The sequence below is a fragment of the Ascidia mentula genome, chromosome 5 (assembly GCF_947561715.1).
Source record: "Ascidia mentula chromosome 5, kaAscMent1.1, whole genome shotgun sequence".
Lineage (NCBI taxonomy): Eukaryota > Metazoa > Chordata > Ascidiacea > Phlebobranchia > Ascidiidae > Ascidia > Ascidia mentula.
Genome location: NC_138570.1, coordinates 14,991,446 through 15,044,485, shown reverse-complemented (window position 1 = coordinate 15,044,485; position 53,040 = coordinate 14,991,446). Strand labels below are relative to the sequence as shown.

At 38.9% G+C, this 53,040-nt stretch overlaps 4 protein-coding genes across 4 annotated transcripts; all 4 read left to right on the top strand.

Moving 5' to 3' along the window:
* Window positions 1–3,862: 3,862 nt before the first annotated feature.
* LOC145903008 (uncharacterized) lies at window positions 3,863–5,292 on the top strand. The gene is made up of 3 exons (XM_082991101.1): window positions 3,863–3,981; window positions 4,399–4,725; window positions 4,970–5,292. The coding sequence occupies exons 1-3, from the start codon at window positions 3,930–3,932 to the stop codon at window positions 5,290–5,292; spliced, it is 702 nt and encodes a 233-aa protein (XP_082847227.1). The 5' UTR covers window positions 3,863–3,929.
* Window positions 5,293–10,704: 5,412 nt separating this feature from the next.
* Window positions 10,705–11,383, top strand: LOC145903007 (uncharacterized). Its single transcript, XM_082991100.1, has 2 exons — window positions 10,705–10,792; window positions 11,043–11,383. Exons 1-2 carry the CDS (start codon window positions 10,711–10,713, stop codon window positions 11,381–11,383), a joined length of 423 nt encoding a protein of 140 aa, XP_082847226.1. The 5' UTR covers window positions 10,705–10,710.
* Window positions 11,384–18,160: 6,777 nt separating this feature from the next.
* LOC145901370 (carbohydrate sulfotransferase 11-like) lies at window positions 18,161–23,757 on the top strand. The gene is made up of 6 exons (XM_082989025.1): window positions 18,161–18,299; window positions 20,201–20,412; window positions 20,614–20,732; window positions 21,667–21,858; window positions 22,846–22,986; window positions 23,271–23,757. The coding sequence occupies exons 1-6, from the start codon at window positions 18,170–18,172 to the stop codon at window positions 23,608–23,610; spliced, it is 1,134 nt and encodes a 377-aa protein (XP_082845151.1). The 5' UTR covers window positions 18,161–18,169; the 3' UTR covers window positions 23,611–23,757.
* An 8,284-nt stretch (window positions 23,758–32,041) lies between these two features.
* On the top strand, window positions 32,042–35,835 carry LOC145903006 (carbohydrate sulfotransferase 11-like). The gene is made up of 6 exons (XM_082991099.1): window positions 32,042–32,171; window positions 32,662–32,873; window positions 33,251–33,369; window positions 34,668–34,859; window positions 35,072–35,212; window positions 35,496–35,835. Exons 1-6 carry the CDS (start codon window positions 32,042–32,044, stop codon window positions 35,833–35,835), a joined length of 1,134 nt encoding a protein of 377 aa, XP_082847225.1.
* The last annotated feature ends 17,205 nt before the right edge of the window (window positions 35,836–53,040 follow it).

The following is a 53,040-nucleotide window of genomic DNA, read 5'->3' as shown; positions in this document are numbered from 1 at the left end:
ATAAATATCATCCTTATAAAGTGATTGTAATTTTTTGGTATGTGATTTTGTTTTGATCAGAGTCGGATTCAACTTCCATCGTTATAAACTGATCGTCCAGCTCGAAAACACAGTGTGAGCTCTGTTGAACGTCCAATCAATTCGTTTGGAATACCAAGTTTGAATCGCTCGAGTGATTTTTATGACCTGCGTCAGCCAAATTAACAATCACACACAGCGACAGATCATAAACAAACAACCATCGGCGTTCGGACTTAAAATCACTGTGACCAAGCAAAAGCACAAGTTATTTTAAAAATAAAGGTGTGTTTTGATACGGAGTAATTTGATATTGTAATTGTTACAGGTGAAATGCTTTTTTCCTGTGGTCGTGGGCTTTTCAATGCGACGCTCTAATATGAAATGGCTAGAACCCAGTTTGAAAGCTTCTCCGCCGCTACGACTCAAGTTTAAACGGTTGCTATCCATGTTTGTCGGCCAGGAAAATGTTATTCCGTCTTGGCCCTATGTCAATCGAACACATCCATATTCGACACGTCAGCTATACACTTTTGTTTAATAAATAAACTCTTTTTCAGTTCTGGAAACCAGCGTGGGCTACAACGCAGTTTTAACAACAATAGTTTTGCAGTGGAAAATTAAAGCAAGCGTAACACACTAATTGTTCAAAGTGTGAACTTGCGTTGACCTCGACGTGATTGAGAGAACAATTAACAATGCCGCTCCCGCTCACAGGGTCGTAAAACAGCACATTACTCGGCTCAACACTCTGATCTTGCACTTGGCTCAACTTAACCTCATTATATTGCGGATTGAGCTTTGTAAGGATTTATCCTCTTTCATCCTCATCCTCTTTCATCCTCATCCTCTAATTACCCGTTGAGCAAGTGGTGTGAGCATCACCACGCATTGGGAATGTAGTGTTCGCTATTCAGTTAACCTAGCATGCCCCTGATTCATATTGTAATAACTATGGTGTATTTAAACAGTGCGTGTTCTATCTTTCTCTTTGCTCTCTGTCTCTATTAGTGTGAAATAAACGCTGGGTTTTAAAGAACATGTGACAGATCCTACGATTGGTGTCCGGGAACAGATTCTGATGTTGAAAAATTTTGTGAAACGCGTTATGTTTGTTGTGCGGTATGCCAAATCAAAACTGATGGGTCGGCCGGTTAGTTACAAGAAATTCTTAAAAAGAATCCTCAAGATGAAAACGAATTTTTTATATTTTGAAAATAACCTATCATTGATGCATGTTGTTATGCTAATATCAAAACATTCAAGCAGTAATTTACAAGGTTTAATCTTTCAACCATATCACAAATGTTTATGCCATTCGTAGAATACAACACCCATCAACAGATCCATGTCATGCTTCACAGAATTTTCGCAAATTTGCAATATAGCATTTTGGGCAACAGTCCCAAATCAAACTTTACGTTAGCGGTTGCTACTTTTTCATGTCCTCGGTACCATTGCAACGTTTTAACATAAATTTAACTTCGCCTCTTGAAACATTTATATCGCACGCATAACAAAATTTAGTCAAAATACATTTTCCAGCGATCTTTTATGCAAACTATTTGGTCGAAGTATGTAAATACCTTGCTCAATAAAGTGCATCACAATAAATGAATAAAGTATGCCCAATGTTGATCCTATCCATAAATTGTCCAAATATTGAATTTCGTTTGTTTGTGTGGTCTTTGTTTGACATCAGGTACATCATTTTCTGCGGTTTTCCTCCCACAACCAAATAATGTTATGTTCATTCTTGACGCTAGGCAGGATTACTAACGACGTGAAACCGAATATACTGGCAGCCTAATCTTTTAGAAGTCGCTCCGGCTTATCAGGGAATGTGGCTGATCCAGCTTGGCCGCAATGTCTTTGCTGCAATGCAAGCGAACCTTGAAACCGAAAAATAAGGACGAAAGGAATGCGATTAAATGATGCCATAATTTGACAAAAATATTCAGCATGACCTTTCTATAGTCGTGATTTGAGAACAGAATGGAAATGACGTTGACTAAAAACGCTTGTACTTAACTGCGCTTTTTTGAGACAAATTAAACATGCCAAAAAGGCGTCCAGTCACAAATAAAAACAAATCTCACAATTATTGGCGGTATGGCAACATTTCTTACTTCTTTTTTGTTGAAATAAGGTGAAAAAAATGGTGAAAATACAAACTTTGATGAAATATTCCTACTAGTGTTTGCGTCAGTACTTTTTAAACGTAGTATTTATCATTGCAAGTTGTGCGTAATAATAAGCTTAACAATGTTTATAATATTTTTTTTCAAGGTTGGTATTTCTTGGTATTTTTTCATGGTTGGAACTCGAAATTCCACAAGTGAAATAAATTATCCTACTAGTTCCAAAACAACATGGAATCATTTCATACTCTGTTGTTTAAATTTCTAACAACGAAAATAATGGCTTGTGCTCCTCGTGAAATGCTACAATTGTACATTGGGTCAAAAGTTATCAATAAAATTATAAGACTGTTATTATTATCACTCATTGAATGGAATGTAGCCCCAGTGCTATGTCGGTAGACAATGCCGAAGCAATTTCAAAGCCTTTTTTCCTCAGCCGCCTTTTCGCTAAGAATTTAGTATCCATAATACTGCCGAATTTGTGGACCGCTTAAGTACGCGAATGGTAGAATCAGACGGAGGAAAAACTTGCATTTAAACACGTCCTGCCTAACGATGCGATTTCTTTTACTTCTTTAAATTATTTTTGCTCTTGTAAACTACCGTCCCGAGCGACATGGCGATCGTTGTAAAACTGCACACATTCATGCGTGACCTGCAAACGGTTGAAACATAGTTCGAGCATTACTTCGACAACATGACCGATGTTTTGTTTCATTTGCACTTGTTGCGGCTGGAAAGCAAATATCAGTTTGCAAAACTTCAATAACTTAATTTCGTCAAAATACTATGCATTAAATATACCAAAATAACATCGACCGTGCAACAGTTATTTGTTAAAAGCACAATTATTACAATGCAACACGCACCGAAAATGTAGGGACATAGAAAATTAACAAACTCTACATAAAGGTGAGCAGGAAAACTCCGAAATAACCTTTATAAACAAATATACGACAATTCAATTTAATTCATTTTTATTTTCGTAAATGTCAGCGAAAATCAGTACAATTTGCGGTGGACAATTTGAAAGTAGACGGTGACGAGGGACCGGTGGAACCATTCTTGGTTTTCTAAACACACATTTAGAAACAAAACAGAGAGATAAACGCAAAATACATGATAAAAGATAGCTAGGGTAAAGAATATGTAAAATAAACTAAGCTTTGATGAAATTAAGCCAAAATAAACCAACACGTAAAATTGATTCGTAAAATCTCAATATACATCGATAAAGCAGTAATATTTCATGCAATGGCATGATTGTCAGGAACGCCCCACTGCGCAGGACTTTGCTTGGCGATCACAGCTATCGTATCGCGATTACGAGGTTTGCAGGCTTGGCAGCCCAGGCATTGCAGCCTAGCTGGATCAGCCACTTTTTCCTGACAAGTCGGAGCAAGATTTGAAAAATCAAGCTCCCGGTGAGGTTTGAAGTCGTGAGTCAAAGATAGCTCAATATGAAATAGTTGTAGCAGTTGTTGTTCAGTGTTTGAAAACACTATGAGTTCAGTCACAAACTGCTGTTATCGCCACGGGCGAAAGATTGCGACTCCAAACGAACGTTTTCGGAAAACCAATATTTTTGTGATGTTATCTAATATGCATGGCAAAGCCACAAATCTCTTTAACGCGGAACGTATTCAGAGGGTAAAAGCACTCTCCGCCTTAAGCGTTGTGAACGTCTCTATATATTATGCGAACAAACAACCACATTTTCTTAAACTTGACTAACATATATTCAGTCTTATCAGAAAAGACGACAATATGTTGAAATCTCTCATCGTAGTGTCGACGATTGTGATTGCAGCAAATGCGCGTAAGTACATAAATAGTTGCTCTGAAATCCTAATAATTCAACTTCCGACAATACAGTTTATGTAAATATAGTTTCATGATAAATACTAAGTACAATTACTCTCAACGATTAAATTTAAAAAATAAATACAACTCAAAAGAAAATTGTTGGTTTGCAAATGTGATATTGCTCTGCGCTACAAAACTTTCTGAAGGTGGATGTATTGCAATTACAAATGTTATTCAATGGTGTACTGATAAAAACTGTGTACCAAGGTAAAAATAGTATCCTTTGAGATGATTTTTTTATTCAAGACGTTTCTTAACAATTCACGCATCTTCAGTTTACTAATTGACATTGCTTGCCTACTTCTTGATCTGGATAGCGTCATATATCACCTATAAGTAACTCTTACATCTTTTAATATTCTTTGTTCAGAGTGCTTGGATGGTCTCGTAAAACCAGCACCTAAACCGGAAGTCAAATGTGAAAATGATGGATGGACAGATTGGTTTGATCTCGACGATCCATCGGATGACAATTGTGATATTGAAACACCCGGCGCCATTCAACAGAATTTCCCGGGAACCGTTTGCAGGAATCCGACCGCCGTCGATGTGTCTTTGGTCGGTACGCAGGTGCATGCGTACGTTTGGAACATCTACATCTCTGTTGCACTTCTGCGATGCTGCTCTTCAAATCAGGCCTTTAATGGTCGGTGTTGGCCGTGCCACGATTACAAAGTTCGCTACTGCTGTCCGGCAGGTATGCAAAACAACTCATGTTGAGTATAGTCAATGAATCGTTCCAATTACGTTCTTGCTGCTTTTTGCTTTGTATTGTGAGAAACTATAACCTTGTCCGGTTATGTGCCTACGAACAGTGTACTGTGCTTGTCGTAAGATAAAAAGTATTAAATTAACCTCGTGTCAGACTATTTTGAAAAAATACTGTGTTGCGCTTGTTGTTCAATAACTCTACATTTCTGTATTTTTATGTTCAAAAAAAGTGATCGGCGAGTGCGAGAACAGTACTCTATATGTCCACGCCTACTGGTCACCGTGGTACGATGTAGACGACCCGTCGCCCCAACTACCGATATACGACGACAACGAAACCGTGAGCAACATCCAGACAAAGAAGCAATTCAAAATGTGCGAGCCGAGAACAGCCATCGAGGCACGCCTCACCAACGGCTTGCCTTACATTAACGGGGTAAACACCTTTGACGTGTTAAACCCCACGGATGGGTTATTGTGTAAATCTATTGAGCAGGAATGCCAAGATTACCAAGTGCGGTTTTGCTGTAGGACGTGGGTTTTTGGGAAGTAACCCAAAATCTTAAAAAAGCACCGTTCTAAACCCTGTTAGAATAACCTGGCAATATTTCTAAATTTATAACCACTAGTCCAGATTTTATCGCTGTTAATGTTTCAATATGGGCCTTGATTCTACAATGTATTTGTTGAAATCGAGAAAGTATAATCGAATTAATAATGGTAAACTCTTCATCCATTTGTGACAAACTTTTCTTACACATTTTTCTGCGGCGTTGAAAGGTGCTTTCATTGTTTACACGGAACGACCACATATCCCTTTTTCTAATTGCTTTTGCATCTGATTCGAAATAAACTCCAACCGGTGGTTGCAAAGACAATTATTTGCCTCTGAACTCGATAACCTGATACCAAACATAGACGCCATAGGCTGAACGAGTTTGCATTAGTTACATTGATGCTGGAGTACGTGTGATTATCACACGACGCAACACATTTTTACTGCAAGGAAGAGTGCAATTTAGGCACCAATTCGTAAACAAAATTATCAAGAAAATGTACATATTTTCAACAAGGAGAGAAAGCAGTATAAATTTTTGTATTTTATCAGCAAAATGGCCAAATTTAGTTGCGAACAATGCAAATATTACCACTCGGAATGCATCAAAGCTTCATGGTCAAAGTAGGCGATGTCGGTCACGCTTAACTGGTTGCACCCAGATTTCCTGCGTTTTTTGCTGATGCTGGACAAATTTATATCGAAGAAAGCAGTCACGCGGGCGTCAGCAGCACGCGAACACAAGGAGATTTACTTTGGCACCAAAAATTTCATTTTATATTCAATTGAAAAAAAATATTTCTGTGTGATTTCTTTTCTGATTCGCTTCTAAATGTGAAAGTAATAGTTAAAAATCGACGCTAGGCTCATCGCCTGGTATCACCACTGAATGTATCTGTGCCAAACTGAGCCATGACCAAATGTTGTTGCACGAACAGCAGTGCCACGATTAAATAGTTTGGTTTTGATCTGAAGGAAAACAATACTCTTTATACAAATCCATCTACTTGCCAATAAAATACTTTAAGTCGAGAAAAATTTTCATACATTCCAGAAATAAACATCACAAAGGTATGTTGTGATCGGTAAGCGCTTCTTTTCAAATTTGTTATTTTTTGTAAAATTTGTTTTGCTATAGTTTTGCTGAAGATTAGGAGGTTTGACGTTTTTAAATACTTTCTTCAAAATAATAGGATCCACGCAATCTCGGTATTCAATCTCAAAACTGCATTTTGCCCCTGCGTTTTTTTCCCGGTGCAAACTTTGTGTCCCGGAGTGTCAGTGTTTTTTTCGACGCGACTCCCTTGTGACCTCACGCAACATCAAATTTTTAAACGCATTAAGGCATATATTAAACGTACCGTATTCAAAGAATCGTTTCACATCTATAAAAACGCGTAGGTTGTTATACTGTTACTTTTTTTGTAATGCTATATACAATAGTTCATGTTAACCTATTATAATAGCAATTTAAGGTCCAAACGGTCTGTATTCCTGATGGACATCTACAATTCGTGTTACAATCATTAAATTGCCCCATTGCTGAAACTGAGCCTTCGCCTCAATGTCCACTGGCTTGCACGCACTCTCTTCCGCGCCCCCTTACGGTTGCAGATTGCAGAAAATTCGGCGCGGATGTCCTGAACGTAACATCAAAGCAGGATCCCTGCAATCTGATCGGTTTAAATACGGGGTTAATATGCCTTTAGTACTGTGCAAACTTCCAAAGGTATATTTTGCTGTGTATTACTATATGTATATGGTTTGTTGTACAATCAATCAGATTTTACATGTTTATTGTACAATCAAAACCAATGGGTCGGAACGTTATGCGAAAGGGTTCTTGGTTACACTTGGTGACTTTATGGGTTCATTGCAGTCATCCGTATCTTAGGGAATTGATGATTTAATCACATATCTGTAAAAGTCGACCTTGTCAGACAAAGTGGTGGTTTAAAACAAAACAATTTAAAAAATTCGTTGATGCGATAAATGGTATGGTTTCGCCACTTAATGTTGTTGTTTGAGTACAGCTTGTAGTATTGCATTACAAAGATAATGTACAAGCTATTTAATTTGTTAAGAATGAATCCTTATGTATCAAACATTCCTTAACTAGCAACATATAGCGTGGCGTAGAAAATGAGTTGTGGATTCATTCCTCGGATGGAAAGAAAACCTAGTGATCTTGCTTGACTGGCGCATTGGATCGCAACAATAGCGTGAACATCCGGGAGTGCAAAGGTGGAGAAAATTCGACACGTTGGTGAACTTTTGTTAATATCCACCTTCGCGCTCAGAGATAGAATTAGTTTGACGACGCATATAATCGCTTTTATCGTCGCCGGCTGACGGCGCTACAGAGCTAATATGCTCAGGGACGAAACGATTTTTCGTTGAATGGTTGGTCATGCTCTGGTGTTGTATCTGCTTTTTACGTAATTTGAATTGTGGTCGTCATGCTACGAGTAACGCAACAAGTTTAAGAGAAGGCGTATAAATGTATAAACGTATAAACGAAATAAAAATTTCACATTTATTTACAAGTAAACATGGAATGAATTTTAAACGTAGTTCATTTCACAGTTACTTATACTTGGACATGAACTGAACATATGTTTCTAATACAAAATTTGACAGAAATTTCAGCATGACCTTGATAGTCGCGATTTGAGAACCGAAGAAACGCTTGTGCTCAACTGCACTTTTTTTAAGACAAAAGTAAATAAAAATTAAACATGCCTAAAAGGCGCCCAGCCACAAATAAATACAAACATCACAATTATTGGCGGTATGGCAAAATTTGTTACTTCTTTTTTGTTCAAAATATGTGAAAAAAATGGTGAAAATACAAACTTTGAATTTGCAGCTGAAGTGAGGGACTTGGCAATAGCAGATAATGAGTGTATGGTGTCCTTTGACGTCGTGTCTCTTTTCACTAATGTGCTAATATCGGTAGCTGTTGCTAATGTCATGGCACGCTTGGAGGATGACAGTAACCTTGAGCAGCGCACGTTGCTATCCTGTGAGGATATCGGAGAAGGGCTGAAATTATGTTTGAACGCCACCTATTTCTCCTTTCGTGGTGTGTTTTACCAACAGGTGTTTGGTACAGCGATGGTTTTTCCCATCTCTGTGGTAGTGGCAAATATAGTAATGTAAATAATTGAGGATAAGGCACTCGCTACTTTTGCACATCCACCCCGCTACTGGAAGCGTTATGTCGACGACACCTTCGCCATCGTTGATGAAGCACACATCCAGTTGTTCCTCACCCACATTAACCATGAGAAAGATTTGATCAAGTTTACTTTAGAAAAGGAAAGTGGTGGTACACTACCGTTTTTAGATGCAGAGGTTATCTGTGTTGATAATGGTTTGATCAGTACTCGTGTGTATCGCAAGCCGACGCACACCAATCGGTACCTGTCGTTTAGGTCGACACATCCAATGCAGCACAAGACAGCGGTATAGTGCGGTCGCTGATGGATAGAGCCGAGGCTCTGGTTTTCAGAGAAGAAGACCGTGACAAAGAGGTGAAGTTCATCAAAAATGCACTCTGTATCCTTCATAGATTTTTAGAAGAAAGCCCGCGGTCAAGACACGAGAAGCAGCGCCAATTACCGGTACGATCGTTTTGCCGTATGTTCCTGTTTTAACAGACACGCTAAGGCATATAATGTTGGGCTATGATATAGCGGTCTACACCAAGCCACACAGAACACTGTGCAGGATGGTGTCACACCCTATCGAGAAGGATACAGCCCAACCCACAGGCGTTGTGTATTACATTCCGTGTAAGGACTGCGGTGGAGCATATATCGGTGAAACCGAAGGAGCGTTATAGACTCGGTTAAAAGAGCATCGCCGCGACGTTGCAGCGAAGAATGGCCAGAGGACATTACTGGCGAAACACGCACACTCGGCCATCGAGTTCACTTTGGCGAGGCCCGAGTCCTGGAGATGGAAGAGGACCACACAAACGTCTATTCGTAGAGACGTTCCACATTCACAAGAACGACCATTGTGTTAATGACAAGGTGTATTTTCCAGCGGTTTAAAACAACTTCTTGTAAGTGTTACGCCTCGCTACACACCTGTCACGTGACGATGTAAGCGGTGCCAATCTTATATTCTTGTGTTTTTCTAAGTTTTTCTAAGTTTTTAGTTGTTTATGCGCTTGATGCATTATTGGTGACATAACCCTGAGGTTTACAATATTTTTTTACCAAGAAAAATTCGCTTGTGCTCCTTGTGAAACGCTACTATTGTACATTGAGTCAAAAGTTACTGCTGAAATTATACGGTCTAAATTAAGCGGTTTTAGCGCCCTTTGTCGCTTTGTTGGTGAATTCCGAACGGAATTTAGTACACATAAAACTGCAAAATTTCTGGACTGCGCGAATGGTGGAACCAGGCAGAGAAAAAAATTGCAGTCAAACACGACCCGACTAACGATAAGATGCCTTTGACTTCTTTTTTTGGCTCTTGTAAAACTTCCGTCCCGAGCGAAATGGTCATCGTTGTAAAACTGCACAAATTCATGCGTGACCTGTAAACCGTGGAAATATAGCTTCGAGCATTAGTTTGACCACATGAGCTGCGTCTGGTTTTACGTTTCTACTTGGCCTGGGCTGTTTGCGGCTAGAAAGCATACATCAATTTGCAAAACGTAAATAACTGCTTTTCGTCACCATACTAGATCAAAATAACATCGACCGTGAAACAGTTATTTGGCAAAAGCACAATTACAATGCAACACGCACCTTAGTTGTAGGGACATGCAAAATCAACAAACTCTTCATAAAGGTGAGCAGGAAAACGCAGAAATAACCCCTAAAAACAAATATACGACAACAAACACATATAGAAACAAAACATTAAGATAAACGCAAAAATAGATAATGAAAGATAGCTAGGGTGAAGAAAGAGTAAAGCAATCTTAACTTGGTAAAGCAAACGAGAGTGTAATTTTAGTTTCAAAACTGACTTGAAAAATTGAAAAGTTGGGATCTAATCAAAACTGAAGATCCAGGCATAGCGATTACTGCATACTTTCGTAATGATACAAAAAAAAACAGTAGCTTTTTAGTACAGGATCAGCCTAGCCTTTTATCAGGAACACATATTGCGCTCGATGGGCATCTTCAGTTCCTTACAGTAAACACAATAAATATATTTTTAATAAAGTCTGATAAACAACAACAGTAAAGAATGGGCTAGTAATAAACAAAAACCACCTTGGCCCATTTTATTGTGTGTTTTTTTGTGACATTTTAGTTTAAGATATTGGGTTTCTCTTTAACGCGGAACGTTTTCAGAAGGTAAAAGCACTCTTCGCCTTAAGCGTTGAGAACGTCTCTATATATAAGCGAAGGAATAACCACATTTTCTTAAATTTGACTAACATTTGATATGTTCAGTCTTATCAGAAAAGACGACAACATGTTGAAATTTCTCATCGTAGTGTCGACGATTGTGATTGCAGCAAATCCGCGTGAGTACATAAATAGTTGCTCTGAAATTCTAATAATCAAAATACAGTTTGCGTAAATTTAATTATGTGGTAATTACTCTCAACGACTAAATTTGAAAAATAAATACAACTCGAAACAAATTGTTGGTTTGCCAATGTGGCATTCATTCGGTCTGCGCTACAAAACTTTCTGCTGGTGGCTGGCCTACTTCCATGGTTATTTAGAGCTGATCTAGGTAGCTCTAATACTTTTCTAACATTCTCTGTTCAGAGTGCTTGGATGGTCGCGTAAAACCAGCATCCAAACCGCGAGTTGAATGTGAAAAAGGGGGTTGGACCGATTGGTTTGATCTCGACGATCCATCGGGTGACAATTGTGACATTGAAACTCTCGGCGCCATTCAACAGAATTTCCCGGGAACCGTTTGCAGGAATCCGACCGCCGTCGATGTGGGTTTGGTCGGTACGCAGATGCATCCGTACGTTTGGAACATCTACATCTCCATTTCACTTCTGCGATGCTGCTGTGCAAATCCGGGCTTTAATGGTTTACAAAGTTCGCTACTGCTGTCCGGCAGGTATGCAAAACAACTCATGACGAGTGGTCAATGAATCGTTCCAATTGCTTTTTACTGCTTTTTGCTTGTATTGTGAAAAACTACAACTTTGTCTGGTTAAACACCCATGTACAATATGTACATATATATATGATAAACGAAATATCAAATTAACCGATTATTAGCCTATTTAATAAAAATATTGTGTTCTTTGACTCAATCTACTTTCCTGTATGTTTATTTTCAAAAAAAGTGATCGGTGAATGCAAACATAGAACTCGGTTTGCCCATGGACCCAACTACCGATATACGACGACGACAAAACCGTGAACAACATCCAGACAAACATGGAATTCAAAATGTGCAAGCCGAGATCAGCCATCGAGGCACGCCTTACTAACGGCTTGCCTTACATTAATGGGGGAAATACCTTCTTCAAGTTAAACCCCACGGATGGGTTATTGTGTAAATCTATTTGGCAGAAATGCCAAGATTACAAAGTGCGGTTTTGTTGTAGAAGGGGGGTTCTACCACCACTTGACGTTATGAATCACCAAAATCTCGGTCCCCACCTAGTTGGGAAGTAACCCAAAATCTCAATAAAGCACAGCACCTTCTAAACCCTGTCAGAATAACCTGGCAAATTTCCTAAATTTATAACCACCAGTCCAAATTTTATCGCTCTTAATGATTCTATATGGGTCTTGATTCTACAATGTATTTGTTGAAATAGAAAAATTATTATCGAAATATTAATGGTAAACTCTTCATCCATTTGTGACAAACATTTCTTACACATTTTTCTGCGGCGTTGGAAGGTGCTTTCATTGTTTACACGGAACCACCACATATCCCTTTTTCTAATTGCTTTTGCATCTGATTCGAAATAAACTCCAAACGTTGCTTGCACAATTGTTTGCCTTTGAACTCGATAACCTGATACGAAACATAGACGTCATAGGCCGAACGAGTTTGCATTTGTAACATTGATGTTGGAGTACGTATGAATTTCACACGATGCAACACATTTTTACTGAACGAAAGGGGACAATTTAGGCACCAAACCGCAAACAAAATTATTTATAAATTGTACATTAAAATATTTTCAACAAAGGGAGAAAACCGTATATAATTTTGTATTTTATCAGCAAAATGGCCAAATTCGACGCTAGTTTCATCGCCTGGCATCACCACTGAATGCACCTTTGCCACACTGAGCCACTATCAAATGTTGTTGCACGAACAGCAGTGCCAAGAATAAAAATTTCGGTTTTGATTTGAAAGAAAACATATTTTTTTCTAATAGATTTGGTTTTGATGCAAAATAAACACTGGATTTTCCATACAAATCCAACTACTTACCAATAAAATACGTTATCGAAAAAAATTTTCATTTTTACGTTACAGAAACAGCAAAACAAAAAATGTGTGTTGTGATCGGTAAGCGCTCATTACAAATTTGTGATATTTTATGAAATTTGTTTTTCTATAGTTTTGCTGAAAAATGATGGGTTTTGATATTTTATAATACTTTCTACCCAGTAAGAGCATCCAAGTAATCTGTGTCCCGGTGTATCAGTGATTTTTCGACGCGACTCCCTTGTGACCTCACGCGGCATCAAATTTTTAAAATTATTTACGATAAGGTGCGCACCGCATGCATTAAGGTATATATTGTAAGTACCGTATTTAAAGAATCGTTTCACATCTATAAAAACACTGATCTTGTAAGCACAGGTTGATGTTGCGCCTGATATTCTGTGGTAGTTTAACTAGGAGGAAACTTCAAGCGTGGAATGCACTTTCAGCCAAAATTCTTCATAGGTTTCAAGGCTTTGATTGATATGAGATAATGCATGGACGTTTAATAAAACGTGTGAAGAAAAGATTATTTGACTCCGGCTAAAACATTTAAAACCTGTCTATTGTCAAACCGAAGGTCACCTGCTCACTTTGTTACGTAATTAGAACTAAATATAGCTAATACTAATAACAAAGCTTCACAAATCATACATCGATTCCGGCACCGTTCCGTTTTTCCTTTTTTCCCTTTTTTCTTTTTATCGTTTATTGCGTTTTTCCTCCTTTTTTCTGGTGTTTTCTTGTGTTTTTATTTATACTTCACTGTACACTCTACATTTTTTGAGATGTTATTTGTATTTTGGACGTTGTATCAGTTCCAAACGTCTCAAAATCTTGATTGTGTTTTCACTAGTTTTATAAGTTTGGCCAGAGTGAGGTGATTGACAAGTTCCTACATTGGACAAAACAAACGGTTTTTCGATCGATTGCTGGACTCTTTGTGATTGATTGCTATTCTTGTTTTGATTGATTGCTATGCTGATAGTGGGCACCGGGAATGTTAGTAGCTAAGGAAAATAAACTTTGGCTGATGACAGGATATGACATAGTTGCGGACTGCTTGCTGGCGTTTAGTATTGATTGCTGTTCTTGTTTCGTTTATTCGTTGCATAAAACCGCTGTCACCGTCGTATTGAATACAGCAGTAGTGCCATTGTCGATGTTTACGTTTAGACGTCAGTATACCATGAATAGGGCGCCGCGGCGTGTTTCAACTTATTACCACATTCGTGAGGCATAGTTCAAACAGGCAAGGCATACGGAGTCTACAATAGCATTCAAACAGAAATGCCACCTTCCTAGCAACAATTTTAACTTATACTGTGCCGCGCAAAGACCTACAGATATTGCCAAAATCAAGAGCAATATGATTCTTTACAAACAAATTATATAGAAGCAGTCGCTCTTTGTATACTTAGTTTGGTTAATTAGTTGTTTTGGGGTTAGGCTGTGTAGTATAGCATCTCGTCGTCGAGGTCCAGTCAGCCGTGCCATCCGTTTCATGCGTATGCTGTAACAAGCCCCACTAATAGTGCGCAAAATTTGAGATAGACATGAGTTTGTTGTCACAAATAGCTATGTTTTAAATGTCTTTGTTTTGGTCATGGTTGCGGGAAATATACGATTCGAAAGTCATGCTCTGTGGATGGTTGTACTATCACGTTTTATCACTCAAAGTTGCATGGCGCCTTACAGATGAAGCAATCTGGCTGAATTTCTGATAACCTTGATAAATTGGGTACGCGTTTCTTGATAAAGGTTTTACGTCTACATTTTGCAAACAAGGTCTGGTTATTAAACTTGGCCTGTAAGGATCGAAAGGATTGTCCGAACACTCTGGCAGATAAACCGCAAGTGTATCAAGGCACCACTGTAGCTTTCACAGGCATGCCTCTCGGTGAAGGAGAACCGTTGTTGTTGTCAGTTCCCATCGACAAAATTACCGGGTCACCTGAAAGAATTCCTGATGCGTAGAAGCTTGCTGAGTACTCTCCCCTCAAGGATTTGCCCTGCGTCGTTAAGAACGAGGAACTGTGACAATAATGATCGGAGCCAATATTCCCACAATCTTCCACGTGCAGTGAACGCGTTCCGGACTAGAAGGGACACCTTGTATGGAAAGACGTCTCTCGGTTGGTTTTTGGTCTCGCACTTGACGAAGATTTCGCTTGGCAGAGTGTTCATTGGTCTGTGGCTATGGCGCATTTCGGTTCAAGGTCGAACTTCCTAGAAATCTTTACGAACCTCTGGGTTTTGTATCCTTGTGACCCAAGTCTTGCAAAAATCTAAATTAAATTGGGACGACGACATTCCGGATTTGATTTCTGATAACTGAAAGAGGAGGCTTGCTGTCTTGTTTAAGTATAATGTTGGTATTCTACGTTGCTTCAAGTCCTCGAATCTGAAACCCCCCACTGAAGTACGTATTTTCGCTGACGTATCCAAGTATGCGTATGGCACCGTGTCACCACTTCGCATCGAAGACGATGCTCGCTGCGAGGTTTATCGCCTCAAAAGAAATGAACCGGGATTGTCCATTGAGAGTTCGATTCCACTGCTTTTCTGTTAAGTATTCAAGATGCGACGAAACGGTTTTCCGTATTTGTCGGCAATCGCATGGCCAAGATTGATCGACTGACCGACATTACGATTTGGAAACATGTTCCTACGACGGTAAATCTCGCCGATGATGCTCGAAGAGGACTACCTGCCGAGTCGTTGATTAAAGAGGCTGTGTTTTGACTTTAGCCTGAAACCAAATGGCTGTTGCAACTGCCGCATGCTTTCGAGGGAATTTAATCCGATGGTGAAGGCCGCAGGCTATTGCACTTTTCAAGTACATCCACAATGGGATGTTTTTGATGCAACGAAGGAAATCATCAGTTGCCATGTTGACTAATATTGGCGTGCCTGAGTTGAACACCACCAAGTTGGAAATTGTCAATTACGAGCAGCAAAACATCTTTGCTTCGCATCTTTCTGCATTAATCGGAAATTTCCACTTAAAAAGACTGACTGCAGTCGTTCCGTGTAAAAGTTAAACCCTGTTCTGGTTGATCAAGTGATTTGTGTTGATGGGCGCTTAGAAAAAGTGTCGATTAGTTTCAACGCGATATACCCTGCAATCATACCCCAGCATGCTTCGAATGTGACTGATCTGTTAATCCAAGAGCACCATGAAAGAGTTGGACACTCCTATGGGATTGGATTCCGGCCCACCTCTGGTGAAGCATGGTCGCAGCGAGGTGAAACATTATGGTTGCATATTTACCTGCCCTAAATCATCTGGTGGTTGTCCACAGTCTGTCAACTGATTCGATTATAGCTGATCTTCGTCGTTTTATGGGATACGCGGAGCACGGAAGCACATCTTCAGCGACAATGGAACAAATTTCGTTTGTACCGAGAAAATTTTGAAAGAGTCACTGCAAGCGTGGAAAAACTTCAAATCACCGAATTTCTGCTTCAAAGACAGCAGACGCCGTATTTATTTATTTTCTGCTGCAAGCCACAGGGATGGCTTTTGAGAACGAATGATTCGTTCCGTTCGTCGGATTATGTCCTCGCAGCCTAGTTCCCTTCTGAAGTCCTGCCGGTCCTTTGTGTCAGTTTTTCTTTGTCATAATGATAAAAAAAATCGGACACACAAAATAAGAAGCATTTCATAGTTATCAAATATTCTCAGACTTTTATTTTCAATAGTTGTCTACCGTGCAATAGAATATAATCGTACAAAGTTAAAACCACACTTTTGGAACTGTTTATACGCGCAGCAGTAGGCTTTGGTCTTCCATCGACCTTCGCAACCAAGCGTGACTTCGTACGATATCGGATTCTGTGTTCAGTGCTTTTGCCAAATTTTCGTTCCACTTGCGTTCGTTCCGTTACATACCGTGCAATGGGCGGCGCGGCGTATTTCAACTTGTTTGGGCATTCGTGAGGCCTAGCTCAAACAGGCAAGGCGTACGGAGTCAACATCCTTGAAAAAGAAATGCCACCTTTTTGCCAACAATTTTGATTTATACTATGTCGCGCAAAGACCTACAGATAGTGCCAAATCAAGAGCAATAACATTCTTTACTAACAAAAATATAGAAACAGTCGCTTTTGGTAGATTTAGTTCTGTTAATTAGTGGTGTTAGGATTAGGTTGTGTAGTAGCGTCTCGTCCTAGAGCTCCAGTCAGCCGCGTCATCAGTCCTCGCCTCTACTCCCGATTCATGCGCAGCAACAAACGTCACGAATTGTACTACTGCCCGAAATCCGGGATAGACCACAAATAGCCATGTTTTAAATGTCTTTGCTTTGGTCATCGTTGCGGGAAATGTACGATTCGAAATGATCTGTGGAAGGTTGTACTGGCACGTTTTACCACAAAAAGTTGCATGGCGTCCTACAGAAGAAGCAATCCGGCTGAATCAACTTCAAATAACCAAATTTCTGCTTCAAATACAGATGTCGTATTCATTTCAACCTCCTGCTGCAAACCACATGGGTGGCCTTTGGGAATGCATGATTCGTTCCTTTCGGCGAATCATTTGCTGCTTTCCACCTGATGTGTAATGAAACCATGGAGACCTTGTTTGTGGAACTTAAATCCGTAATAAACTCTAGGCACTTTGTCCCGGTGACATTCGATCACAGAGACGAAGAACCGCTGGCCACGAACATCTCCTGCTGATGAGAGAATCCTCGTACCTATACCCCCGGCAATTGAAGAGAAGAAGGATTGCTATACAAGACGGCGTTGGCGTCAGGTGCAGTTTCTCGCTGACCACTTCTGGTAGAGGTTCGTGCAAGATTACCTGCCGGTTATCACTGATCGTCCAAAGTGGCATGATTCCCAACGCAACTTCAAGAAAAATAATGCGGTCCTATTTGTGGGCGAATCCGATTGTCGTTTGAAATGCTCGATCGGTCGAATCGTTGAGACGCAACCTGATGAAACTAAAAGTGTTCGTTCGAGCACAGGTGTGTTTCGGCGCCTATTGCAAAACATTTGTGGCTTTTGAGCGGCGCGTAGTCCCCCGCCTGTTACACTGTCTGAATCCAAAGAGTCACGCCTTTTCGACATCCAAAGGACTTCCAAAGGCTTCGAAACAATAAATGCTTCGATCAAAGTGACCTTTGATTTAAGGTTCAAAGTCACCAGAATAGGTGAAAAGAACTCGCTAGTTGAATTCAACACAATCTCGATCACGTAGGGCAGTTACGCACAGTTCAGACACGATATTAACTAACAGTGTTCTTTCGTTTGTTCAGCTTATCAATATATGCTAAATGTATCAAAGTGCGATTTGTTGTTAATACGTCATTATTGTTACTGCTTTGGCGTTGCGAATGTGCTATACTTTTAGGTTCTTTTTCGTGTTATAATTATCCAGTTATAATTAACGTGCAAAATACTTGAAATACATAACGAATATAAGTAATATTAACGACCATGCATTTTTTTGTATTGTTTTAGTGTTTAAAATATAATGGGGGTGGGACGAAGAAAGTGTTTTGGTTACGTGCTGCTTTTGATGGTTGCTGCTGCATTGCTTTGGATTTTCACATTTGGTTTATATTCACTTCCATATGTTCAATCCAAGCATGAAAGCCTAAAAGGTAAGAGGATAAATAAATATAGTAAATTTTACATAGGTTCACACTTCTGGCATGATATGATGCACACTTAAAGTGCATATGACACGTAAAAATGAAACATGTTAATAATCAACCTAAGAGATGTCCATAACTTTAGAACATTTTTGGCGAAAAATGTAGCTTGATACGGCGACTGGTTTCTGAGATACAGCTGATCAAAGTTGCACTTTTGCCGCTGCGAACGAAATCGTACGAAAGCGAGATATTGTTGCGTGACGTAATAGAAGGCGCTTCGGTCGTGCGCGAGTGCTGGCAGCAAGCCTTATGCGTAGGAATGGAAAACATTGTAAAACTGGTTTAGCATAATATTGCATTAAACAGAGGACAAAAAGTCAACAAGTGTAATTAACGGATTTTACGTTAATTTAAGCCGAAGACAGATTTTTGAAAACACGACAGAGACAAACCGTTAGTTTAGCATTGTCGTTTTGTCCACTCACAGCAAAAGATAGAAGTAGCTTAATTGAATTTTGGCCGCCGAGAAAGACCGACCAAATTAGCTGATTATGCAACACAGTTACTCTGTCATAATACCACTTTTTGCCCGACAGTGGCGTTGCCTACGAGTTCGAGTCATAAATCATTTATTTAATTCGCCACAATTCAACCACTAATGTATTTTTCGCAATATAGTTCGTAACTAGAAATGTTGGAATCATCAAATTAAAGTCAACACAAAGGGAAGGTTAAAGTCATGACATCACATCCAGAATGGCGTCATGTAATGTCACTTAGCAAAGAAACGCACCATTCCTGTCTTATCGAAGTACAGAGTTATGTCGTTTCTGCTATACCCTATGGTCTTCCGTTAATTAGGGACAAATAAGTCTTTGGTTTGTGACGTCACAATGACATATTTTTGTGTGATGCAAAACCCTTTCCTGACCTTTAAGGTAACGTAATCTGTGGATTGTCCTATGTTTGAAACTATTCGATATCTGCAAAAAAGGCGCCTTATCCTATCTAAACAATGCATTTTTTCGACGCCACGCAGAATATTCCACGCAGACCTATCCTCCGCCAGTCTTTCCCTTTCAAAAGTTTATTCGACGACATATTTGAAAACACGCATTCGATTTTGAAATACTTTATTTTATTTATGAACACACTTTCAACATGACCAAATAAATATAACTACCTGAGCGCATTTCTAGACTTTTCTAATATTACTTAAAAGTAACATTGACAAACCTAACTGCACCTTGTCCAAAAACATTTGCAGTACAAATAATCCAACAAACACAGCATGCAAAGAAAAAAACATCCTTCACCAATGCCTTCCAGTCATATTTGATTTTTAAGAACTAGTGTTTGCTTATTTTCCATGAAGTCACGCAATTTTGTCATAAAGACTGACTGCTAGTTTTCTCGAAAAGTGAAAATAAGTTCAATGCCAGGACATGTAACGTTTATGTGTCTGATTACGATGTGGAGAAACAACCAAAACGTGAAGGCTGCTTGCGTACATGAACATGAGCATAGTTCTCAGGCAGCTGAAGCACCAACTGCTTAATAGGGGTGTAGCTGGGAGAACCTTATCTAATAATTTGTAACTCTTCTTAATTTATTATAGGCTGATGAAACAAAAAAAAATTCTATACTCTGCAACAAAATGCATTCGAAACTGTGTTTGACTTGCGGCAATTGATTTTACCAATGCAGTAATTTTTCATGCAATGACATGATTGGCAGGATTGTCCCACTGCGCAGGTCCTTGCTTGGCGATCACAGCTACCGTATAGCTGCAATGCATGATCTGCCAAGTCTGGGCTGCCAAGCCTGGGCTGCCATGCCTGCAAACTTAATGATTTATTTTACCAATTGAAAAAAATTAATAAAACTTGACACAATCTGTTTATCAGCCTCATGCCCAACTTACGCCTTCCCAACGCCACCCCAGTGCCCGTCAACTTTCGGTGGGGTGCATCCCCTTTCCTCCGAGCCACCGTACGGTTGTAGACTTCAGGAGATTCGACGTAGATGCGAAGAACGCAACATCAAACCAGGATCATTTAATACTAAGCGCTTCAAGTACAACGACAAAATACCATTGATTATGTGCGAACTTCCCAAAGTATGTATTAGTAAATAAGGTATTGATGAATACAAAACACATGATTCTTTAGAAGGGTTTCGTCAATTATTGCGATGGATTTCCTTGCTGTCTGGCTTATTGAAAGTATGAATTTGTTGCAATTTTTCTTAGCTTTCGGCGTGGATATGAAAACTTTTTAATAGATTTGCAGGTTCGAAACCAACAGAAAAGTTTTTGTAGGTTGCAAGCTCCACATGGCAGAAAGTTTTGATGCAACTAAACGGTTTTGATGGAAACTTTACGAAAGAACTGATGCACCGGATTGCTTACGGTGGATTTCCGCTCAAGACATTAGGAAAGTAGGTTTCTATACTTCTGCCATTTAGAATAGTTTGTAAAATTATTTCAAACAACCGTGAAATTACGTTCACCACAACAGCTTTGGATTGATTCGTAAAAAGGTTTGGCAGAGCAATGACGGTTATGAACAAAGTTATACTGGCCACGAATCCCGACTAGGTTTTCTACTTGGTTGGGCGTCTTGACCAAAGTTGTCCAAGCGCGTCACAACCTTTGTACGCTTATGTGAGTACACAAGTGTGTGATAGAGACTGCTATATATCAACCGAAACGTTGGTATTTATAAATATTATTCCTGAAAGAATTTTTTGTGTCGGTAATATGCCTGGCAGCACCAGTAATGAATCGAATCATCGTTTTAATATAGTTTTTCATAGAAGATTACTTGTAACTTTTTGGAATATCAGTGTTTGAAACGTATGAACAAAATATAAGCAAGAAAAGAAAAACTATGTTGGAACGGACCGGACAAGGCTCAAAAAAATATTCATTTCATTAATTTGAACCTGATGTGAAATTGAAGGAATACTTGAAAAAATTGGTTGAGCGGAGCGTTTTCGGATGTACTGATGGTTGTGATGTCATTTAAAGTTTCCAGTTACACCAATTAAGTTGATAAAAGTGTATTTTTTAAAAGTTTAAAGCCATAACTTCTTTCAAGACGGCATCACAAACACTTGACTACCTCATCACATTTTTAAATAACAGAATCGTAGATATATGTGCAAAAAAAAGCCATAATATTGCAAAGAAACGTAGATATTTTCATACTATACCACACTGCAATGGAAAGTTTTTTCATAACTCCAACTTCTTTTCCCACATGTTCCAAAGGTCTTAAAAAAAGAACAGAATTTCGATAAAAAGAATCTTCCAGTTATTGTGACACAACTCTTATCTATAGCTAACAAATCCTATCTATTCTTATTGTAGTGTAACTGAGGAGCAAGCCAAGGAGATGGTCAAAGTTCAAACGACTTTCATGGTCACCCGACACCCATTGGAACGACTGGTGTCCGCTTACTTCGAAAAGTTTTCAAACCGATCAACTTTGAACTATTACCAACGCGAGGTGGGGATTCCCATCGCTAAAAAACAGGCTCCGGATTTTCTTCATGGAATCGGGTGAGAGTATTGATAGTAGCATATAGTTGCAACTTGAGTAGGTTTAATTTACTGGTTCCAGCACATTTCGGTTTTGTAAATTCCCTGAGAAATGTCTCGCACGCATGTCTGGAAGACCTAACCCTGAAGTTTTGGTTGTGATTGTAGTTGAAAGTCCCAACTCTACCGAATAACCCTGATAACAAAATGTTTATAAACGTAGAACTGTGCGCAAATCTGAGGTTCTCTATTGTTTCTCCTGTGGTCGTTCTTGTCGCCAAGCAGCTTTGGTTACAAAGTCATCCAAACCCCACGTAATGTGACGTATATCTTTCCCATCACGATGGTTGGACTATATCCGTTTTTGGAGATTAAGAGTGAATGTATCATCGAAAAAAAACAAGGGTTATTTTTAATTTATTTTAATCGGTAAAAAATATAAACACAAAATATTTTGAACTTTTTGCCGGGATTGAAACTTTAAAATCAAAGCAAAATTCGATGGCAACGTTGTAGCAGACACTATAATTCTTATATCATAATAAAATATAGTATTAAAAAATATTTAGCGTTTTAATGTAATTCTCAATATATCTACGTACGTCTCAATTACTGGTGGCAAAAAGAGTATTAGTGCAAACAAAAATCTTGCAAATGATTTCCGATTACCAAACTAGCTTGTTCAGGCGATCTTTTGTGGCTAAAGCCTGAGAGCGATGTTCAATCGGCCATAGCAACGCAAGGAAACGCGACGAAGCGGAAAACCACAGCGCACAGGGGAATAGCTTTCTCGCGAAATACCAAGATCGTGATGTTTTAGTTAAAGTCACTCCATATACTTCATCTCCAATGTCTGCTTTCCTCTTTTCGTCTGTTCTTTTTTGTTTACCCTTTCCACCTAGCCGCCCTTTTCGATCTTTACTATACTTCCAATACAAAAGGAAACTTTCAAAGAAATTCTCAAAATCTTGCATACAAAAAATATACCAGGATATTTGTTTATTGTAGAGTTCCTTTGGCCACAGGTGGTTTGGAAGCGTTACTGAACTCATCGCAGTTCACTCAACTGGAACAGAAAAAGAAAAATGACGTAATCGCGTACCGTCGCACTCTTCAAACTGGCGAAATTTCTTTCCAGCAATTTATCAGGTTAGTTCCAAATGCTGTTTGTCTTTGAAGTTTTACGTTCGTCGTGACTTGCATCCAAACCAATTGAAAAAGGGTTTAAAATGCTGATTTGGATATTATCCCGAACAGGTTAGTTGTTTTAGAGCAATATTAGTTGTGCTGGTCAACTGATGGATAGCAAAGTTTAATTTTAATAAATATAACAACGCTTTCAATGGCAGTTCGTTAAAAATATGGGTAGTATGCATTATTTTGGGCAATGAAGCATTATACTTTAAAGACATATATCTGTAAATAATTTGCAGACACGTGCTCTCTTTTCAACGAGGCAAAACTGCTCACCAAATGGACGTGCATTGGCGCCCTCAAGTGTTATTATGTCAGCCGTGTTCGTTCACATACAGCATGGTGATGCGTTTTGAGAACTTGGTGGATGAATCCAACCGACTCCTCGAGTTTGTTCAGCGAGGTCGCAACACAAACATTACATTTCCGGGAGAATCAAAACCTTTTACTCAAAGCAAAACAACCGTCGATGCTCTTCAACTTATTTCAGAAGCTGATGTGAACAGATTAAGGGATCTATACGCTGATGATTTCTTTGTTTTGGGTCATGATCCATATCGATACAGCGGACAGAAATAGACGTTTCGTTGATTTGCAGTATTCTCTTGTGTTTTTTGATTTATAGGCCGTCAAAATTTGGTTTCCCACCTCAATTTTGGCCAATACATGACACACAAACTAATATATTGCAACTGCAAAGTGCTAAATTGCTGTAAACAACGTTCCTGCCAGCAAATACAGAAAAAAAACAGATTAAGTATACTCGTATAAAGTTTTCAATCAGGGGGACTGTTTGTTTTTACACAGTTAATAACTTTTAATAAATGAAATATGCCAACCATTAGGTTTCCATTTTTTCCTGACAAGTGCGAGCTTGCGCATAAGTGTACCTTGGCCACAATATACCCTGTGAAACCACTGCAGTTGGTAGAGCGTTGGGCCTAGTCCGTCCAGGGTCGAGAGTTCAAGCCTCACCGGGAGCTTGATTTTTCAGCCTGTGAACCCCAAGGATTAAGCTCTATTTCAGTCACTGAAAACGTTTCCCGCATACGTATTGTTCCAGTCGCAGCGGCTCGGACCCTTTTTGCCAGTCCTTTGTGGCATGTGCCACAAACGACGCTGACCTTCCTGTACCAGTTCGATCCGTAACTTCTGCCCACTGCGTAATTCCCTTGTAAACCTCTGAAACGTAAATTTAGGCAAAAACAACGTGATTGTTGAAACTAAACTACGTCTAAACAACTATTTTTAATTAGGATATGTTTTCCTTGATGGCAAACATATTAGATGATAATATTTAAAATAATATTTAATAATATAATACTACAACATAATATTTAATTTTTGCTTACAATGGCAAATCTATTTACAGTTAAGTATTAGAAGTTGTTTTCAAAGAGTTACTTTCATAGTGTGAGCGTGGAATTTGGATTTATTTGAAGCAACCAAACTCACAGAAACTATTCCAACTTCCGCCTTCTTTTTCACATCCTATTTTCTTGAATCCTTTGATTCCAATACGTCTACAGGGTTCAGCTCTGCAGAGTGATCTCTGTCCAATGTAACAACCAAATAATCGTGTATAATTTAGATTTTAATTGTTCTACATAACAAGCATTGCGCAGAAATGTTTGCTGATTTCGTTGCTTGGTTTCTCAAAGCTAGCATTGGAACAATTAAACATATATCTTTTCACCGTTGTGTTAATTAACCACACCCATGCGGAGAAACCAGTACTTTAGTGGTGGTATATTATAACTCTGGCAGTCTTCAAGGTACTTCAGTATAGATGTCTATGGGAAGTATGTTATGAGGTAAAAAGAACACACTGAAGATCCAAGTGCTGTTTAAATAATTTTTTTTGTAAAATCACAGTTAATTAATATTTGTTCATAGTATGTTACCCTCCAACTAATGAGGTAATCGAAAAGGTGTTCACCTTTCCAAAACAACTCTTTCAAAAAGTACCAATCGTTCAATACTAAAAATTCCACGCATGTAATGCAATCAGTTATAAAATACAATTATTAATCGTTCATTGTATGTAATGTCATGGCTTTACTGCAGGTTTGCGAAGGGAGCAACACAAACGGTACCTTGTTAGGAACGTTTACTGGTGATGGAAGTACATCTCGAATTGTGAAGTCAGATACCGGTTCATTGTATTTGAGTTGTCCTACGTTGGGAGGCATTTCTTTTAATTCCTATTTTTCATTCATAAAAGGTAAGAAACGGAAAACCAAACAATTTTAGAAACAAGTAGAAATATATTTGAATATAAAAAGTTGATTCCCGAACATTTCCTTAATCCATCACCACGATAGGATGGCTTTTGCTTTGGCCAGCACGGCCGACTGGTTACCTAACGTCATATACGGCTTATCGCAACCCATCACCTCCCAATACTACTGGCTGCGATCCTACGACAGACGGTGATTCTCCGTGAGGAGATTACCTCAAACATGGGCGCCTGAATTGATAACATTTATGGTTTTATGTAGGCTGATGTAGGCTATACTGTTTGATTGGCCTGATGTAGGCTATACTGTTTGATTTGATTAATCTATTTTTTGAAGTCCAGCTTGTAACGAAATAATGTTTCGAGTTTGCATTTGATAGAATAATGTTGGAGAATGTGCGAATGCCACACGATGTAACATATTTACTGCACGAAAGAGAGCAATTTAGGCACCAAACCGCAAACTAGAGTTTTAATAATAAAACATTCATTAAAACATTTTCAACAAAGGGAGAACTGTAGCCTATATTTTTTTTGTATTTTTCAGCAAAATGGGCAAATTTAGAAGTCACGATTAACTGTTCGCACCAAGGTCACACCCAAATTTGCTGTGTTTTTTTTGCTAATGCTGGACAAATTTACACCTAAGAAAACAGTCGGGTGGACGCCAGAAGCATGCGAAGCAAAACATTGCAAATGTATGTTGTGATCGGTAAGCGCTTCTTTTTTGAATTTGTGATATTTTGTTAAAATTTGTTTTGCTATAGTTTTGCTGAAAGATTAGGAGGTTGGATGTTTTTTAATACTTTCTTCCCAGTAATAGGATCCACGTAATCGCGGTATTTATTCTTAAAACTGCGTTTTGTTCCCGGTGTAAACTCTGGGTCCCGGTGTATCAGTGTTTTTTTGACGCGACTCTCTCGCGACCTTACGCGTCATCTATATTTTTGAAACATTTACGATAGGGAGCGCACCGCATGCATTGAGGTATATATTGTACGTACCGTATTTAAAGAATCGTTTCACATCTATAAAAACACTGACCTTGTAAGCAGAGATTGATGCTGCGCCTGAGATTCTGTGGTAGTTTAATTAGGAGGAAATGCACTTTCAGCCAAAATTCTTCATAGGTTTCAAGGCTTTGATTGTTATGAGATGCTGCATGGACGTTTAATAAAACGTGTGAAGAAAAGATTATTTGACTCCGGCTAGAACATTTTAAACCTTTCTATTATCAAACCGACGGTCATCCGCTCACTTTATTACGTCATTAGAAAACGCACGACGACTAATAACAAAGCTTCACAAATCATACATCGAATCCGGCACCGTTTAACATTCTGTCACACACACAGTCGTCAACATAGCTACTGGCCGTTTTCTTGATTTCGTTCCTCTCAGTGCCTTGTTTGTTTGTCAACTACAGTCGCCTCGTCCACTGATTTTATACAAAGGATATTTGCCTTACATTAAAAGCGTGTGTCGCCTGAAAACTACTTCAAAAAGATTTGTTTTTAGCACAATTGGTTATTTTTCGATGCTAACGGCGGTTGTTCAAAATAATTAACTGGACGTGAATATGGGAAAATTATGTTTATCGAATTTAATTAAAACCTGTTGACAAAGTTATTTGATAAGGCAACTAAGCGACACATACACTGTGAATGCAAGAAATTGGACATATGACATGGTTAATACATCCCCTGCTGCTCGAGTTTTTAAAGAAAGTTAATTGGTGTTATTGTACAGTGTGGCTCCTTTGATAATTCTTGACGGATTTGTGGAGAATTCAGGTGTTGATTCGATGACTGTTCACGTCATTCGTTGTGGTCTTCCATTTTTTTCAGTTGTTGTGATACGGTGGTGGTTGGATGAGATTTTTAATCTAATTTGGGTTGATTTCCTGAATAGCTCCATCATGTACTCTTTTAGAAATCGTAGGAGAAGTTTTGAAAACCGATTTAGCTTTTTGAAATGTGATTGATTGCGAACGTCTTCTAGTTTGTTTTGCTGGAACGCTCAAAACTGCTGGTTTTTTTCTAATCACTCATGTTAACAAAGCTAGTTCATCCAAACTTAAATTTCCAAGGATCTCTGTACTGTGGAAAACCTTTAGTCGAGTAATGTCGAGTTTACACGGTTTAACGCTAGTCCACCTTATGTGCGTCACCACAAAAATATCTGTAAACCTGTATTGTGCCTTTGAACAGTATAAAACTTTGATGAATTTGAGACATTGAAAGGAGTGTTGGCGACCACTGAACATAAAAGATGTTTCCCACTGGATATGATTGTTGCATTGAAACTAAGGGATTTCTACCTCGCGCGTTTCTTGATCAAGGTTCTACGTCTACATTTTGCGAACAAGGTCTGATTATTAAACTTGGCCTGTAGGGATCAAAGGATTGTCCGAACTCTCTGGCAGATTAACAGCGAGTTTATCAAGGCACTACTTTAACTTTCATCGACATACCGCTCGGTGAAGGAGAACCGTTGTTGTTGTCTGTTCCCATCAACAAAATTACCAGGTCACCAGAAAGAATTCCTGAAGAAGCTTGCTGAGTTCTCTCCTCCCAAGGATTTGCCCCTGCGTCGTTAAGAAGGAGGAACCGTGACGATACTGATCGGTGAAGGCCTGAGCCTATTGCACTGTTAAAGTACATCGACAGAGAGATGTTTTTGATGCAACAACGAAAATCATCGGTTGCCATGCTGACTAATATTGGCGTGCCTGTGTTGAAAATAGCCGAGTTGGAACTTATCAAGTACGAGCAGTAAAAAATCTTTGCTTCGCATCTTTCTGCAACTATGGTAGCAGCAAGGTGAAACATTATGGTTGCATATTTACCTGCCCTAAATCATCTGGTGGTTGTCCACAGTCTGTCAACTGATTCGATTATAGCTGTCCTTGGTTGTTTTATTGGCATATGCGGAGCACCGAATCACATCTTCAACGATAATGGAACAAATTTCGCTGGTGCCGAGAAAATCGCTGCAACCAACTTCAAATAACCGAATTTCTGCTTCAAAGACAGATTTCGTATTCATTTCAACCTCCTGCTGCATGCCACATGGGTGGCCTTTGGGAACGCATGATTCGTTCCTTTTGACGAATTATTTACTGCTTCCCACGTGATGTGCAATGAAACCATGGAGACCTTGTTTGTGGAACTTAAATCCGTAATCAACTCTAGGCACTTTGTCCCGGTGACATTTGATCACAGAGACGAAGAATCGCTGACCACGAACATCTCCTGCTTATGAGAGAATCCTCCTACCTACCCCCGGCGATTGAAGAGAAGAAGGATTGCTATACAAGACGGCGTTGGCGTGAGGTGCAGTTTCTCGCTGACCACTTCTGGACGAGGTTCGTGCGAGAATACCTGCCGGTTATCACTGCTCGTCCAAAGTGGCATGATTCCCAACGCAACTTCAAGAAAAATAATGCGGTTCCATTTGTGGGCGAATCCGAGTGTCGTTCGAAATGCTCGATCGGTCGAATCGTTGAGGCGCACCCTGATGAAACTTAAAGAAGTCGCACTGTATTCGTGCGGGCGAGCAGAAATGTGTTTCGGCGCCCTATCGCAAACCATGTGTGGCTTTTCAGCGGTGCGTAAAGTCCCCCGCCTGTTACACTGTCTGAAAGAAAAGAGTCACGCCTTCCCGACTTCCAAAGGCTTCGCAACAATAAATGCTTTGACCAAAGTAAGGGAGGGGTGACCTATATAAAGCTCCTCTGATTTAAGGTTAAAAGTCACCAGAATACGTGAAAAGAACTCGCTAGTTGAATTTAACACAACCTCACAGTAGGGCAGTTGAGAACTCTTCAGACACGATATGAAGTAACAGTATTTGTTCGTTTTTTCAGCTTATCGAGATATGCTTAATGTATCAAAGTGAGATTTGTTGTTAATACGTCATTATTGTTACTGATTTAGCGTTGCGAATGCGCTATACTTTTAGGTTCTTTTTCGTGTTATAATAAATGTGCAAAATACAAATCCACAATGGAAAGGCCCAATCCACAATTGTGAATTAAAAACGTGTCTAACGACCGATTGCGAAACTTGATTTTTGCCGCATAGCGATGTTTAGTGTTCTGCGTATGTCGTTGTTCGTTGTTTCTAATAGTGGCCGTGTATAGAAATCAGTCATATGCAGAAATTTGCATGTATTTAATTGTTTACCCAGGATTAGTAAATGTGTTCGCACTGCTTCAGTCACAGTAACACGGGCAATACTCTCCTGAATTTCGGCTGTGGTTGCAATTTGTTGTAATTGAAAGGTACTACAATTGTTTACACGGTTTAGCGCTAGTCCACCTTATGTGCGCCACCACAAAAATATCTGTAAACCTGTATTGTGCCTTTAAACTGTCTAAAATTTTGATGAATTTGAGACATTGAAAGGAGTGTTGGCGACCACTGAACATAAAAGATGTTTTCCACTGGAAATGATTGTTGCTTTGAAACTAAGGGATTTCTACCTCACGTGATCTAGAAAAAGGTCTCGCGACATCACGCGTTTATGCGTTCCATGGCCCTTGTGGGCGACTTACTGTCATGGTAAATGCGGTTGTGCGGCATTTTTTGAGATGTTATTTGTATTTTGGACGTTGTATCAGTTCTACACGTCTCAAAATCTTGATTGTGTTTTCACTAGTTTTGTAAGTTTGGCCAGAGTGAGGTGATTGACAAGTTCCTACATAGGCCAAACAAACGGTTTTTCGATCGATTGCTGGACTGTTTGTGACTGAGTGCTACTCCTGGCAGTACAGTTTAGTTCTATTTACGTTTAACAGACAAGGATAAAAGTTAATTGTGAATGCTGATAGTGGGCACCGCGAAGGTTAGTAGCTATGGAAAATAAACGTAGGCTGATGATAGGATATGACTTAGTTGCGGACTGCTTGCTGGCGTTCTGTATTGATTGCTGTTCTCGTTTCGTATATACGTTGTAGAAAACCGCTGCCGCCGTCGTGTTGAATACAGCAGTAAGACTATCTTGCCGATGTTTTCGTTCAGACGACAGTAACCATGAATAGGGCGCCGAGACGTGTTTCAACTTAATACCACATTCGTGAGGCATACCTCAAACAGACAAGGCGTACAGTCTACAATAGATTTCAATTTATGTACAAACAAAGTGTATAGAAGCAGTCGCCTTTAGTATATTTAGTTCTGTTAATTAGTGGTGTTAGGGTTAGGCTGCGTAGTGTGCGTCTCGTCGTCGAGGTCAAGTCAGTCGTGTCATCCGTTTCATGCGTATGCTGTACCAAGACATGACTTGGTTGTCACAAATAGCTATGTTTTGAAAGTCTTTGTTTCGGTCATTGTTGCGGGAAATGTACGATTCGAAAGTCATGCTCTGTGGATGGTTGTACTATCACGTTTTATCACTCAAAGTTGCATGGCGTCTTACAGAAGTAGCAATCCAGCTGAATTTCTGATAACCTCCCCCCTAAACCGCCGCCAGAGCAACTGCCACTCATGAAAGCTACAACAGACCACTGCGAAGTCAACTTTAACGTCGTCCCCGTAAACGTCATGTATGACGACATAGAGATAAATTGGGTACGCGTTTCTTGATCAAGATTATACGATCCAACTTTTTTTTTGACTCGAGAATACAACAGTTTCGAAATTTAAACGAATGAAAGCCTACCGACGGTTCAAGGGGAAGGATTAGCGTTGCTTCTTAAAGCGAGTGTACGTAACCAAATATGCTCAGCCGCACTCATCCGCACCATGTTTGACATCCGCACCACATGTTGAAAAGCACTGCCCTAAATCATCTGGTGGTTGTCCACAGTCTGTCAACTGATTCGTTTATAACTGTACTAGGTTGTTTTATTGGAAAATGAGGCACCGAAGCACATCTTCAACGACAATGGAACAAAATTTGTTGGTGCCGAGAAAATTTTTAAGGAGGGTCGCTGCAAGCGTGGAAAAACTTTCACCGAATTTCTGCTTCAAAGACAGCAGACGCCATATTTATTTAACTCCTGCTCCACATGGGTGGCTTTTGAGAACGCATGATTCGTTCCGTTCGTCGGATTATGTCCTCGCTGGCTGGTTCCCTTCTGAAGTCCTGCCGGTCCTTTGTCTCAGTTTTTCTTTGTCCTAATATTACAATAAATCGAACACACAACATAAGAAGCATTTCGTAATTATCAAATATTCTCAGACTTTTCTTTTCTATAGTTGACTACCGTGCAATAGAATATAATCGTACAAAGTTAAAACCACACTTTTGGAACTGTTTATACGCGCAGCAGTAGGCTTTGGTCTCCCATCGACCTTCGCAACCAAGCGTGACTTCGTACGATATCGTATTCTGTGTTCAGTGCTTTTGCCAAATTTTCGTTCCGCTTGCGTTCGTTCCGTTACATACCGTGAATAGGGCGGCGCGGTGTGTTTCAACTTGTTTGGGCATTCGTGAGGCTTAGCTCAAACAGGCCAGGTGGACGGTGTCAACAGCGTTTAAAGAGAAATGCTACCTTCCTAGCAACAATTTTGTTTTATACTATGTCGCGTAAAGACCTACAGATATTCGCGCAAAGACCCTTTTAGATGTTATTTGTATTTTGGATGTTGTATCAGTTCCACACGACTTAAAGTCTTGCTTGGGTTTTCACGGTTCTTCGATCGATTGCTGAACTGTTAGTGACTGAATAACTTGTGCGCCTGGACATTATTTAGCAATACAAGTCTATTGCAGTGTCAGTAAATGTGTATGCATTTTTAGTTTTGTTCTAGTATTTAAAAAATAATGGACGTGGGACGAAAAAAGGTTTATGGTTTCGTGCTGCTTTTGATGGTTGTTGCTGCATTTTCATGGATTTTCACATTTCGATCATATTCCTTTCCATATCTTCAAACCAAGATTGAAAGCCTTAAAGGTAAGAAATTTACCAAAATATAGTAAATTTTACATAGGTTCACATGTCTAGCATGGTATGGTGCACACTGCACAGAACCTAAACCGTACATTGGTCAAAAGTTAGGGTCTATCAAAACTTATTACGAATTTAAACCTTAATCATGAAATAGGTTTCGTTATTACTGCAATTATCAAGGTTTTTTCACCACGCAGATATATCTCCGCCACTGTTTCCCTTTTATAAGGTTATTCGTCGATATTTTTGAAAATACGCATCCGATTTTGAAATACTATAAAGGCTTTCAACTTATGTCTAAACAAAAATACCTACATGGGCGCACGCAGTAATATTATATGCAATGGCAAGATTGGCAGGATCGCCCAACTGCGCAGGTCCTTGCTTAGCGATCACAGCTATCGTATAGCTGCAATTCCTGGGCTGCCAAACCTGCAAACCTAATGATTATTTTTCCAATTGAAAAAAACAAATTAATAAAACTGTTTATTAGCCCCATGCCCAACTAACGCCTTCCCAACACCTCCCCAGTGCCCGTCAACTTTCGGTCGGGTGCACCCCCTTTCCTCCGAGCCACCGTACGGTTGTAGACTTCAGGAGATTCGACGTAGATGCGAAGAACGCAACATCAAATCAGGATCATTACGTTCTGAGCGCTTCAAGTACAACGACACAATACCAGTAATTATGTGCGCACTTCCCAAAGTACGTATTAGTAAATAAGGTATTGATAAATACAAAATGATTCTTCAGAAGGGTTTGCTCAATTATTGTGATCGATTTCTGTTGTATTTTGGAATAGCACAAAATAATAGAATGAATGTAAGTACAGGGAGACCTGCCTTAAAAGCAGAAACTTCAATTAACATTCCGGCACTGGAATTCTGCGAATGCAATTTAACGCTAGGCACGAAATAAACGCAGAGTGCGAAATCAGTATTCTGTTGCGTACCACAACAATTTCCTTGCCGTCTGGCTTATTAAAAGTATAAATTTGTTGCAATTTTTCTTAGCTTTCGGCGTGGATATGAAAAACTTTTCATAGACTTGCAGGTTCAAAACCAACAGAAACGTATTTGTAGGTTGCAAGCTCCACATGGCAGCAAGTTTTGATGCAACTAAACGGTTTTGATGGAAACTTTACGAAAGAACTGATGCACCGGATTGCTTACGGTGGGTTTCCTCTCAAGACATTAGGAAAGTAGGTTGCCTTTTTCAAATTGCTACATACAATAGTTTACAAAATTCCGTGCCGATTTGTAAAGTCAACTGAATGAATCCAGTTAAACCTGTATAGGAAACAACGAAAAGGCGCACGCTGTAGCCTATTTTGTGGCGTTTCAAACAACAGTTAAATTACGTTCTCAAAACGGCTTTGGAGTGATTCGTGAAAAGTGTTGGCAAAGCAATGATGCAGCAATGAAAGGTGATAAAACTCACACTGTAATATCGAATTAACCGAAATGCAATATCCAAATGACTTGAGATAAGCTTTTTTTGTGTAACGCCGGTTTTGAAACAAAGTTATACTGACCACGAATCCTGACTAGGTTTTCTACTTGGTTGGGCGTCTTGACCAAAGTTGTCCAAACGCATCACAACCTTTGTACGCATGTGGGTACACAAGTGTTTGATAGAGACTGCTATATATCAACCGAAACGTTGGTATTGATAAATATTATTCCTGAAAGAACTTTTTTCGATGCTATGCCTGGCAGCACCAGTAATAAATCGAATCATCGTTTTAATATAATTTTTCATAGAAAAATATTTATAACTTTTTGGTATATCAGTGTTAGAAACGTATGAACAAAGTAGAAACAAGACTAGGAAAAATTATGTTAGAACAAACAAGGCAAGGTATATACCGTATTTACTCGATTGTTAGCCGCCCTCGAATGCTGTAAGCCGCACAAAAATGTTAAACACATACTTTAGGTGCCTTACAAAAGTAATTGTCAACACATCTGTCGTTTCAAATTGTCAGATACGCTGACAACTTTGGGTAATAAAACATATTGGTGCGATGGAGAGAGTTGATCGTAAATTTCATCAAAACACAGAGCGCGAACAAAGTATCGGCGTGACATTAAATAATGTAATCCGCTCTCGAATATAAGCCGCCCTCGATTGTAAGCCGCACAAACTGTAGGTTAAAAAACTTTATAAGCCGCGGCTTACAATCGAGTAAATACGGTAATGAAATATTGTATAAAAACTGAAAAAATCGGTTGAGTAGCGTTTTCGAGGGAGTGATCGACCAATTTTTTTATTGTAATGTCATGTGAACAAGTTTCCAGTTACACCATTTGAGTTAGTAAAAGTTTACATTTTAAAGGCATAAGTTTCTTCAAGACGACATCACTTTTTTAAATGGCAGAATTGTGGATATTTTCATACTCTACCACACTGCTACAGAAAGTTTTTTCATAACTCTATGTTTGCGTTTTTGTGACACATCTCACAAAAGCTAACAAATCCTATCTATTCTTATTGTAGTGTAACTGAGGAGCAAGCCAAGGAGATGGTCAAAGCCCAAACGACTTTCATGATCACCAGACACCCATTGGAACGACTGGTGTCCGCTTACTTCAATAAGTTTTCAAACCGATCAAATTTTAACCATTACCAACGCCATGTGGGGATTCCCATCGCCAAAAAACAGGCTCCTGATTTTCTTCATGGAATCGGGTGAGAATATTGATAGAATCACGTAATTGCAAATGGAGTGGGATTAATTTACTGGTTCAAGGACGTTTAAGTTTCGTAAAGTTCCTGAGAAATATCTCGCGCCGCATGTCCCTTCCACATTGCCGCCCTTTTCGATGTATATTATACTTTATCTACTTAAAAACAAAGTTTCAAACAAATCCTCAAAATTTTATACACTAAAAATACTGTAGAGTTCCTTTAGCCATTGGTGGTTTGGAAGCCCTGCAAAAGTCACGTCAGTTCACTCAACTGGAACAGAAAAAACAAGATGACGTTATCGCGTACCGTCGCATTCTTCAAACTGGCGAAATTTCTTTCCAGCAATTTATCAGGTAGGTTCCAAATGCTGTTTGTCTTCGAAATATTGCGTTTGTCGTGACTTGTATCCAAATCAATTAAAAAAGGGTTAAAAACACTGGTTTGGATTTCATCCCGACCTGATTAGTTTTTTTGAGCGATATTAGTTGTGCTGATCAACAGATGAACAACAAAGTTTAATTTTATTAAATATAACAATGCTTTCAAAGGAAATTCGTGAAAAATATGGGTAATATGCGTTATTTTGGGCAAGGATGTATTACAACTTAATGACAAAAATCTGTAAATAATTTGCAGACACCTGCTCTCCTTTGAACGAGGCAAAACTGATCACCAAATGAACGCGCATTGGCGCCCCCAAGTGTTACTATGCCAGCCGTGTTCGTTCACATACAGCATGGTGATGCGTTTTGAGAACTTGGTGGATGAATCCAACCGACTCCTCGAGTTTGTTCAGCGAGGTCGCAACACAAACATTACATTTCCTGGAGAATCAAAACCTTTTACTCAAAGAAAAACAACCGTCGATTCTCTTCAACTCATTTCAGAAGCTGATGTGAACAGGTTGAGGGATCTATACGCTGATGATTTCTATGTTTTGGGTCATGATCCATATCGATACAGCGGACAGAAATAGACATTTGGTTGGTTTGCCCACAAACATTAGGTTTTCTACCATAATTTTAACCAATACATGTCACACATACTAATATGTTGAAAGTGTAAATCAATAAAAACCGATCAAAATGTTTTATTTGCGCTAAATTGCTGTAACCAGCGTCCCTGTGGGTAAGTAGAGATAAAATCCAGAATACGTACTCAAGTCAACAAATAACACACTCACATTAACACGCATGTGCACGTACCTTCAAACTGTGGTTTGTCAAAGAATGTATGTGTTAAGTTTAAATGTATCGTTTGATTTGGTGTTACTTAATGTCTGGTCGGTCTAGTTAGTATTAAATTAAAAAAATTGTGTGCGATTGTATAATGCTGCTTTAAAATAATCAGCAATATGCCAATGTATAATTGGTGGCATGTTAATTTAATAACAGATTCGGCATACAACAGCTAGTTTGTCAATTCTACGTTTCTGGAGTTTTTACGTTGTGTCACGTTGCTGAACATCTACACGTGTAGTGGCCGTTCCGCATTTATCGCAGTGATAATAAAAGAATGGACAGAAGCTTTCATGTCATTGTGTAAAATTATGTTTCGGTCTTCGGTTCAAAGACATATAAGGTAGTGCTGAAAAAACTCGACCAAAGTACAACTATGAAGATTAAATAAATTATATGGCAGTTATCTGTGGCTATATTACCATACTATATTAAGGGATGGCCATTAGCGAAATGAAAGGACATCATTCATTCTGTTTCTTTGTTCCAGCACATACATTTCAGGCTGTAAAATGCCGAGCAATAGCAGTAATATAATAGTGAACGTATTAATGAAAATCAGCTTTGATCCAGCCGGGCTGCAAGATTTGCAAAGTCAATTGAATAAACCTGCCGGCAGACTCTTTCCGATCTCTTACGTATACATTTCAAAGGGGGACTTGTGTCAGGGAGATACTCGCAGTTACTCATGAGCCTCCCGGTCTTGATTAGGAGTAAAATAAGATTATTCTATTGTTAGTCTCTGTGTCGCCAAATCGAGTAAGAGCTTGGTGTTTTAATTAAAGTCACTCCATAAACTTCTTCTTCGAATGTCTGCTTTCTTATGATTTGTCTTTTCATCTCATCTTTTTTGGTTTTGTACCATATTTTTTACCAATACATGTCACACATACTAATATGTTGAAACTGTAAATCAATAAAAACCGATCTAAATGTTTCATTTGTGCTAAATTGCTGTAAACAGCGTTCCTGCCAGCAAATACAGATAAATCCGGCATACTCGTATACAGTTATGAAAAAGTGGCTGATCCAGTTAGGCCGCATTGCCTGGGCTGCCAAGCCTGCAAACCTATAATGATAGCGATACGACAGCTGTGATCGCCAAGCAAGGACTTGCACAGTGGGTCGATATACGGCCAATCATGCCATTGCATGAAATAGTACTGCGTTGTCTGATATGGTGGTAGAGATCCCCTACATATACGTGAAGCCTGGCAAGTTGTTCGCTTGCGCACCAGTGTACCTTGGCCACAATACACCCCCTGAAAACACTCATGTAGCTCAGTTGGTAGAGCGTTGTGCCTGGTTATCCCAGGATCGTGAGTTCAAACCCGGTAGGAGCACATTTCAACGAGCCTGACCACAGTGTGAAAGACATGAGGGCCATGGTGCTACAGAAGGTCAAGGGAATAACAAGATCAAGACTAGCCAGAAAGACGACGGAACAACGCAACATCGAACGATATGAATGGTGTTTACATATCAGTTGGAATCATCGTCCTTCTGATCATTATTGTGCTTTGGTTGGTTGCTTGGTTCTTGAGACGTTATTTCAACTAGAACATTTAACGTTGCTGAGGACATAATTATACCCTGCAGCAAATAACTGCTCGCTCTGTTACTGTCAAGCTATCGTTAGATAAAGCGTTGTGCATGACAATTCAACTGGCTGAAATTGCCTATACTCTCTTGTATATGTATGCAGAATGGCGCTTTTTTGTTGTGATTTTATATCTTGTAATTGGTTTGGTCTTCATTTTGCCCGCCCTAAGACCAGTGTACGAATTCCATCCAGTAAATAAATTTCTTGCTCCACAAAAACTTCAGTGAACAAAATTTAGCAAAAAGCGTGGCAATGTCCTTTCATGGAAATGGCAGCAGTCTTAATTATATTGGAGGGATTTTTTGACATTTCGGAGAAATTTTAGAAAAAGTAAATCGATGAGAAATAAAACAAAATATTGAATATCGTATTTACTCGATTGTAAGCGGCGGCTTATCAAGTTTTTTAACCTACAGTTTGTGCGGCTTACAATCGAGGGCGGCTTATATTCGAGGGCGGCTTACATTATATAATGTCACGCTGATATTTTGTCTGCGCTCTGTGTTTAAAGGAAATTTACCATCAACTCGCTCCATCGTACCAATACGTTTTATCGCCAAAGGTTGTCAGCGTATTTTGTAGGGCACCTTAAGTTTGTCTTTACATTAACGTGCGGCTTACATTCGAGGGCGGCTTATATTAATTTTTGAACACCGTCGCATGCAGCTTACAATCGAGGGCGGCTTACATTCGAGGGCGGCTTACAATCGAGTAAATACGGTATCCGAACAACTCTTGGTGTCGGGTCATATCAGAATATCACATCTAACTAAATGTAAAATTCATATTTCCAAGCATGTCTGCAGTCGATTCAAGACATCAGTTTGCATTGAATTTTGTGGTGAGTGATTTAACTGATTTTGCATGATATCGGCATGTTATAGGAATATCGTTTTATGATATTGTTTTATCCAAGTTGCCACACAGTTGGAATGTCTCCCGAAGCTACAGCCTTGACAATATGTGTAGAATCCGCGCACTTTAACAGTAGAAACACGCGACTGGTTTGTTTTTGTGTTCCGCATCAATGCGTCGTTTACATGACCAGGGGTTACTCTGGGTCATTCGTCGTTGGCAGACTTGGCAATCCTGGGTGAAAGTTGAAGAGGATTAGAGAGATTTGATTGCAGGAACTTGGCGCAGTTTTACATGATGATAAAACCAAAAAATCATTTTTATTGTAATAAAATCGGTTGGGTAATGACTCATGCAAAAAAACAAACATTGGCTGGAAATCGTAATACTGTAACACTCACTTTACATAAAATAAATAGCAGTGCCGCAGATATACATATGAATGGGTTAACATATGAATGATTACGTGCGAGTCCAGTAAAAAATCGATTACTTTCGTCAAAAACGTTTGAGTAAAATAATTCCAAAGGTAAACTGTATGGTTGTTTTTGATGGATAATGATCAAATGCGTCAAGGTTCGAAACCGCATACCTTAACACCCTGGCATAAAACTTATATACGAAGCAATATAAGCGATAAAAAGACTATGGTGTTTAGAGCTACTGAAATGTATTATCGTTATTACATCATCTAGTATCGTCATTTCGCAACACTAAAAATGTTTCAAAATATTCTATCAACATCGCTGTCTTACGTTAGCTATTTATAGCTGTGTCTTAATGTTAACAATCTTGAACAGAAATCTAAATATGTATCCACACAGAAGTTTTTTCGAGCTTTGACTTGTAACCATAACCCAGTGAAGAAGTAGCAGTCACATGGCAATTTCTACGGAGAAGTTCACGAAAGAGTTCATACACTAACTGGTTCGAATTAATCTCCCGTTAATTATCGGGAATGGAAATAATGACATGTTGTTGGGACTTGACGATGCATACCTCGGAGTTAAAACAACTTCGTCTCATGTAGTTGAGAAGTTGAACAGCAGCGTTTTCCCATCAAACAACTCTTTTACCGTTGAAATCAAAATGCCGTCGGGTTCTAGAGTCTGTACTTCAGCATTATTTTGAAAGGGACTGAAATGAGTGAGGGAAAATATTCGAAGGAAAGTTTAAACGAAATTTGTCAAAACTTTAGTTCATAAACAGTTTTGAACCCACGGCATACGATATTTGATACGTGGAATTACTAAGTGACAACTTCTTTATCAGATTGCATTTATTTGTTGCGCTCGAAATATTAAAATATTAGGAAAGATCATTTGGAATGGAATATATATTTTTCTTGTGGTTATTGTGCCTACAAGTTATGATAGGTATGGGGAAATGTAATAAACTACAATAAAGCAATTTGTAAAGATATAACGCTTGATATTTAAGTGTTTAAATTTAAGCATATTTTTCTGCATGGTAAAAATGTATAAATATGCACCAGGATTTTCACGGTTAAGTTGTTAGTTTTAATATATTTCACTTTTAATATATTGCATATATGGCACCTTACACTTTGTGTAGGTGGAGTTTCATCGAATTGTCGGACGTCGGACTTCAGTGGAAAGCTAACTGCTTCAACTTACATTGCATCTTCATGTACAAGCTTCGCACGAGCGCTAAATACGGGCGATGGCGGGGTTGCTGCAATACATTTATTTTATCGGTCAATTGGGGACAACATTTGTTCGGTAAAAACTACGGATCTGTTTTCGGGCCATAGATTGTCATATATGACATATATCACAAAATAATGAAAAATCATTATTTTCCACCAAGCGCATGTTGAAACAATTAGCTTTAATAAATGCGCTTCTATTTGTTTTGTTTCAGCTTTTAAATCTTGGGTTAAATATGTACTGTCTGCTTGTCTATCATTTTATAGTAGGTTAAGTTCACATGCATTTGTTCCATTCTATTCCATTACAACATAATTTGGTAAAGTAGGTCACACAACCATTTCGTTCATAATATTACCACATTAAACTCTAGGAAAATTTCTGAAATTGTCACGTTTTGCTTTAAGGTCCACGAAGGAAGCAACACAAACGGTACCTTGTTAGGAACGTTTACTGGTGATGGAAGTACATCCGGAATTGTGAAGTCAGATACCGGTTCCTTGATTTTAAGTTGCAACAAGACCCACGGGAATCCTTTCAGCGCGTATTTTGCATTCTTAAAAGGTGACAAACGTAAACTGAGCAATGCGAAAGCAAGAAATATATTTGAAAAAACTGAAGAGGTGAAAGTTGATACGCAGACCAACGATATCGATAGCTTTAATCATAAAACTTTGGGATAAAACTTAGGACCAATGCTGCATGTTAACAAAAATGTTATACGTAAACGTCAGTCAAAGCATGTTTTTCTCGAGAGTTCTAATTGGTCCAAAATATTTGATCGAACAAGCACGTGTTCTTTTTGTTTGAACGTACGTAAATTATAGAATGTTGTTTAGTTAACGAACAATCTTGCAATTCGGAGTTGATTGTGGACGATCTTCCAACAACTCTTGTTCTTCCGACTTCAACCAACGGAAACTTGTTACAATTCCTAGTATGTAATTACACCATTACAAATCCAGGCAAGTGCGACATCACGATAGCTGTGTCTGCTTCGGTTCGATTTGGCAACGCTGGACTGTACCGAGACGCGTTGTACGTAAGTGGCATTATTAAGGTTGCAAATTTCAGCGAATATCTTTGGATTGAAGAAATTTGATTTATGCAATCTCCTGTACCTTGTGGCTAAATAGATTTTATCCGATGATCCTTCGCATCTTGGGGTAATTGTTGGCGGGGATCAAATAATAAAACTTCAAGCCCAAAGAATCAACATCGAAATATTCGTCTATAGCTCTGACACTCCTCATCCATCAATCAACATTAGCTCAGGTTTGTATAAGATATGTGTTTAGTTAGTTTAAACTTAAATTAATGACAGTGCTTCCCAACCTTACTCAGGTAGCCAACAATTTTCCATGCCCATATTTTCGCGACCGCTTTAATTTTGCCACATTCTTTTTGCCACTGCGATATTAAATCTTAAGTAGAAGAATTGTAAACTGGGCTATAATGTTAACAATTAAACTCTGTAAGGTGTGTTACTATCAAGAGTGAACTATGCTGATGGCTTATCCAAATGGTAACATGCTTTGCGGCGCACAAGTTGGGAGGTACTTTGGTAGAGCAGCGTGTCGGGTACTTGACAATACTAAATAACATCCCTGAAATTATCCATTAAAAAACTATTCGCAATCCATGCCCACTGTTAATCCTGGTAAAAATTTTGATTTTCACGCCTGATTTCCAAGTTCATTCCAAGTTAAATATGTTAAAAAACCAATCAACTCGTATCTTTCATCAGAGTGCAAGCGAAATGATGAAGTGGAATGTAATGGAAAATCATTTAACTTAAGGTAATAACCTAAAAATAAGATTTCAAAGTTGGACTTCTACACTAACACTTGACGGCAAATCATGTATATGTACCAAGTGTTACTTTGTTACAAAAAACATACTTTTAACATTAAGAGTAAATGCTCCTGGGCTGAACTCACTTGAAGCAAGCGGAGAAGATATTTTGTATATTTCAAATCATACAATGACGAGTCTTGATTCTCTCCCTGGAAGTTGTAAAGCTACGGCCGGAAATCCTGTTTTCCAATTTGAACTGGACGCGTGTCCTTCAACTCTGGAGGTAATATCAAATATCTACCACGTTGTTCATTAGACATTTTTCTGATATATTGCTTTCACGTCTTCAGTTTTGGCGTAAAATTTGCTAGCATTTAACGCTGCAGGTATATTTATTGCAGATATCTCAGAACAACGTAACATTTACGCACCAAGTTCGCAATTTCAAGTTCAGCAACAAAGTTGTGATGCGAACTTCTCCATCCTGGGAAATGTCGTGCGTTTTACCGGAAATGTTGAACAAAGATATAAAAACTGCTTCTGGAGCATTATCAACTGTACTGTATGTATAAAATTTGTTGTAATATTTTGGAAGAAAATCAACATTTAAAAGCAACAGAGATACCATATTATCTTCTGTGATACTTGTTGATGATAATTTGTTGCAAAACAGAAAAATCCCTCTATCGGCTCAAAGTTCAGTTGGAAATTTCACAATCAACTTTGAGTTGTTTCGTGACGAGCAAATGAGCAATCTACTCACAACAAAATCAATCGTCGAAGTTCCAGAATATATTTACGCGAAGATTGAATCTTCCACAAGTGAGAAGTTCAATTTAGCCGTAAGTTCAAAAACACTGGGTTCAAGTCAAGGCGCACGGAGATTTTTAACATGTTTTTTCTCAGTTAAAATGGTGCTGGGTCAGCAACTTGGGTTCTGATGAAGGAGGTTTGGAATATCATCTCATCACGGAAAGGTAAAAAGACAAAAAAGTAACTTGTTCATAAATCGTGGGAGGAAATTTATTCTTTAGTCATTTATTACTTCAGTCTTGTGGCAACATTTCAACTTAACGGAAAAGTTTTTTTGACTCGCAGTTGCAAAGTCGTCCATGAGATGGAATCGGAAGATTCAATTGTAATTTTGAGAAACTACCAAAGCACTTTCGGATCGTTTAAGTTTCGCTCATTTGTGTGGAACAACATGTCTGTGAACGAGCAATCACTGTACGTTCACTGTTACGTGCAATTATGCGACAACACGAGCGAGAGCTGCCAACAACCGGTGAGTCTTTGTATACGCAGTAATGCATGGTTTCCTCGCACAATATGGGACAGAGGAAAAGGGATAAAAATGTTCACACAAACTCGACCAGTCTGAGTATACAAACTTCACTCCAATTGTATTACATGTGGTTACACTTCAGGGTGTTCGTAATTTAAGGAAAACACAAACACACTGACAGAGCATATTCGCATGTGTTTCATAGGATTGTACACCAAGACGTGTTCGACGGTCAGTGGATCCGAATATAGAAGAGATTTTAACAGTGGGACCATTCTTCGTCTCAGCTCCGGATTTGTGTGAAAAGGTGAACACGCACAGGTGTAGATACCTCGGTATATTGTAATACAAAAATATTAGCGAAGTAAAACTGATCTATGATTGCAGATATCTCTTTGTTAATTGTTGTACCGGACCTTAATATACAATCAATCTTTCAAGTTAATTTCATAATCCTTAGCACATAAAACCTTTGGCTTTTAGCAGTTAATTTCTGGAATATAGTTCGTCAATTTGTTCTGAAAATCATTGCAATTTTTTAGGAAAATGGTGGATGCTCAGATTTCTGTAACGATGAAAATGGAGTTGTCCAATGTTTCTGTTTTAAAGGCCGCCAGCTCGGGACGGACGAAAAAACTTGCATTGGTGAGAACAAAGTATTGTGATTCTTATCGTAATTAGTTAAGGCCATCTTAAACTCGCAAAAATGCTGCTTATTAATTACAAAACAGCGATGCCTACTGGAAAATATCTAAAACTTTTGTAGACGGAGATCATTTCAAAACATTAATTCTTTTTTATTTACTAAAGCTCACTTTTGTATGTTAACTTATGTTGGAATAGCTTTATCTTGTATATGCTTGTATGCAGAAGTAAATAAGGCGTTGGAATCAGAAGGTTTCCAGGATATGAATGGTGTTTACATATCAGTTGGAATCATCGTCCTTCTGATTATTATTGTGCTTGGGTTGGTTGCTTGGTTCGTGAGACGTCGTTTTAACAAGAACATTTAACGGTGCTGAGGACATAATTACACCCTGCAGCAAATAACTGCTCGCTCTGTTACTGTCAAGCTATCATTAAATGAAGTTTCGTTCATGACAATTCAACTAACTGAATTTGTGTAAACTGTCTTGAATACAAACCGCTATATATATGCAGAATTGTGATTTATGAGATGATTGTAGACTTACCCGCCCGTAGATTATTGTACGAATTCCATGCAGGGAATTTCTTATCAAGCCACAAAATTAAGAAATGATGGCTTGTCCTATTTCAAGATTGTTTTCCAACTTTCGAGTCCACGCATTAAAGATGCAAAAGTTCAAGTATTTCTTGTTCATCACTGCATGGATTTTCAATAGCAAAAATTTGAATTGTTCATAAAATTCGAAAAACCTTTTTTTGAAATTTTAGCGCTGTTCTTGAACCGCACAACCAATGCGTTTCGATCTAAGACATATGCCTTGTTTGCGTGCATTAAATTATGAGATGGGTTTAGGACTACCAACCATCTCCACCTCCAACCGAAACTTTATTCCTTTGCAAGCTGGATAAAAAATAGATTGAATAAATCAAATCAAACAAGATACATCAGAAATAAAATGGCGTGGCCACCGATAAATGTTAACGAGTGTTTAAGGTGACCTCCCCACGGAAATCGCCGTCTGTCGTAGGATCGCAGCCAGTCGCATTGGGAGGTGATGGGTTTGCAATAAACCGTATATGACGTTAGGTAACCACCCGGCCGTGCTGGCCAAAGCTTAACTCATCCTATCGTAGTGATGTAATGAGGAAATGTTCTAGACTCAAGTTTTTATATTCAAATATATTCCTACTTGTTTCTTACATTGTTTGGTTTTACGTTTCTTAACTTTCATGAATAAAGAGTAAGAATGAGAAGAAATACCTCGCAACGTGGGACAACTCAAATACATAAAACCAATATCTGACTTCGCAATTCCAGAAGTACTTCCGTCACCAGTATACGTTCCTAACAAGGCTCCGTTTGTGTTGCTTCCTTCGTAAACTTAAAAAAAGTTATATAACGTATCATACAAGAAACGATTATTATTTCTGTTTTATATCCTAATGCATTAATAGTTGATTTACGTTCACTTTGTTGACTATTAAACGAATCTTATGTATTTTTGTGTAAACGCCATGAAGACAACATGTTATAAAACCATTGGCTCACAATCTGGAACAAAACCAAACTACGGAGAATGGTTTTAGTCAGCGAAGTGTTTATCGTTTTAATCGCGCCTTATTATACTTTGAATATGATATTTGTTGTTGATATAGTCTTTAGAACTCTTGAAAAATACTTTTAAATTCTCCAAATTGCCGATATTTGCTCAGTTTTGTAATTGGTGAAATGATTTGGGTTTCAAGAAAGTTGCCAAAAATCGAAACAACAATTGTTTTGTATCTGGACAAGCAATTTATCCAGTTGGCGTGGGTTGTTACTCATCGGATGACAGCTAGGCTCCAGTTAAATATTGTCAATGTGTTAAGAAGAATAAAAACGTAACATGGACTTACATATTTTTTTCTAAAATAGTAAATTAGTTGTGTTCGATCAGTCTAGCCACACGATTGAGAAATGCACCTCGTAACGTAGCAACCAAGATAACAAGAACGTTGATCACACACACAAAAACAGATAATAGATTAGGATTCTCGTGGCATTTTGTATTCACGTGATATCTTTGTCATGTATTTTGCTGGTAATTGTTTGTTGGTCTTTTCCATGCCGCCAGTTTTCCTATGTAAAGTTTTCCAGTAACTGTTTGTCTTCACTTAAATGCATGTTTGAACAATCTTATTCAGAACCCCTAAATCGTGTCTGGTACATGAAGTGTGCTTTTATCAGTCTCAGCCCTCACAGCTTAACCTAATAGTCTTCGCTTTGTGAGTTAAACTTTCAAAAAAGTAAAATTTTACTAGCTTAAGTGGTGTAACTGGAAACTTGTTTAATTGACATCACGGCCAGTCGATTTCTATACGTCCTAAAACGCACCGCTCAACCGAGTTTTTAAAGTTCTTCTTCAATTTCACATTGAATTCAAATCAATAAAATGAATGTTATTTATTATTTTTTTTACACGAAGTTACAATCAGGAAACGATTGTGTCGGTCGTGTAGCGCTTTAACCCCACATTAAAAGAACGCTTGTGGCGCCATTTCACGCACATGGGCAGTGATAATTTAACTTGCGCATTGCAACGCATATTGAAGAGTTACAATTGTAGTTATCATCGTAGGATCGACATGAGTCCCGCGGGAGTCACTTACTCTTATGAGAAGGAGGTCTGAAGTAAATTGCACGGCGAGCAAGCCTGCCCAGATACTTGCACGTTGTCGGTCGGTGCACCTGTTCGCGTGGCTTTCGCCAGCGCATGCTTTAAAAAGGGTTACGTTCCCCAGTGGAATCAGGAGCTGTTTCTTGTTCATTCGCAGCGTAGTGGACGCCCGCCAACTTACAAAGTGCGCGATTACAGCGGCAAAGTTATTCGGAGGACTTCTACCAACAGGAGTTACAACGCGTAAACAAACAAACCTTCGAAGTGGAGAAAGTGTTGCGAACCAGGTAAAGGAACGGTGTCAAGCAGTATGTGGTAAAGTGACGACATTACGGCGAGAAATTCAATCCCTGATTTTATGGATGAACATTCCAGCACGGCAAATAGAAGTGAGCATTTTTGGCGAAGACGTCCTACGGTCTGAATTGGTCTTCGTATTCCAGATCATCGAGATTTATTCGGTGATTGTGACGGGCTTGCTAAACTTGACGGTTGGAAGTCCCAGTCAAAGCCTGTGGACTACGCTGTTAGCAAGCTCCGTCGGTTACGTATTGCCCGTAGCCAAACTAAAAAACGGCCCTGCCATCGAATAACTTCTTCGACCTCTTCCCGAACAATCGTCCGCCCGACTTTAAAATATTTCCCTAGAGGCGGGCGTGGGAGGTCAGCCTGAGCGAGATTATGTTCCCGCATTCGTGGAATAATATTAGGGATTTCGAGGGTTGGTTTGACATCACGCAAGGTGGCAGTACGCAGCGCTACATGCTCAATGCGGGCCATTATTAACGGGGCGAATTTTTGTGCAACGAATGCGAAAATTGGAAGATTTTAAAATCAAATGCTTGAACGGTCACGATCTGGTTACCTTCGACGAAACAACGCAACGCAACGCACTGCTGCACACGTTCCGGAAGGTTTCACAGTGACCCTCTCACCGAAACTGACCCACTTGTTTCGAACGCTCCGAGCTGTCCCCGGGTCAACATACGACCGCGCGCCGGTGTGATGTTTCTTCAGATTACTCTGCAATATATGTTTATACGGACATCATTTAACTTTGCGTGGTCGGAAATACGATGGCACCTTAACTACAAATAGTTCCGGCTGGCGATGGAATTGGCAAAATACATCGTGAGAGTTTCACGCGTTGGCGTATCATTCGGTTCGCATTCCACATTTCGGCACCATCCTAACTGCTTTATATGACGAGTTCAGTAAACTCATATTATTTGAGAGTGTTAACGTGATTGTCACGTTACATTTTCGCAAGAAGCTACGCCTTTGAACATGACTCATCAAATACCGTACAACGCCGAGACCGACTTCAGGGATTACGAGAACTATCTATCACTGCCAGACCGGCCGCGACTTACCGCATTTTCCTGGCTCGCTCTCGACGCGCGGACTTGGGCTCGGTAACTTGTTCGAAAGTTTAGGGCGAGCCGTGTTACCGGACAAGGCGGGATCATCCACCTGACCTTACTTAGAAGTCTCAGCTATCGTATATATAGCATTCTTGCAGGCGAGCTGTGTTAAAGCTGCTTTTCATTGATACTCACACGATTATCACTGCTATTGCTCGCCATTTTACAGTCTCAACTGTAAGTGTTGAAAAAAAACACATACTGGTGAAGAATGATGTCCTTTTATTTGACTAATAACCATACATCCCTCATTATGGTAAAATTAATACAGATAACTGCCATACATTGTTATTTGTTATGGAGGATGTTATGGAGGTTTTGTCAGCACTACCTTATATGTCTTCGAACCGAAACAGGATTTCACACAATGACATCAAAGCTTCTGCCCACTCTTTTATTGTTACTGCGATAAATGCGGAACGGTCACTATACGTATTGATGTCAAGCATCGTAAAACAAATTTCGTCGCCCCAATTTAATTTCAATTTTCACAAGACTTAGGATCACAAGGATACAAAAACCAGACGTCGTAAAGTGAACTGACAGCTGAAAGAATTATTTTACGCGTGTGTGGCCTGCTTGGAAGTTCGCCTTTGAACCGAAATGCACCAAAGGCAACAGACCAATGAACATCAGGGACTCTCTATTGCGTAGCATCGTCGAGACAATGTGATTTCACAACCTTTGCTCGCTCATCTTCTGAAACCGACATCAAAACGCGCTTTTTGTTGGACAACCACATCAATCAAATCTAAATCAAGTGTGAGACCAAAGAATGACCAACCAAGAGACGTCTATACAGCACAAGGCGTCCCTTCGTCCAGAACGCGGTCACTGCACGTGGAAGGCAGTGGGAATATTGGCTCCGATCAGTATCGTCACAGTTCCTCCTTCTTAACGACGCAGGGGTAAAGAGAATTCAGCAAGCTTCTTCGCGTCAGGATTTCTATTGGGCGACACGGGATATTTGTCATTGTCCCTCATCGAGCGGCATAACGGTGATAGATACAGTCGTACCTTGGTACACTCGCGGTTGAACTGCCAGAGTGTTCAGACAAATCTTTCGATCCTTACAGACGAAGTTTATCAATCAGACATTGTTCGCAAAATGTAGACGTAGAACCTTGATCAAGAAACGCGTTTTTTTACAACGAATATACGAAACAGGAACAGCTATCAATACAAAACGCCAGTAAGCAGTCAGCAACTATCTCATATCCTGTCATCAGCCTACGTTTATCTTTTCTACAGCGACTTAACTTCGCGGTGCCCAATATCAGCATTCACAATTAACGTTTGTCATTTTCTGTTAAACGTGAATCAAACCAAACTGCACAGCCAGGTATAGCACCTCGTACTATCGCCCGAATTGTGTACAAAATGAAATGAGCGTTATAACAGCTGGAACAATAATGCCCTTGCAAATTGGCCATTACACACAGTAGTCATTCTTGCGTTACCAAAGAACGGCATTACGCAAGACATTAAACAACGCTATCCAGCGACAATCAAACAAAGTCTCGCAATCAGTCTTTCGACACGTTCGTATAAACAGGTGATTCAATACAAATGCATTTGGACCACCGCGCTGTGTCCCAACCGTGTTCCTTCAACGGCTTAACCTTCTTATCAAGAAAAGCTAGAAGACAACTATTAGTCGCAAGGCACATTTGCTATGCTTTTTGACTCCCCGTGAAACTTGGAAATCAAACTTGAAATTGGACAGTTCATCGTTTCTAAATTTTGAGGCTTGATTTTTCCTGCATGGAATTCTTACAATAATCTAAGGGCGGGAAAGTCTGAAATCATCTCATAAATCACAATTCTGCGTATATAGAGCGGTTTGTATTCAAGACAGTTTACACAAATTCAGTTAGTTGAATTGTCATGTACGACGCTTCATTTATTGATAGCTTGGCAGTAACAGAGCGAGCAGTTATTTGCTGCAGGGTGTAATTATGTCCTCAGCAACGTTAAGTGTTCTTGTTGAAACGACGTCTCAAGAACCAAGCAACCAACCCAAGCACAATAATAATCAGAAGGACGATGATTCCAACTGATATGTAAACACCATTCATATCCTGGAAACCTTCAGATTTCAACGCCTCATTTACTTCTGCATACAAACATATACAAGATAAAGTTATTCCAACATAAGTTAACATACAAAAGTAGGCTTCAGAAAATAAAAAAGATTAAATGTTTTGAAATGATCTTCGTCTACAAAAGTTTTAGATATTTTCCAGTAGGCATCGCTGTTTTGTAATTAATAAGCAGCATTTTTGTGAGTTTAAGATGGCCTTAACCAAATACGATAAGAATCACAATACTTTGTTCTCACCAATGCAAGTTTTTTCGTCCGTCCCGAGCTGGCGGCCTTTAAAACAGAAACATTGGACAACTCCATTTTCATCGTTACAGAAATCTGAACATCCACCATTTTCCTAAAAAAATGCAATGGTTTTCAGAACAAATTGACGTGGAAACATAACCACTAAAAACGCAAAGTTGTTATGTGCTAAGAATTATAAAATTAACTTGAAAGATTGATTGTATATTAAGGTCCGGTACAACCAAGAGATATCTGCATTCATAGATCAGTTTTACTTTGCTAATATTTTTGTATTACAATATACCGAGGTATCTACACCTGTGCGTGCTCACCTTTTCACACAAATCCGGAGCTGAGACGAAGAATGGTCCAACTGTTAAAATCTCTTCTATATTCGGATCCACTGACCGCCGAACACGTCTTGGTGTGCAACCCTGAGAAACACATGAGAATATGCTCTGTCAGTGTGTTTGTATTTTCCTGCAAATTTGTAAATCTGAACCATTACGAACACCCTGAATTGTAACCACATGTAATATAATTGGAGTGTGAACTTTCTATTATCAGACTGGTCGAGTTTGTGTGAATATTTTTATCCCCTTTCCTCTGTTCCATATTGTACAAGGAAACCATGCATTACTGCGTATACAAAGACTCACCGGTTGTTGACAGCTCTCGCTTGTGTTGTCGCATAATTGCACGTAACAGTGAACGTACAGTGATTGCTCGTTTACAGACATGTTGTTCCACACGAATGAGCGAAACTTAAAAGATCCGAAAGTGCTTTGGTAGTTTCTCAAAATTACAATTGAATCTTCTGATTCCATGTCGTGGACGACTTTGCAACTGCGAGTCAAAAAAACGTTTCCGTTAAGTTGAAATGTTGACTCAAAAATGAAGTAATAAATGACTAAACAATAAATTTCCTCCAGCTTCTTTCTAAAATTTATGAACAAGTTATTTTATTGTCTTTTTACCCTTCCGTGATGAGATGATATTCCAAACCTCTTTCATCAGAACCCAAGTTGCTGACCCAGCACAATTTTAACTGAGAAAAAACATGTTCAAAATCACCGTGCGTCTTGACTTGAACCCCGCGTTTTTTAACTTACGGCTAAATTGAACTTCTCACTTGTGGAAGATTCAATCTTCGCGTAAATATATTCTGGAACTTCGACAATTGATTTTGTTGTGAGTAGATTGCTCATTTGCTCGTCACCAAACAACTCAAAGTTGATTGTGAAATTTCCAACTGAACTTTGAGCCGATAGAGGGATTTTCCTGTTTTGCAACAAATTATCATCAACAATTATCACAGAAGGTATTATGGCTTCTCTGTTGCTTTCAAATTTTGATTTTCTTCCAAAATATTGTAAAAATTTTTGTACATACAGTTGAGTTGATAATGCTCCAGAAGCAGTTTTTATATATTTGTTCAACATTTCCGGTAAAACGCACGACATTTCCCAGGATGGAGAACTTCGCATCACAACTTTGTTGCTGAACTTGAAATTACGAACTTGGTGCGTAAATGTTACGTTGTTCTGAGATATCTGCAATAAATATATCTGCAGGGTGACATGCTAGCAAATTTTAAGGGAAAACTGAAGACGTAAAAGCAATATATCAGAAAAATGTCTAATGAACAATGTGATAAATATTTCATATTACCTCCAGAGTTAAAGGACACGCGTCCAGTCAAATTGGAAAACTGGATTTCCAGCCGTAGCTTTACAACTTTCAGGGAGAGAATCAAGACTTGTCATTGTGTGATTTGAAATATACAAAGTATCTTCTCCGCTTGCGTCAAGTGAGTTCAGCCCAGGAGCATTTACTCTTAATGTCAAAGTAGTTTTTTTGTAACAAAGTAACACTTGGAAAATATACATGAATTGACGTCTATATTCGTGTAGAAGTCCAACTTTGAAATCTTATTTTTATGTTCTTACCCGAAGTTAAATGATTTTCCATCACATTCCACTTCATCATTCTGCTTGCACTCTGGTGAAAGATAAGAGTTGATTGGATTTGTTAACATATTTAACTTGGAATGAATTCGGAAATCAGGCGCGAAAATCTAAATTTTTACCAGGCTTAACAGTGGGCATGGATTGCGAATAGTAAATTAAAATTTTTTAATGGATAATTTCAGGGATGTTATTTCTTATTGTCAAGTACCCGACACGCTGCTCTTACCAAAGTACCTCCCAACTTGTGGGCCGCAAATCATGTTACAATTAGGATAAGCCATCAGCTTAGTTCACACTTGATAGTAATATACCTTATAGAGTTTAATTGTTAACATTATAGCCCAGTTTACAATTCTATTTTAGATTCAATATCGCATTGGCAAAAAGAATGTGTCAAAATTAATACAGCGGTCGCGAAAAAAATGGGCATGGCAAATGGTTGGCCGAGCAATGTTGGGAAGCACTGACATTAATTTAAGCTTAAACTAACTACACACATATCTTATACAAACCTGAGCTGATGTTGATTGATGGATGAGGAGTGTTAGAGTTATAGACGAATATTTCGATGTTGATTCTTTGGGCTTGAAGTTTTATTATTTGATCCCCGCCAACAATTACCCCAGGATGCGAAGGATCATCGGATAAAATCTATATTCAACAACAAGGTACAGGAGATGACATAAAACAAATTTATTCAAC

Coding starts and splice junctions, on each gene's coding strand:
- LOC145903008 (XM_082991101.1), top strand. CDS start 3,930: ATGTTGAAATCTCTCATCGTAGTGTCGACGATTGTGATTGCAGCAAAT. Junction 3,982..4,398: donor TGTGATTGCAGCAAATGCGC/GTAAGTACATAA, acceptor TTCTTTGTTCAG/AGTGCTTGGATGGTCTCGTA. Junction 4,726..4,969: donor TCGCTACTGCTGTCCGGCAG/GTATGCAAAACA, acceptor GTTCAAAAAAAG/TGATCGGCGAGTGCGAGAAC.
- LOC145903007 (XM_082991100.1), top strand. CDS start 10,711: ATGTTCAGTCTTATCAGAAAAGACGACAACATGTTGAAATTTCTCATC. Junction 10,793..11,042: donor TGTGATTGCAGCAAATCCGC/GTGAGTACATAA, acceptor TTCTCTGTTCAG/AGTGCTTGGATGGTCGCGTA.
- LOC145901370 (XM_082989025.1), top strand. CDS start 18,170: ATGGGGGTGGGACGAAGAAAGTGTTTTGGTTACGTGCTGCTTTTGATG. Junction 20,413..20,613: donor TTATGTGCGAACTTCCCAAA/GTATGTATTAGT, acceptor AAGTTTTTGTAG/GTTGCAAGCTCCACATGGCA. Junction 21,859..22,845: donor GATTTTCTTCATGGAATCGG/GTGAGAGTATTG, acceptor TGTTTATTGTAG/AGTTCCTTTGGCCACAGGTG.
- LOC145903006 (XM_082991099.1), top strand. CDS start 32,042: ATGGACGTGGGACGAAAAAAGGTTTATGGTTTCGTGCTGCTTTTGATG. Junction 32,172..32,661: donor CAAGATTGAAAGCCTTAAAG/GTAAGAAATTTA, acceptor ACTGTTTATTAG/CCCCATGCCCAACTAACGCC. Junction 33,370..34,667: donor CCTCTCAAGACATTAGGAAA/GTAGGTTGCCTT, acceptor TTCTTATTGTAG/TGTAACTGAGGAGCAAGCCA.